At 53.0% G+C, this 70,007-nt stretch overlaps 10 protein-coding genes across 10 annotated transcripts; 3 read left to right on the top strand and 7 right to left on the bottom strand.

Annotated features, from left to right (window-relative positions):
* Positions 1 to 761: 761 nt before the first annotated feature.
* IUM83_02503 (Voltage-gated Ion Channel (VIC) Superfamily) lies at positions 762 to 7,898 on the bottom strand (the record flags this gene model as incomplete). Its single annotated transcript, XM_067926428.1, has 1 exon — positions 762 to 7,898. One exon carries the CDS (start codon positions 7,896 to 7,898, stop codon positions 762 to 764), a length of 7,137 nt encoding a protein of 2,378 aa, XP_067796425.1.
* A 759-nt stretch (positions 7,899 to 8,657) lies between these two features.
* On the top strand, positions 8,658 to 8,912 carry IUM83_02504 (uncharacterized protein; the record flags this gene model as incomplete). The annotated part of the gene is made up of 1 exon (XM_067926429.1): positions 8,658 to 8,912. One exon carries the CDS (start codon positions 8,658 to 8,660, stop codon positions 8,910 to 8,912), a length of 255 nt encoding a protein of 84 aa, XP_067796679.1.
* A 1,037-nt stretch (positions 8,913 to 9,949) lies between these two features.
* On the top strand, positions 9,950 to 11,374 carry IUM83_02505 (Cytochrome P450 86A2; the record flags this gene model as incomplete). Its single annotated transcript, XM_067926430.1, has 1 exon — positions 9,950 to 11,374. One exon carries the CDS (start codon positions 9,950 to 9,952, stop codon positions 11,372 to 11,374), a length of 1,425 nt encoding a protein of 474 aa, XP_067796678.1.
* A 576-nt stretch (positions 11,375 to 11,950) lies between these two features.
* On the top strand, positions 11,951 to 13,585 carry IUM83_02506 (Extracellular signal-regulated kinase 1; the record flags this gene model as incomplete). Its single annotated transcript, XM_067926431.1, has 3 exons — positions 11,951 to 12,066; positions 12,177 to 13,105; positions 13,182 to 13,585. 3 exons carry the CDS (start codon positions 11,951 to 11,953, stop codon positions 13,583 to 13,585), a joined length of 1,449 nt encoding a protein of 482 aa, XP_067796424.1.
* Positions 13,586 to 25,699: 12,114 nt separating this feature from the next.
* IUM83_02507 (RxLR effector candidate precursor) lies at positions 25,700 to 28,190 on the bottom strand (the record flags this gene model as incomplete). Its single annotated transcript, XM_067926432.1, has 2 exons — positions 25,700 to 26,260; positions 27,255 to 28,190. 2 exons carry the CDS (start codon positions 28,188 to 28,190, stop codon positions 25,700 to 25,702), a joined length of 1,497 nt encoding a protein of 498 aa, XP_067796680.1.
* A 724-nt stretch (positions 28,191 to 28,914) lies between these two features.
* On the bottom strand, positions 28,915 to 30,759 carry IUM83_02508 (tubby-like protein; the record flags this gene model as incomplete). Its single annotated transcript, XM_067926433.1, has 1 exon — positions 28,915 to 30,759. One exon carries the CDS (start codon positions 30,757 to 30,759, stop codon positions 28,915 to 28,917), a length of 1,845 nt encoding a protein of 614 aa, XP_067796458.1.
* A 569-nt stretch (positions 30,760 to 31,328) lies between these two features.
* Positions 31,329 to 31,827, bottom strand: IUM83_02509 (uncharacterized protein; the record flags this gene model as incomplete). The annotated part of the gene is made up of 2 exons (XM_067926434.1): positions 31,329 to 31,585; positions 31,704 to 31,827. 2 exons carry the CDS (start codon positions 31,825 to 31,827, stop codon positions 31,329 to 31,331), a joined length of 381 nt encoding a protein of 126 aa, XP_067796457.1.
* Positions 31,828 to 32,442: 615 nt separating this feature from the next.
* On the bottom strand, positions 32,443 to 33,713 carry IUM83_02510 (Thioredoxin-like fold; the record flags this gene model as incomplete). The annotated part of the gene is made up of 4 exons (XM_067926435.1): positions 32,443 to 32,773; positions 32,886 to 32,948; positions 33,034 to 33,097; positions 33,173 to 33,713. 4 exons carry the CDS (start codon positions 33,711 to 33,713, stop codon positions 32,443 to 32,445), a joined length of 999 nt encoding a protein of 332 aa, XP_067796700.1.
* A 1,701-nt stretch (positions 33,714 to 35,414) lies between these two features.
* IUM83_02511 (uncharacterized protein) lies at positions 35,415 to 36,155 on the bottom strand (the record flags this gene model as incomplete). Its single annotated transcript, XM_067926436.1, has 1 exon — positions 35,415 to 36,155. The coding sequence occupies one exon, from the start codon at positions 36,153 to 36,155 to the stop codon at positions 35,415 to 35,417; it is 741 nt and encodes a 246-aa protein (XP_067796547.1).
* Positions 36,156 to 36,632: 477 nt separating this feature from the next.
* IUM83_02512 (solute:sodium symporter family) lies at positions 36,633 to 38,466 on the bottom strand (the record flags this gene model as incomplete). The annotated part of the gene is made up of 5 exons (XM_067926437.1): positions 36,633 to 37,039; positions 37,114 to 38,042; positions 38,130 to 38,256; positions 38,342 to 38,351; positions 38,443 to 38,466. The coding sequence occupies 5 exons, from the start codon at positions 38,464 to 38,466 to the stop codon at positions 36,633 to 36,635; spliced, it is 1,497 nt and encodes a 498-aa protein (XP_067796674.1).
* Positions 38,467 to 70,007: the final 31,541 nt, after the last annotated feature.

The following is a 70,007-nucleotide window of genomic DNA, read 5'->3' on the forward strand; positions in this document are numbered from 1 at the left end:
ATTTGACGATAACAATTACTTCATGTAAAACTGTTTTGAGATAAACATTACAGTTTTGATTAAATGCACACGATAAATGTTCACGATAAATGTTCACGAAAAATGATAAAAATGTTATAAGATGGGCAACAACTAAATTGTTATTAAAAAGAAAGCACTACTAAGCAAGAATCTACCTATTGTTGCATGCTGTGTGGTCCTCAAATTAAAATCCAGGGCTGTCCCCCGGATTGTTTTAAGATAAATTTTCTTTAAAACTAAATAGGGCAAAACAGTATATACTGTAAATAAAGTACACTACTTGATCTGACGGTATGATATAGGTGATCACTGATGAGTGGGGCAATAGTTACAAGCTACCTCGCGTCCGAAAAAGCGCTACTGCGGCACGACACCTCCAGTCGCTTTGCCGATTGCAAAGGAAATAGATGAACGCGGCTTCGAATATCTGATTAGCGAATATTTTTTTTAAATAAATCGGACCCATCTGGTAAACAAAACAATGCTTAATTTTACCTTGATGTTGATTGGCCATAATACCCCTTGGTTTCTTTGAAATACCACGTTTTTTTAAAAAGAACGCTCTTGTGCGAGTGTCTGGGAATCGGGGGCAGGGTTCCGTTTTCAAAAAGGCGACCTACACGACTAGAAATAAATTCAAGACCAAATTGGCCATGTTCAAGTGGAACAGAGATGAACATAACAACACGAAAGTTTTCCTACCATTTTGTTATTTACTTCGCTGCAACTCATATTTTGGTTCAGTGGATATAGGGGAGCTTACTGCTTAGTTTACTGCTATCGGATCTTTCGGTGACAGACATGTTGGTGCTGCGATGTGTGGAGAGGTCCGTGGTCATGATTGGCAACGTATCCTGGAACTGCGCTGCCGATTGCTGCAAATTCTCCATGTCGAGTAGTCCTCGAGTAGCGATAAGCCGGAGAAGGTTTTCAAACACCTTGATGCACGCGTGGGGCGACGAGATCGACACCATCCCAACTTCTTGGCTAGGTTTTAGGCAGGATACAGTCCACGGCTCGTTCATCGGGTCGGCATCAATCCCTGCATTATACTGCAGAGCCTCCTCGAGCCACTGTGTTTTTCGTGTATTCAGGATCCGAAACAGCACAGCGCCCCAATCCCTTTTGGTCTTCGCTGCGTCTTTCACCTTATAATTCTTACCATTCGGTCGACTGCGCTTACAGAGCTCCCGGTACGCCTCGACAGCTATGCTCAGTGCCGACTGGAAAATTGGGCGCGAGAGAATGACGTCCAACAGCGCTTCGGAACTTAGGGACAATAAATCGCAGGCAGAAATCGTCTGGACTGTCGAAACACCGACAGAATAACCCAGCAAGCCTTGATCTCCAAAGTAGTCCCCCTTCTTGTAGTGCTGGTTGGGGTGTAGCGAGGTGTGCCCAGCGCTTGTGATGGACATGAGGTGGCCTTTGACGACAAAGTACATTTCTTTGGAGACGCTCCCTTCCACTAGCACGCACTCGTCACGAGGGTACCCTTCGTACTTGAGATGTTGTGCTATAGCTCGAGTAATAGCATCCACATCTCTATCGTGCGGGTGCGTGGTGGCAAATGGGCGGAACACGCTGTTAATGAAGACACGTAGTGGTAGATAGGCAATGTGCATGATAGACTCGGTGCGAATCACTTGCGGGATCTCGTCGAATATTGCCTGGTAGTTCACACCACGGTGCGAGCTCCAGAGTGAGGATAGAAACGCATGCGAGCGGGCTTGCAATTTCCCCGTAATATGCCACCGCTCCAGGTACAAGTCAACGGCGGAGTGGTTCTTTCGGAACTCCACTTCGTTGCTGATGTACGACACGTAGAGGTTGGCCATTTCGCCGATCATGTAAGCCATCGTCACAAGACCTACGAAGTCTACGAACAGCGTGAACGTGTACTCGCCATAAGTCGATGGCTCGAATACTTTTCCTTTCTTGATGAACACAGTGAACGCGAAAAATTGTCCACGAAGGAAACGCAGCATGAGCAGATCTAGCGACGGGTCTGCCCACGAGATTTCCATGACACCGCGAGGTGGAGACCAATCGTCCCAAGTAACATCCTCGTTCGCTGACGCGAGAGAAAAATAAATGCAAGCACACCAGTGCGTGAGAACAAAGAGCAAGATCCAAAGCGTACAGAGCCGATTCTTCTCGTACGCCACGCTGCGGCGGTTGATCTCCCTCATATAGTGCGGGAAGTTGACGAGTTTCAGGCATCGGTTCAGGCATAGGAGGGGAGACTGGTAAAAGTCCGAGAGGAAATGGTCGATCGGAATTGCTGAGATCACGTCGATCCACAAACGCTGCTTCTGGTACGCGTCGCGCTGTTTGTTCTCGTACAGCTCCATCGATTCGAGACCATCTTTTAAATTCCAGTGCACCCAGATATCCCACCCGAACAATACTTCGCACGTGAGCTCCACGACTCGCGAGGCGATAGGTATCGGGCTCAGACGTTCTAATGCGTCGTACGAATTGCGGTACGGGACTATGAGAGCCATGTAAATCGTGCCGAACGCGATGATTTTAAGCCATTGAACGTGAAATGGGCTCTGCGCTTCCGTGCACTGTAGCAGCATATCCACCCAAAGCACCGTGGTCTTCTGCCTCGTCATCTGTAGAGTTATAGGCGTATCGATTGATACAGACCGCTGCGCTTTATAGGACGAGAAAAAGGATCCAGCACTTTTCAGAGACGCTATACTACCCACAGGTCGATTTGATGACTTTCGTATCCCACGCGCGAGAGGAACGACCCGATCCGAGTAGCTACCAGCGGAGCTACTCGTTGACCGAGCCGTGGCTCCTACGTTTGTAGCATCTCCCAGAATGTCGGCGTGGTTGAGCATGCTTTTAGCGTTTTTCGCAGCGAAATCCATCTGCTCCTCCATGTACAAGTTGCGCAGATGCTGCTGCTCCTGTTGGAGGTTCACGATCTTGAGCACTTTTCGTTTCCAGTCGGGATACCGCTCAAACACCAGCTCAAGAGACTGTCGAGAAAGTTTATACAGTACACAAGATGTCTTGCATCGAGCATGAGCACTGCGAGGCTTGCTCGTGAACAGCGCGACCTCGCCGAAGTAGCTGCCACTTGTGAGTTCGTTCACCTTTTTCAGCTGGTTCTTGGCTTGCAGCTTAGACGGATCCAACGTGGTAAAGTATGTGTGGAATGATGACCGAGACGGCGGGGAGCCCAGTGCGTTCAGCTTGGCATCGTGAGATTGCCGGCGGTAAAGCGTCTCGAGAGGTACCAGAACCTCGATAATACCCGTGAAAACGAAGAACATGTCGCTCCCTTCTTCTCCTAGATGAAATACGTATTGGTTCTTCACTGTCAAGGCTTGGACGAATTGAGACACAAGCATCCGCGTCACGGACCCTTCCATTCCTGCAAGGAACCCGACCTTCGAGATCATCGGCTGGAGATGAACCAGCCGGATTTCAGTCAAGAGAGAAGGTGGGAGACAACGTTCCAAGAGGTATTCCTGCGTGATTGTGTGGTATCTCTGGAAGAAGAAGTAGGTCTTGAGCTGCTCTTCAATGGCCGGGGGTAGATGGAAATGGGCCAGTAGCAGCCGTAAGGAACTGAGCTTCCCGTTGAAGTCGCGCGAGTTGGCATCGATGAGCTCCACAACATCTGAAATATTCCCCACCACATATGCGAAGAGAAAAGCACCGGCCAAGAGCACGACGACAGTGAAGCAGCACTGTGCGGCGGTCTTAGGCAGTTCTCCAGCGTACGAATTTGACATCAGGCCGAATGACCAGAACAAGGACGCTGAGTACTGCAAGTGCACCTGTGCCGACTTCAGAGCCGCACCAGGCATCCACGAGCTCCCCTCTGAAGAAGCGGAATCGTTGAAATTGAACCAGACGCAACCAAATAAATGCATTAACATGAGCGACACCAGAACCACTTTGGCTAGTCGTAGTTGGAGCGTGCGGTTCAAGTGCTTGTTCTCTAGTACGGAAAACATTCTAGCTCCACGAACAAGACGCAGTAGCTTGTTGATGCTTAAGAGTTCGTAGCGTCTCGAGCCGAGCATCCAATTGATCACATAGAGGGGAATCAGCGCTAGGGCGTCGCAATAACACTCGTGAGAGCGAACGAACTTTTTGCGAATGACTCCAACGTCCATAATCTTGTTGCCGAAGTCGTAGTAGCCTAGACGCGAGCGGAAAAAGAAGTCGAGCATGAAGAAGATCTCAAAGAATACGGCGATAACCTCGGACCCGACAGCTTCGTATTTGCTGACCCCAGACGTGATGTTGTTGATCACTTTAAGATATAGCGCAATTGTCAAGAAAAACATCCAAAACTCCCAGATCTCAGCACTGCTTTCGTCAGGATCGAAGACGATGTCTTCGATCCCCAGATACCTCAGCACCTTCATTTCAACTGTGAGCTTCTGGTTAACGTCGGGCATGGGTCTCAGGGCCCCGCTAAACGAACGATCACGACTGCTGTAGTCTTGTTGAACTCGGACCAGCTTGGCACCCTCCAGTCGCTTTTCTAGAGCTCGCAGTGCCATAGAAAACGTGGGGAAGACCTTGTGCATCCCATTCAAATGATCTCGCGATACGAAAAGGAGAATGCAACCGCTTGCTGCCGTCACACGCTCAGCATAACTCACGGATGTTTCACTTAGATTTAAAGCAGCCGTTCCGATAAAGCCCCCCTTCTCAATCGTGCGAGGCATACCCCCATTCGCGATGATAATCAACTCGCCATCAAGCAGGAAGTACAACCCGCTAGCGTAGTCTCCCTGGCGATAGATGATCTCTCCTTGTCCATAAAGGATAAATCGTACGTTATCAATAAAAACTTGCTCCAGCGAGTCCAAAGCAGGTCGAACGTCTGCCAGCAGCGACAAAGTCCGTAGCGCTGGTTGGCACATACTTCGCACCACCGGTCGTTTGATAGCCTCAGGTAATTCATTCAGAAGATCACCAGCGATTGCACCGCGGTGCGATGACCACCAAAATTCTAAGAACGCCTTGACGCGCTGGTGGACCTCTGGAGGTGCAGCTCGGGAGTTGATAAAGCGCTGAACGCGAGTCCGTGTCGCTAGAAACTCCTTCTGTTCGAGTGCCGACGCGGTGATACGCTTTTGAACGTAGTCGACCATCACTGCCATCAAGAGGAATCCAAACACCATCAAAATCAGCGCCACGCAGTACTGAAACCCCGAAGACGGCTCTGCAGTTTTACCCAGCGTGGTAAGCATCGTAGCGCTGAAGTAAAGTGAGCGAGCATACTGCACGCCAGCTAATTCGCGGACTTCTGTTTCGGAGTAGGAAACATTAGTCAGCGTGCCTATGAATTTAACGGCACTACCGGAAGGCTCAACGTAGCTGCGTAGATCCAATTCACTTGTCGGCAGCCATGAACTTCCACCAAGGTTTTCACTACCGAAACCCTCGAGATACGTGACGCTGAAGTACACGCATGCCACGAGATGCAAAACCAGCACGTACACTGCTCCCGCCACTATAGTACAGCAGGTTCTGTTGATTCGGAAGGAGGCTTCCCATTCCCTCCGGTGTCCCCTAATGCGCCAGATCCGTAGAAGCCGCGGGAGCCGAAACAAGGCGGGGTGGGCTGATAGTAGAGAACCAGCACCAACTGGAACCAACAGTCCATACGGTAGCATGCACAGCAAGTCGGCCGTGAACGATCCGCGCAAATATTTTTTCGCGATCAGGGATGGCTGAACGACTTTTTTGCGGTTTGCCATGAATGTCAAGTGGAAATTCAGGTAGATGTCAATTCCCAGCAGAATATCCAGAATGACATAGGTTGCTTGCACACTGTTAGTGCTCGGACAGTCCAGTATGGGGAACGCGAGAAGTAGCGGCACGACGCACCAGTTTGCGATCAAGTGGGCTTGGAGCATGACGAGCCAATACTTTCGCCACGGAGAGGTGTGGTCGATCACGCGGTGCAGCAACAACCGGAACAGGAAACTAGTTGCGTCTCCTCCTACTTGCTGAGATCCTCGCCTCTGGGACAAATTGTCATAGAACCCTTTCATGTTGTCGGGGCGTGTGCCGACAGAGCTTTTCATACTTGTTCTGTGCTGTGTCCACCAACCCACACCCGACGACACTCGTCGCGCGTACGCTGACTGACTACGCACCAGCTTCCCTGACGACTTCTTCACTATCACTGTAGGTGGCAACTTGATCGGTGTTGGGCTGAAATTAATGGCGCGGTTCTCGTTCATCGAGATATTTCCTCCATCGTATTCGGAATGGCGTGAGGCTGACAGTACTAGGGTCGATTTGCTGCGCTTTATCGACGCTCTTGCTACGATTCTCGCTCGATCTCGCAGCGACGTCCTCTTCCTTTTCGCAGGCGGCTTCGTAGTCAGCTGGAACAGAGTTGTGAGCATGTATTCCTCTCCTCCTCCACGAGATTTCTGCTTCTGTCGCGCTTCGCGCTCATCAATCATCTCGTCTATCGTCGACGCAATTTGCGACGCATAGTCCGGGTAACCTTCCAGCACACGCTCCGTGTGGAAACGCGAGAGCCGATAAAGCGTGCAGTACGATGCAGTTACCACTGCAGCGGACCGAGGCTGCTCGGAAAACACTGAGACCTCGCCGAAAAAATTCCCCTGGCGGAGTTCGCGCACCTTTACTCCGTTTACCAGAATGTGCAGCACTCCGGAGTTGACTACGTACATATAATCTCCCTTGTCACCAACTTCGAAGAGCGTAACGTGCGCCGGGAAGCTGGTCATTTCCAGCAAACTCGTGAGCGCCACGATAAACTGCTGGTTGCAGCCACGGAAGAGCGGGATGCGGCCAACCATGTCTTTCAGCAACTCCACCTGGATGTCCTTGGTGATCGACGGACACAGCAACTTCACTACCTCGCGATCACTCGACTCAGCATCAGTGTAGTGGCGCTTTAAGTACTCAACAGCTTGAATCTGCAGCGATTCTGGGACACGATGAAACGTGAGTAGATGTCTTAGTTGGTTGATTCGAGCCTGCGCCAGTTCGGTCTGGTTGCTCTCGGACTTGGACAGCATGAACAGCGTCGAGCAAGCGTAAACAAAGAGCACAAAACCCAGCAACACCACGGCCAGAGTGAATACGAACTCGGGGACAAAGCGAGGCAAATCCCCCTCAAACCCGCCGGTGAGTAGCCCTACGCTCCAGAAGAGCGCTTGCACGTACTGTGTGGCCAGAGGTTCGTTTTCAACCGACGAAGCTGGTAACCAAGCGTCCAAATTCTGGGTCGTGCCGAACGCGAAGCGACCACAGGCCACTACATGCGCCACCACCGTCGTGACCACCAATACTTTGAACAACTTGAGCGACCGGAAGTGTTTGGCATAGACGTCGTCCAGGTTGTCCAGGTAGCCTGGAACGCGCCAGCAGCGCAGGATTTTGTTTGCTTCCAGCCACCCTGGCCAACCAACTGCACCGGAAGATGCCCAGGAGACTTTGCTAAAGGGTAAAATGATTGATAGCGGTAAAATGGCGAGCACGTCGAGCAGAAACTCGAACGACTTGAGGTACTTGGCCCTCGCTTTGCGTTTGTCGAGGTGGATGTTACCAGCCTCGTAAAACCCAGTGTTGAGCTTCACGTAAAAGTCGGCAAGGAAGAGAGCTTCCGCCGCGTAAAACGCCTGAAAGGCCTTTGTCGACGCTGGGAGAGCGGCGGTGGCGGCAAACGTCACCGCGAACGGAAGCAAGAAGGCTTCGTACATCAAGCAGCCGAACAAAAGTTGGTGCCAGATTTTGAGCAGCATCGAGTGCGGGTCGAAAGCGTTGCGAAGGTCCCCGATGTAGCCGTAGAAGCTCCCATTGCCGCTCTCCTCGTGCACTAACCCCCGACGACGAGGTCGAGTCCTCATTGCGCTGTTTGGTCCCTCGCTCTACCAGCCTGCAGAAAAAAATCTGCCGTCGGGAACCAACGGTCGGGCTCATTATTGAAACAGTTTCTGCGCGAGATGCCGAATTTTTTTTTCTGTGGCGTTAGAGGGCAACCGGGTTTACTACTACTTGACGCCCCAAAGCAATATCTACCGCAGGTTCTTAAGGAGCAGCAGCAATAGGGTCCTTCGTGTGTCGAAACTTCCAAAGTCTTTGTTATCAGCTCTTGAACCTGCGTTCAAGTCGAAAAGTGACATCTTTGCTAAGCGACTACGTATCCTGGACAAGTTCCCGCGACAAGTACAGGACACTGGTGGACTGGGGGTACCTGCATGGGCACGTTTGACTCGAAATTAGATTTCCTTCGGACGAACAGATCGCGCGTATTCTGAACAAGGCGGTGCAGCTCTCCACTTGTCAACGGAGAGCTTCAACTTGGCGTTCACATGCTTATTTGATGTCACTTCACCCTGCTCTTCATAGTCCTCGCTCTATTGGCATGCGTTACGGCCGGTACGGGGGGCTAGCTATTCGCTCCAGACTGTCGGAGCGGACAGTGCTTTTGACGTTTTCTAGCAAAACTAAAAGTTTAGTTAAGTTGCTCAAACCGAATCCGCAGAAACCTGCAAACAAGCTTGTCAAGAAGTTTAAGGTAGGCGAAGTCGACTCCCAAGCTTTTGGAGAGCTCAAAATTTCAAAGCTGGGCTGGTGCGGTGGTGAAAGCGAACAAGAAGAAGCCGATGATGTCGACGTTGACCAACAACTACGGAGACGACCGTCTGACGACGATGCTCAATGCGACGAAGGGAGTACATCGTTTGGAGCCAGCAGACGACGTGTTCAAGCTGCTGCAATTGAACAAGAAAAGTGGGGATGTCATGAATAAACTGAATGCCAAGGAATCCGACGATCTCAGAGCCATCACCGTGATGGTCAAGGATTACGAAGTGCTGGACCTGGCAAAGACGTTTGCTTCAGTCGCAAAAAAACTCTAAAGTGTCGAAGGTCAGAACTCTCGCCAACGATTTACAGGCATTGCAGTTCAAGAAATGGAAAAACGACGGACTCACGCCTAATGTTATCGCGCGCACATTTATGGATCGCGAGTTGATTATGAAAGAACCCCCGAAAGTTTTGACAGCCTATCACACGATTTACTACAGGTAGTCACTGGTCTGTTGAACACAGAATCAGTGCTACTTATATCGTGGTCACTTGAAAAAATATTGGAACGCAATGGTGCAGTAGTCTGGGGTTGTGCTTGCATGCTTCTCTACGACGTTGTGAGCTGCAACTTAGTGTTCGCACAAACATAAAACGCTAGTTTTGGAAACTGTTTGGCACTGTACAGCAAAAACTACTACTACTAACGTGTTGGTGGAGTTAGATGAATTTATCCTGAAGCTCGCTCTGGCTTCAACAACCTTTGCGAGCTCATTTTTTATCAGTTTCTAGATGGATACCTCTGGTAGCTGTGTGCAGCGTCCTCCATGAAGACGGATTTCTATGAGCGAAGGAGTGGCGAACTCATAGCTGATTTGGAGGCTTTGGTCGGTGCAAACAGCCTAATACGTAGAGTTATGATGATGATTTACGTGTTCGCGTAACCAGTTACACTGCACCTGGACTCTGTACGCAGTGTTAGTGTATGGTAAAATTTACAAACGTGTCTGCGGATATATGATATGTAGTCCTAGACCTCTCAGTTGCTTGTGCAGAAGTTCGTGTCGCTGCAGGTAGAAATTCCATTTTTTATAGCTTGAATGCGAACAACTTGCGGCTCCAGCACAGGCTGTTTCTTCCATTTCTTCCAGCGCTGGACAGACGACCGTTCCCACCATTCTTGAATTTGGCTCATCGGAGACAAGTAAACGAATAACAGACCTCGCTATCGTCTCTACTTCGAATGGTCGGTGATCTGTCGACGGTCATCATCCCCCTGACAGGTGGATTGGTGATAGTCTCCGCTATCATCATCCTTCTATCCACTACAACGCTAAAGCCCGAGAGCTTATTCCATTGGTCTTCTCGTATGCCCTACCTGCCGTCGCTCATACCGATCGTTGGGAACACGCTGGCGCTGGCAAGAAATATGGGTCGCTACCATGAGTGGCTGGCTGAGAACTCGCTGGGCCGCGATGGCAAGCCGTTTGTGCTGCATCTCCTCGGCAAAAACGACGTGATGTACACCGCGCGACCCGAACACTTCGAGGAAGTTTTGAAGACGCAGAGCGGCAACTTCATCAAGAGTGACAGTGTCCGCGACATCTTCGACGACGTCCTGGGCGAATCTGCCGTGCTTCTCAACGGAGACAAATGGCTTTTCCACCGTAAAATCTTCGCGAATCTCATCACCACACGAGCGTTGCGCGAGTACATGACCCCAGTCATCCAGGAGAAGACACTGCTGCTGCAACACATTTTAAAGGAGAAGAGCAAGGAGCAGCAGCCGTTCGACATGTACAAGCTCATGAGGCAGTTCACTCTCGAAACGATCACCGAGATCGGCTTCGGCTGCAACTTGGAGCTGCTAACCACCGACAAGGAGCACCCGTTTGAGGTCGCCTTCGACGACGCGAACCGGATCTCGAGCGAGCGCTTCACGAAGCCGACGTGGCTCTGGAAGTTCCAGCGGTTCCTAAACATCGGAAGCGAGCGGCGTCTGCGCGAGGCTATCGACATAATTGACAAGCTCACCGTGAACTTGATCATGGATGCGATGCAACAAACGAAGAATGCTAACCCCGACGAAGCAGAAGAGCGCCAAACACACAAGAACCTCATGACCATTCTCGTAACCAGGCCAGAGGAGATTACACCCACTCAAGTCCGTGACATTGTGCTGACGAGCCTCGAAGCAGGGAGGAACACGACCTCCGACACTTTGGCCTGGTTCTTCCACTCGCTGAGTCACCACCCGCAAGTCGAGAAGAAACTCCGCTCTGAAATCCTCACAAAACTACCAAAATTCGCAGAATCCGATCGCTACGTGCCCTCGTACGAAGAAATGCAAGATCTACCGTACCTGGAGGCCACCATCCGAGAGGTTTTCCGCCTACACCCAACCGTTCCCAGCATCCCTTACCACTGCCATAAAGACACGGTCTTGCAGGATGGAACTTTCATTTCAGCCGGCACAGACGTGTTCCTGCACCTCTATTCTGCGGGGCGTTTAACCAGTGTGTGGGGGTCTAATGCTGGGGATTTCATCCCGGAGAGATTCATCGACGAGCAAACTGGAAATTTGATTCCGGCCAAGTACTCGTCCTTCAGTAGCGGGCCAAGAGTTTGCGTCGGTCGGAACCTGGCGATGTTGGAACTGAAGATCGCGATTGCGACTATGATGAGCAGATTTCATCTGACCGAAGAACCGGGGCAGGAAGTTCGCTCCATTCTGGACCTCTCATTGACCATGAAGAACCCTCTCATGATGCGCGTTGAGACTATCAATTGCTGATACCATGGTGCACTTCAATCTCTTTTAAGGTAATGTACCAGAACACTGCACTTTGCTCTATGCACCTTGAAGTAAAAGTTCTCCGCCAATCGCGTGTTTTTCATCATCCTTTCGTCCAATCAGAAGCTGCGAGGTGATGGGCAGACGCCATGATGGGTACACAAATCACAAATATCGAAGCCTCTTTTTTATCGACTGGCTCCCCGTTTGCCATTCGCGGATTCGCTTCAAGCCCCTCAAACGCCTCTCGGTATTTAGCACCACTTATCCCCCTTTCTCTCTGTTGCCTCGGTGTGTGTTGCACTGACACTCAATCAGCGAGGGGTGCCGACTGCCAGCCACGGGCCAGTTCCGTGCGCTGGTCGGCTGAGATGATACCCTTAGAACCTGATCCGGTTCATACCGGCGGAGGGACTGCTGCTCTTGTCTGTGTTGTTGACCACTATGCATTTGCCTCTTGTTGCCGTCCCCTGTCTCTCTAACCCAGAGAGTCTCTCAGATCAACTAAGGTGTTAACACTAGCCTAAACTCGCGTGCCAATTATTCTCCTAACCATTCCACTCCGTTTATGCAGGAATGCTCGCCAGCGGAGTGACCTACGGCGTCATGATCGCCACGCTGGTGGCCGTGGCCGCCTACGCCATCATCGTGAGCCGCCGCATGGAGGTCAACTCGGTCAAGAACTTCGTCAGGTACGCAACACCTTTAACAAAAGCAAAAAAAACACAAAAACAAAACAATCTTTTTATGCCAATTATATCTAAATCAATTTCGTCCTTGCCAATAATATTGTCATAAATAGCGCCAAGAACTCCACCACCGCTCTCCGTCTCGCCTGGTGCTTCTTCTCAGCTGGAATGGGCTCGTGGACCCTTTTCTCCTTCCCGGAGATCGGGGTGGACGCAGGGTCCTGGGGGGTCATCGGTTACACGCTCTCGGGGGTGTGTGGCATGCTGGTGCTGGCAATTGTGGGCCCGTACACCCGGTCGGCAATGGGGGAGAACGTCACCATGACGGACGTCGTGGCGCAGAGATTCGGCTACATCATGCAGGTTTACATCGGTCTCATCTCGGTCTTCTACCAATTCATCTCCTTGGCCTCGGAGTTGACGTGTGTGGCCCAACTGACCACCATGTTGTCGCCAAACGCCCACCCGCTCATCCCCATCTTGGTGGTGGTCTTCCTCACCAACTTGTACCTTTTGATCGGCGGGCTGCGCGCCAGTTTGGCCACGGATGTGTGGCAGGGCATCGGGGTCGTCTCGTTGCTGGCGGTGGTGTGCATCGCCATGTGCTTCCACGTGTCCATCCCGGCAGGCGCGTGGTCGAGAACCAACGTCGCGGCCTTCACGGTGGAAGGCTTCGAGACGCTCGTGACGCTCGTGATCGCCGTGACAGCGTCCAACTTGTTCTTCACGGGCTTCTGGCAGCGCGTGTACGCTGCGTATGATGACCACACGCTGCGCAAGGCGGCGTTCCTGGCGTGCGGGATCATCATCCCATTCACGGTGGCGCTGGCGCTGGCCGGCATGGTGTCGTACCTGGCGTACCCGGATGGAGACCTGTTCTTCGCGATCCTGATCGATATGGGGCGTGGGTGGGAGGTGCTGATTGTCATCGTCATTGCGATGCTGGCGAGCGGCGTGTCGGATTCGATCCAGATTGGGATTGCTGCCGAGTTGACCACGTGCTTCCCCAAGCTGTCGCTGCTGTACGCGCGTATCGTTGTTGGTCAGTTTTGGTTTTGTGTGGTTATGTAGGTGGCTGGTGGGGTCTCTGACTTTAAACTCTGATTAACATTTTGCAGCGCTGCTTAACGTGCCGGCCATCGTCATCGGATACCAGCAGTACAACATCCTGAACCTCTTCTTGATCGCCGATCTGCTGTGCACGGCCGCGGTTGGTCCCATGCTGCTTGGTGTGTGGAAGCGAGCGACTCGTACGGGAGCGTTGGCTGGCAGTGCCGCTGGGTTGATCACCATCTTCATCTGCGGCGTTATCGCGCAGGGCAAATTCGTCGGCGGCTTCAACTGGTTCATCCTGCCCGAGGGTCTCTACTCGCAGAACAGCATGATCACCTTCATCGTGACGCTCATCATCCCGCCCGTCGTGACTGTGGCTGTGTCGCTCATGACTCCCAAGAGCGACAACCCGACGACCGATGGCAGCTACCTGCTCCAGCACTCCCCCATCCAAGTGGCCAAGGACTAAGGGGGCGTCAACCATCCGCTCAAATGAGCTTGATCGTTCTTCCTATCAGTTTCAGGTTCGTGCTGAAGCTCTGCTGTGCATTTGCTATCAAATGAACACTTTGAATTCGCTTTTGTTTTCAAGGTTTTACATTTGTTCTCTATTCCTCAAAGCTAGCATTGTTCTCCAGGAGCAGACGAACCACAGCGTTGTGACCGCTCTGCGTCGCAAACAGCAGTGGCGTCCAGCCTTTTGCGTTTGCCAAGTTCACCGCGGCGCCTTGTTCGATCAGCACGCTGACAACGTCGAGGTGGCCTTCAAACGCAGCTTTGCAGAGTGCCGTCTCTCCTGTCCTGGTTGGTGCGTTGACATTCGCTCCTCCCTCCAGCAGAAGCCGCGCCACGTCGGAGTGCCCTTCTCGAGCGGCATACAGCAGTGGCGTCCAGCGTTCTTCATCCCCGGTATCAACAGGAGCGCCGTACGCCAACAGCAGAGATACGATGTCCAGATACCCATTCTGTGCTGCTTTGTGCAGGGCTGTCTCGCCGCCATTTGCTTGGGCATTGACGTTGGCCCCGCGCTGCAAGAGAAGACGAACCACCGCTTCGTGCCCCGCCTGAGCTGCCAAGATCAACGTGGTGGCGTTGTCATCGTCGGGTTTATCCACGCCTGCGCCATGGAGAACCAAGAGGCGAACGACACCCGCGTGTCCTTTATACGCTGCCTCGTGTAACGGGGTCACGGATAAATTACTCTGTGCGTCGACCTGTGCGTCAGCGTTGAGAAGGAACCGCACAACGTCTTCGTGTCCAGCCCGAGCAGCTAGCAGCAGCGCGGTGCATCCGTTCTTGTCGCGGACTTCGATGCGGTAGTCTTTCTCCAACGCAGTTCGAACGTCATCGACTTTTCCTTTGGACGCGGCATCCAGGAATGCTGCTGCGTTTTCCCGACGCTCACGTTGGTAGGCGCGGATGAGGGCGAGGACGCGATTTCGACCGCTTTTCTCGGCGACGTTGAGAACAGTTTGGCCCGCTTCATCCTGCAGAGTTGTGTCTGCTTTATATTCTAAGAGCAGGGACACGACGTGCTCGTGACCGTGATCGGCCGCGTGAAATAGTGGAGGCCACCCCTTTCCGTCCGCAAGATCAATTGAAGCACCTTCATCTAGTAGAATCTTGGCGATATCCGCGTGACCCATTTGTGCTGCAAAGATTAATGCTGTTAGACCGGCGTTAGTCGGTGCGTCGAGGTTGAGCTCAGCATCCTCGTCACGGTCTGAATCGCTCTCGAAGGCGCTTGATGGATCGAGTGTATCCCCCGAATCAAGCTCATCCATGCGTTTAGTCTCCTTTGCGTGAGCTATGAGAGCTTGAACTACGCTTTCATGGCAGTTCTGGACCGATTTGATCAACGCTGACTCGCCTTCAGTGTTCGTTAAATTGATATCGGCCCCACAGTCAAGCAGTAGACTCACTATCCCGTCACTTCCGGTTGCAGCTGCATACATCAGCGGCGTGCATCCTCTCACATCGGCCAAGTCTGCCTTTGCGTCGCAGTCAAGGAACGTGCAGGCGATTCCGGATTGATTTTTCTCCGAGGCGATGCTCAGTGCTGTCCTTCCCAGAGTATTTTGCGCGTTCACGTCTGCAATGTTTTCCAGCATCAACTTGACGATCTCTTCGTGGTTGTTGATGACAGCTACCAACAGTGGCGTGTTTCCATTCTCATCTCTCATTTCAATATTTGCGTGAAGTTTTACTGCTGCCTCCACCATCTTCGCGTCTCCTGCAGCCGCATTCTTCAACAAAGATGACTTTATCTCCTCACGTTCACGTTGTGTATCTTCCAGGAGAACTGCGATATCGGACTTCTTGTGCTGCTTGGCGTAGTCTAAAGCCGAGCTTCCTTCACTGCATAGTAAACCAATATCTGCGATTTCGTCGAGGAGAACGTGAACAGCATCGATGTGGCCTGCAATAGCGGCATGTACGAGAGCGGATTTACCAGCGTTGTCTTGCACATCAATATTCGCCCCGTGTGCGATGAGCAATTTCATGATATCGCAAAAATTACTGCCAGCTGCAACAGTGAGCGGACTCTCGCCGCAAGCGTTCACGAGGTTGGTGTCAGCATACCATTCCAACAGAATCTGCACCATTTCTTCATTTCCCAGTGTCGTTGCTTGCATCAAAGGTGTTGCCTTCGCTTCATTAGCTAAATCTACCGCCGCTCCCCGTTCAAGAAGTAAAGATGCCGTAGCAGAATCGTCTTTATTCACGGCTTGCAGCAACGCAGTCTCGGCCCGCATGTTCTCAGCGTCAATATCGGCCCCTCGATCAAGCAGGAGGCAAATGGTGTCGGTGAATTCGCCTCTGACAGCGTGCATCAATGGGGTATCACCAAGGTCATCTTTACAGTCGATTTGAGCCCCATGATCCAGCACTGTAGATGTGACTACGCGGTGGTTATTCGTCACAGCGTAGATCAAAGCGGTCCATCCGTCTGTATTGCCTGTTTCAATGTTAGCATGTCGATCAAGTAGTAGTCGAACTGCTTCATCATGACCTAGCTCGGCTGCTCGCATCAATGGCGTTGCTCCCTTTTTGCTTGGCAAGTCGATAGATGCCCCGTGATCTAGCAGAATTGAAACACACTCATGTGATGATACGGCGTGGAAGAGTGCTGTATCTCCGTTCAAGTCTTGAGCGTTGACATCTACTTTACCCTTTAGAAGTAAGCACATGACTTCGTAGTGGCCACCTTTTGCGGCAAACATGAGAGGTGTAGTTTGGTTCCGGTTAGCACTATTCACCGACGCACCATGTTGGACTAGAAGTTTTGTCACCTCTGCACTGCCGTTTCGGGCAGCCATGACCAGAGGCGTTTGTCCAGCATCATTCGGAACTTCACAATGTGCCCCATGCTCTAACAGGAACTGCACGACACTGTAATGACCTGCTTTCACTGCGTATAGCAAAGGTGTCCAGCCTGTAGAATCGACTAAATTGACATTGGCATCGCTGCTAATCAACACTTGAACTAGTCGCAGGTAGCCTTCTTGAGCAGCGATACTTAGTGGTGTACGTCCCACAACGTTCTTTGAGTTAGTGTTGGCCTTGTTATCCAGGATCAGCCGTACGATTTCCTCGTGGTTCTCCATAACAGCGAGCAGAAGCGGGGTCCGTTGGTTGGTGTCGACGCAGTCGAGGCTCCCACCCCTTCTGAGCGCAATTCTTACTTCCTCCACATTTCCCTGTAGACATGCACTCAAAAGTTGCATATTGATGGCCGATCGCTCTTGATAGCGCTCCTCTAAAAGCGCAATTACTTCCATTTTATTGTTTAGACGAGCCCAGCCTTGAGCTGTTCGAGAATCATTCGATCTCAGATCCATGTCGGCATTATGAGCAAGTAAAAGACGTACGGCATCGATATGCCCCATGGTGGCAGCATGCATGAGAGCCGTTTTCCCGGTGTTGTCTTGAATATCGATCACAGCTCCATGCGTAAGAAGTAATGCGACAGCATCACATAAGTTGGCTGCTGCGGCCAGCATGAGGGTCGTTTTCCCGCTCTCGTCTTGTGCGTTTACATTTGCCTTCCATTTCAGTAGTAACAGAGCCATCTCCTCGCTGTCTTCGAGCATAGCAACCATGAATGGCGTTCGCTGCCTGCTATCTGTCGTGTCTATAGCAGCACCGAGCTCAAGTAGCAGGGAGGCCACCCCAGTGGCGCCTTTACCTACACTTAGGCGTAGTGCTGTTTGCCCCAACAAGTTTGTCGCGTTAATGCCTGCGCCCCGCTCGATTAGTAGACGGATCATGTCCGTTTTACCGTTCTTGGTAGCTAGCATCAGTGGGGTTTCCTTGCACATGTTAACCCCGTTGATGTTTGCCCCACGATCAATCAGCAGTGAAGCGACTGCACAGTTGCCGGAGTGTGCTGCATTCATTAGCACTGTCCAACCACACGAATCCAAAACATCCATATCTGCTCCCCGGTCAAGCAAAAGACGTGCCATTTCTTCAGTCCCTGAAATCGCGGTTCTCGTCAACGGTGTCTCCTTTACAGCATTAGCTAAATCGATAGGTGCACCGTGATCGAGTAGCAACGTTGTCATACCACAGTGATTTTGCAGTACTGCATGGTGAAGAGCGGAGTTCCCTCCTTTGTCCTGAGAATTTACTTGAGCGCCATGCTTCAAGAGATAACGTAATACCTCTTCATCGGAATGGTACCTAGCAGCAGCTCGCATGAGAGCTGTCTTTCCGCATGTATCTTGAAATTCGATATTGCTTGCCTTCAGTAGCGCTTCCTTCACGCTATTCAAGTCACCGCGACTCGAGGTTATCAACAGCGTCGCGCCGGATTCTTGCATACGTTTGTACTCGATCAAGTGATCGACAACGTTTTGCTTCCCTTTCGCCTCGGCAATTTGCAACGCTGTCTGTCCATCCTTATTTTCCAGGTCAATATCTGCGTGGTGGCTCAGCAATAGCCGTACAATATCAACGTGGCCATGGAACGCAGCCCACATTAGCGAAGTCATCCTGTGGCTATCTGCCAAATCTACCGCAGCACGAGCACTCAACAAAGTATCCGCCACATCATACTTGCCATGGATTACAGCGCTCATTAGCGCTGTTTGTCCAGTCGCGTCGTGTTTGTCAACACTCGCGCTGTGATGAAGAAGCAGTCGCGTGATCGAGTCATTGCGTCTCGCAGCTCTGATCAGCGGCGTCACTCCGGCATTGTTCCCTAAATCGACCTTCGACCCATGATCCAGTAAAGTTTCACCATATCGTCGTCTCCAAGTGAAATTGCTGACAGCAATGGGGTCGTTCCCTCCTTGTCAGGAATATCTCTCCCTGCTCCATGTCCCAGTAACATCCGAGCAGCATCGATATCATCACGAAGAACTGCCTGCATAAGTGCCGTCCTCCCTTCTCCATTCGAGGCATCAATATCCCCGTTGCCGGACAGTAGAAGCAACAGCATCGTGGAACTCCATCCTCTAGCAGCAAGCAGCACAGCAGAAGCACCGTTTACATCAAAAACGTTCACTTCAGCACCACTGTCCAACAACTTTTGCACCATCTTCTCATTTCCTTGTTCTGATGAAAGCATCAGAGTCGTGCGGCCATCCTCTCTCGCAGCATTTACATCAGCCTTGCAGTCTAGAAGAAGTTGGACAACGTCGGAATGCCCATCTGCTGCAGCTAACAGCAGTGGTGTATTTCCACGATCATCACGAATATCCACGTTCTTTTCCTTCTTCAGTGCAGCGCGAATTCGCTCCACGTCACCTTGTTTAGCAGCGTCTAGCAGCTCGAGCTGGAGCGATCGTTGATAATCTGTGATAAGTGCAACAATTGCAGGGTTTTTCTTCTCGGCATAGTCCAGTGCTGTCATTCCGTCTAGATCGTGTTTGTCACTATCTGCCCCCTGTTCTAGTAGCAGCCGTACCATTTCAAGTTGACCGTTGCAAACAGCATGCATCAGAGCTGTAATACCGCGCTGGTCCGGTAAATCTATAGCGGCTCCGCTGCTTGCGAGAATCTGGACAATCTCCATTTTGCCAAATAATACAGATAGGGTAAGTGGCGTTTGTCCTTCCAGATTGTAAACGTCAGGATTCGCGTTGTGTTCGAGAAGAACGCAAGCTGTATCCGCTTGCCCACCAGCACATGCATGCAGCAACGGCGTTCGCTGTTCGGCATCAGGAAGATCAATCTTGGCGCCGCCAGCCAGCAAAATCTTCACAATGTCGAGGATGCCACGGGATGAAGCGAGGGAAAGCGCAGTCTGCCCCCGCGTGTTGCGCATATCAATGTTTGCTCTGTGTTTAAGTAGCATACGCACCACATCTCCGTGGCCTGCAGCCGCAGCATACAACAGTGACCCTAATTGTTTTCGATTCGTGAATTCTGTCTTGGCTCCATGCTCCAGCAAGATGCGCACTATATCAACTTTGCCACGCGCTGAAGCCACGCACAAGGGCGTCGGGCGGGATCCGTTGTGGATATCGGGGAAGGCTTTGTGATTTAGTAGCAACTGAACAACTTCTGTGTGGCTGCAATTGACTGCGTGCCATAACGGTGTCAATTTTTCTTCATCTGCTACGTCAACAGGAGCTCCAACTTCGAGTAAAATACGCACAACTCTACGTCTACCTAGAGCTGCTGCTACACACAAAGCTGGCTGTCCTGCTTTGTTTTGATCATTGATATCTGCCCCATGAGAGGCCAGGATACGAACCACATCCTCGTGCCCTTTTGCCACAGCGATATGAATCAGCGAGTTGTCATCAGCATCCTTTTTCTCGATATCATTGCCACTATCGAGAGCAGCTTTCACCGCGTTTGCATCACCCTTTAGCACAGCATCCAGCAAGGACACTTCCATCTTCTTACGTTCGGTCAGATGAGTCTGGATAAGCGCCAGAATCTCTTGATCGCCTTGCGCTTGGGCAATTTGTAGTGCTGTTTTGTTGTGTCTGGTTCGTACTTCGACGTCTGCCTTACTATCAAGGAGAAGACGGGCCATTTCGCTATGACCTGACCTTAAAGCAAGCAGAAGTGGGTTCCAGCCGTCATTATCTGCCAAGTTTACGGACGCGCCTTGATCAATCAACAACCGTGCAATTTTCGATTCTCCCTTTTGGGCTGCAAGACCCAATGCCGTCACTCCGACCGAGTTCTGGGCGTCTACACGTGGCTTTCGGTCGAGTAGGACCCTCACCACAGCTTCGTGACCTGCAAACGCGGCCCACATCAATGGAGTCCACCCTGTTTTACCTGGTAGGTCTGGAGTGGCATCATAGTGAAGAAGAAGACGCACGACACCCTCGTGGCCTTCGCGTGCAGCAAATAGTAGAGGCGTCCACCCATTTCCGTCCTTGATGTCTACCAGCTCTCCACGCTCCAGAGCGAGTTTGGCTTCATCAATTTTGCCTCGCTCCGCGGCTTGGAGCAGTGACAACCGGTTGCCCATAGTGTCCTCAGTTTGATGAGTGCGATTGTCAGTCTAATGCTGGCGAGTGTCAACGAGCTCGATTTATCTCGAAAATGATGAGAACTGTCAACACTTTTGGTTAGCACAAGGAAACCACCCATGACTAGTAAAGTAATGTACGTTGGGATATGCTGTGGCCTCGGGCGGTGGACTAAAACGTTTATTCGTCACAATGGCACGGCACGATCTTTTTTAAATCGTGCCGTGCCAGATAACTTAAAAGTGATCAAATGCTTGATCGTGTAATTTCCTAATTAGATATCTCCTGCAGCAAAGCAACGACTTCGCTGTGCCCTTCCTGTGGCGTAGTCTAACGACGTCAGCCCGTCCTTAGACCTCAGGCCCGCGCTGGCGTTCCAGTCAAGTAGAGGTCGCACTGCATCTACATGACCTTCGCGAGCAGCATGCATGAGAGCAGTCATCCCCCGGTCGTCGGCCGAATCGACGTTGGCACCAAAATCGATTAGCAGCTGCATGATACTGCAGTGATTCGATCGGGCAGCAGCAATAAGCGGCATTTGCCCCGCGACGTCAGCGATATTCGGGTCAGCCTTTCCATTTAGCAGACAATGAACCATCTTTTTGTGTCCATTTTGTGTTGCTTTCATCAAAGGTGTGCAGTGGGAATCGTCAGGCTCATCGACGGCTGCTCCACGAGCTAGTAGCAACAAAGCAATGCTGTAGGCGTCCTGGTCTACAGCCACACGTAATGCCGTCTTGCCACCGTTCGCCTTTGCACCGATTTGCGCCCCTCGATCCAGTAATAACCGCGCCATTTCTTTTTTCTTTTCCATATCACGGCAATACAACATCATATTAAGTCCACAAATGAGTGGCGTCTCTCCGTTGGTTCTTCGTTCCTCAATGTCGGCGCCGCGATCTAAGAAGAGGGAAACGGTTTCTTTGTGACCGTGAAATGCGGCCTGTGTCAACGGAGTACATCCATCTTTATCCACAACTTTAAGGTTCGCATTCTGGTCGAATAAAAGCCGAGCTTCTTCCACGAGTCCATACAACGCAACCAGGTGCAGTGGCGTCACCATGTTTGTATCTGTCGTGTCAACAGAAGCTCCGTATTCCAGCAGTAGTTTCACCTTCTGCAGCCTTGCAGACCATGATTTGGATAACGCGTGGTGCAGCGCAGTCCGCCCAGTGGGATCTTGTGCATTCACATTAGCCTTTGTCTCTAGAATAGCGTGTAACACCTCGCTCGAGTCGCTTTTAGCTGCCAAAATCAGCGCTGTGTTCCCTCCCGTATCCCGCTCATCGATGTCATCGACTGTCATGAGAGCTGCTTTCACTTGCTCGAGATTGCAACTTGATGCCACCTCTAAAAGCGTTGGGTTATCTAATGCCTGCTTTCGCAAAATATTCACCACTGCATCCATTCCTTCAGACCTTGCAATTTGAAAAGCAGTTGTACCATCCGCGTTGCGAAGCTTGCTGTTTGCATGATGGCTTAAAAGTAGACGTACACTTTGACTATCTCCAACCGAAGCTGCCAGCATCAAAGCCATTTAACAATAGTTCGACAGTCGTTGGGTATTGTTTGCTAACAGCAGCGATTAACGCCGTTCGTCCGCCTGTGTCTTGCGCATCAATATTCACTTTCCTACCAAGAAGTTTGACCACAGCAGCGTTATTTCCTCGTCTAGCGGCGTTCATAAGTGGCGTAATCCCATCGTTATTCGCTGCGTCAGCATTTGTACTCGTGCTTAAAAGCAGGTCCACCAACTCGTTAAATCCAAGCAACGTGGAAACCGACAGTGGAGTGTTTCCATCTTCATCGCTGGCATCGACCTGTGCACCGTGCTCAATAAGTAGATGAGCACCTTCAAGGTTGTGTCGTCTGACTGACTGGATTAGCGCCGTTCTCCCTTTCATATCGCGGGACTCGATGTTTCCATTCTGTTCCAAAAGAAGCGTCAGCAGCTCTGTGGTTACCTTCAGCAGCTAAAAGCATTGGAGACACTCCATTCCAATCGAAAGTGTTTACTTCGGCGCCAAGTTCAATTAGCTGTCGCGCCATAACCACATCTCCTTGCCGCGAAGCAATCATCAGCGCTGTTTGACCACTTCTTGTCACTGACGAGGCATTCGCCTTGTGGTCGACTAGCATCTTTACTGCGTCGTGGTGGCCTTCAGCAACTGCTACCAACAACGGAGTGTTTCCATCCTCGTCCAACATGTCCACAGTCTTGGCTCTACCAAATGCAGCACAAAATGCTACGATGTCTCCTGATTTTGCTCCGTCGAGCAGCGACGAATGGAGCAGTTGTCGGTGCTCCTTAATGAGTGCTACCACTTCTGCGTGGTTCTTCGCTTGTGCGAGCTCTTGTGCGGTCATACCAGATTGGCCACGCTTGTCGGTATCCGCGTCATGTTTAAGCAGAAGCTGTACAATATCTTGCTTATCTGCGGCACACGCGATCATCAGCGCGGTCGTGCCCTGCAGATCCTGCAAGTCAACCGAAGCTGCATTGCTCAGTAAGATGCGGCCAATGTCAGCACATCCGTCCTTTGTAGCAACATGCAATGGGGTTCGGCCCTCTTTATCTTGTGCATCAACATTGGTTTTCCGCTCAAGCAATAGGCGGGTAATAGCTTCGTTCTTGCCTTTAACGGCCGCATGCAATGGCGACCTCTGTTTCGCATTTCCAATATTGACCTTAGCCCTGTTGTTTAACAACATTCGCGCGATATCAAGATGCCCACGAAATACAGCGAAGAATAATGGTGTGTTTCCGTCTTCGGCCTCAGCATTTACGTCAACTTTTCGAGCAATAAGGAGGCAAAGAACCCCCATGTAGCCGCGAAGTGAAGCCCAATGCAAAGGGGTCATCTGCCATCGGTCTGCGAAATCCGTTTTGGCGCCAGCATCAAGTAAAATACGCACAGTGTCTTGGTTGCCCTTCGTAGCTGCAGTGATAACGGTGTCTCCCCCCCAAGCATTCTGAACATCGACGTTAGCGCCACGTGATACAAGTAAATTTACCACGTCGTCGTGTCCATAGTGTACAGCCGCAAAAAGCGATGTGTTTCCATTGCTATCCGTGCTTTCAATGTCTTCACCTCTAGCTAGAGCAGCTTCCACCGCGCTAGCATCACCTTACTCAGCAGCATCCATTAGTGAAATAATATTCCCCAGTGGTGATTCGCTCTCCACTTGCGACTCCCGACTATCCTCGTTACAATTGTCATCGCTCTCGCTCTCGGTCATCGAGGAATCACTATCACTTTCGCCGACAATCGTCTCCTCTTCTACCCCAGAGTTGTGTAGGTTTTCACTTTCGCTATCACCTCCGCTGTGGTATTCTTCCACATTCGTGATCTTAGCTTGGGCGTGGAAAGCACCATCAAGCGGGGACATTGATTCTGCGGCTGCCTCAGTTGTCGTCCCCGCATCTTTCACTATTGTACCTTTATGATTATACTCGTCAAAACGTTTTGCGATCTCGGACCCCTGAACTTCATCACCTTGCAGCGTGGTGTTATGAACTGACTGTCCTGGTTGTGTGGTGTAGCCACGTTGCCTCAGAAGTGTTGCTAGCATCGGGTCTTCGCGAGTTTCAGCATAGTCTAGCGCTGTTCAGCAAAACCGACCTCCCGTCGTTATCCACGTCATCGACATTCGTCTTTCGAGTGATCAAAAGCCAAATCAGTTCTTCCTTCTCGTTTTCACAGGCGGCCCACAGCGGCGTTCGTCCATTCGTGTCTGCCAAATCGATCTCAGCACCACAATCGAGAAGAACTTGCGCCGTATGGAGGTGCCCCGCTCTCGCTGTATGATACAAAGCGGTCCGTCCGTGTCTGGAGATCGCGTTGATATTCGCCCTCCGCTCGATCAATAGTTGCTCAGCACCGAGATGGCCGCCAGCAGAGGCATACATCAGGGGAGTCCACAACACTGCGTCTGTGAGATCAACCACAGCTTTGTGGTCAAGTAAAAGACGAGCGATGATTGATTTTCCGTGTTCCGCAGCACAACATAGCGGCGTTTTGCCTGCTTTTCCCGCTGCATTGGAGTCTGAGCCGTGTTCTACAAGTAGACGGACCACTTCTTCATACCCGCTTTCCACAGCCACCAACAGAACTGGAGTTTTGTCGATATCTCTTGTGTTGGGGCTCTCTCCACGCTCGAGAGCAGCCTTCACGCCCTGTATATCGCCTGCAGGACTGAATCAAGCAGCGATATTCAATCTTCAACTAGTTCATCTCTTTGCTGAGGTGGTTCAGTCTCGTGAGAGTCGAGCAGTGGCTTCTGCTGGCTCTTAAACTCTTCAAACACCTTGATAACATCTGAGTTTCCAGCCCCTCCGCCATTTGCAGCGCTGTCTTCCCTTGTTTCGTCTGAGCGTTCGGATTAGCTTGATTTTCGATAAGAAGGCGGATTAAGTCGACGTGACCGCTTCGAGTGGCATTCATAAGTGGAGTCCACCCATCCATGTTGGCTAAGTCGACAGAAGCTCCGTGGCTCAGTAGCAAACGCGCGATGTCTAGCCGACCTTTCTGAACTGCAATCGCGAAAGCTGTAGCTCTGACTGCATTTTGTAGGTTGACGCTCGCCCTTCGGTCGAGTAAGAGTTGCAGCATACCTTGATGGCCAGCGTCAGCAGCCCACATCATCGGAGTCCACTCTATTTTCCCGCTCAAGTCAAAGCTTGCGTCATAGTAAAGAAGTAGACTCACCACCCCTGCGTGGCCTTCTCGAGCTGCCAGCAGCAGCGGGGTCCAGCCGTTCGCGTCTTTGGTATCCACAAGCTCACCACGCTCCAAAGCGAGCTTCACCTCCTCGATCCTGCCCCTCTTTGCTGGTTCAAGCAGCGACAACCGATTTCCCATGCTATTAGTGCTAAACCTGCTGCATACGCTTAGTCGCGCAGCCCATACAGAACGGTCTTCTTCGCGCGGCACGAACAAAAGTGATCTGAACGATAGGGAGTTGCTATAGTTGGGTCGCTCCAATTCTAACCTGGATAAGTTGTCCTCAGATCGAAGGAGGACGTATAGCAGCGCTCCAAAGGTGTGTATATTTTCGACCCTGTTCGTCTCGTTGTCATCCGATGTCACCCCAAGCTTCTTTTTTCGTCACACCAGAACAACGATCACCTCTTGTCCTCGCTAAAGTGGGTCAGTCCGCGGCCACGCGTCTGCATTCTCAGCGACAAACTCACGAAACGAGCGCGGTTTGCGTCCCAGCAACTTCTCCAACACTTCCGTGTCCACTTTTCCTTGAGCGCCAGCTTCCAACGCCCGAATCACCGCAAGTTCCTCCTCGATGGCGTCTCCAGGGACGCCACGCACCCACCGCGCAGGCTGCACCGCCCACAACGGGAAGTGCGAGTAGTTCACCCTGTCCCCAATGCCCTCCGTCAACACCTTGGCAACATCCTGGAACGTCAACGCGTCGGGTCCCGTCAACGTGACCACCCCGTGGTCTCCAATTCCCCCACCAACTCCCCCCTTGTGCAGCAGCAACGCACTGAAAGTCTCCGCAACGTCCAACGGGTGGACGAATGCGATGCGTCCCCACTTGACGCTCATGGAGAGCGTCCTCCCACACACCAAGTCGAACATCCGACCTCGGAGGAAAGCGTCCATCCCCGTGGGGGTCCGTAAAATGAATAGGTTATGAGCCCATTGTCCGTCACCTCCAAATTTCGCCGTCAGCTCCTGTTCTACCTGCCAATTCGCCCTCCCAACAGCCGAGGGGGAACGTTCCCCCACGAACCCTTCGGTCCACGATAACTTGGCGACCAAATGGTCTCTGGAGACGAGAGTCGCCACGTTTTGCTCGCACTGGAGCCCCTCGTCGTCAGCGTTACTCGGTAGGTTGATGACGTCATCTCCACGGCCACTGGTGGCTAGAATGACCCCGTCACACACACCCAGCGCCGCTTGCAGGTCTTTTGGGTCGGTATAGTCCGGGATGGGTTCGTGTTCGTGGGTGGATAGGAGGAAGGGAAACTGGGAGCGCAGAGAGCGCTCCAGGTCGCGGGATGTGGACGAAAGGAGGAACTGTATGGAGGCGGAGGGGAGGCACGAGGAGAAGTGGAGCAGGGAGGACGCGAACGGCAGCGAGCGGCGGGTCACGGGCAGCAGGAACGTCGGCGGCATCCTGTCTTGCGATATTGTCAGAATGCGTGTCTTCAACCTGAATATGTAGATATCTGTATGAAGGTGTGTAAAAAAATGTTTAGATATTATACGGGTTTTAAATTTATCGAAAGACCCGGTGAATACTCATGATCCAGAAGGTACGCCTCAAACTCACCCCCACGATGTTTGAGAAATGGTTGTCACAATTGATTTGAGTATTGTCGAGGGCTAACGTTTGCCAGCGGCCAGTGTTCGGTGCTGCACCTCAAGGCAGAACGACTTGCTCAAATGGCATGTGCGGTTAGCACCACCACGAATTTCCTACACGAGCTGTAACGTCGATCTGTTCCTACACACAATTTGCACGTCCACCTTTACCAGTCTGTCGATGAGCTTTAGCGCCTCGCGTTCGACGTGCCCGCTCCCGTGCGCGTTCCAGTAACGCGCCCCTCATATCGCTTCCTAGACCTCCTTTTAGCAGCAGGAACTTTGCCACTTCATCCTGGTTATTGTCCATGGCCAAGCACGTCGCCCTAACGACAACATTCCACTCGCTTCTGTGGACCAACAACTTGACGGCTTCGATGTCTCCGCTAGCAGTGGCTTTCAGCAGCGCGAACGTCGTGCTGCACGGATTGTGGCTCTCCACCAGCAGCTGAACCACAGCAAGGTGGCCATTGATCGTAGCATCCTCCACCGCTGTCGTCACGTCCGCCAGTCCATACAGCGCATAGCTGCTATCCTCCTCCTCCTCTGCTGCCGTCTCGTTCGTCAGCCCCGTGTCCTCCTCCTCCGTTGATTTAATGCCCGCCAGTCCATACAGCTCATAGCTGCTCTCCATCTTGAGCAAGAGCTCGACTGTCTCCACGTGGCCATTCGACGCAGCAGCGTTGATGGCAGCTTCCATCGGGGGAATGTCACGGACAGCTACGTAGTCCGGGAGTTGCGTGCCCCACGCCGTTCGACTCGGCCACCGAGTTCTCTCCTTCGTCTCTGGGATCTCGTGGCAGTGCACGTAATGAGAATCGGGCGGCACGAACATCCACGGGAGCAGCATTTTCACGACAGAGACCTGGTTACGTCCCGCAGCCAACTGGAGCGCGAAGGTGATGGCGGGTTGGCCGCATCTCGTGCGGAGGAAGCGGACAACTTCGACGTGTCCGTTCACGGCGGCAGCGCGCAAAGCTTCGTCCAGGTACAAGTGTCGGTTCTTGACCGCGCGCAGTTTCTTGCTCAGCCACTTGACCACGTCCAGGTGGCCGTTAGCGGCTGCCCCCGTCAACGCAGCAGAGGAGAAGCGTCCTCGTCGACTGGCGCGAGACATCCGAAGCACCCCCAAATGACCGTGAGCTGCAGCAAAGTCCAAGGCTCGTCCAGTGCAGGGGCGAGAGTTCCCGTGCGCTATGATCACACGCTGCAAGTTGCGATACACAGCGACGTCGAGCGTCTTGGGCTGGAGGAAGTCGCTCACGAGCCGCAAAACTCGCGGAAGTTGCTGCAGCTTCGGTGGCATCGAAGTCGAGACAATGAGGAGAGAGGTTGTCACCATTGCGCGCGAAGGGGGTCGTTGCGAAGTGGAGTGACTGACGCCCTGCCTTCAAGGCGTCGAAGGGATGGAACATGGCACTCGCGTCATCTCGGGGATGTCTAGGGCGAGCACCACACGGTTTGCCTGTGCAACGTGTCACCGATAGTCAAAGACTCGATGGTCGACGCCACCAACCTTGCACTGGTAACGAGCTCTTCCTCGCTTCATGGCACCGAGATGGTTGTTTGTGTGGAAAGTCTCGGAATCAAGTTGCAGCTCTGCTGGGATGGTGCGGGTGTCATCCGCCTCCGTCGTGGTGATCTCTGGGCCAGAGATCACCACTTTCGTGGCGCCAGACTCTGGCGCCACGAAAGCTCCAGCTGATGAAGCAGTTGGGTCTGGATGGATGACAGTGCTACGAGCGCACGACTGCGACGAGACAAGGTTAAAGTAAAAATGCAGCGCGTTTGCTATTATTTTACAGAAGACAAAATGGAACTTGCTACGATAAGGTTGCGTAGTGAGGATCTACAGGTTGGGCTAGTTACAGAGATGCCTTTGGAGGAATGACGCAGCCGTCGCCAAGCCAGCAAGTCGGTACGGTGACGCGCGAGAACAGCAGTCGATCGCCAATTTTCACGCAGGAGACTTAATACACGCTTCGCCTCGCCGCATGCCTGCGCGCACCGACACCGCAACCAACGCCCGTCTAATCAAAGGTCACGAGGTGCGAGTCCATGCTGCTGAGAGCAATCGCGAAGGCCTGCACCGGGGTGAACGGGTGCGCGTAGTCCATCGAGTACACCTGGCGGTCCTGTGTGCGGCCGAACAGCATGAGCGTCTTGTCCATGTCGTCTGGGTGCGAGAGCAGGAAGTTCTTGACGGATGCGGCGGCGACGCGGCCACCAAAGTCCAGGCAGTAGGCCTCCAGCGACTCGATCCACACGGGCGGCTTGTTGATCAGGTGCAGTGCACGGGCCGTGTCCGGGTTCTCAACCTGCGACAGGATCGTGTCCTCCTTGGTCTCTGCTCTCCACGGTTGCACTTGCCACGACGGGGCACCACCCACCGCACTGTCAACTTCCGGTACGGGCGCAACAAGCGGAAGTGCAACGCGCATCTGGCGCGGAGACTTGCCGAACGTCGCAGCGTACTGCACAGCACCCAGCTCTAGCGGCACCTCTCCTGTCGTGTCGTACATCGTGTACTGCGAGCCCATGTAGTTCTTGTCTAACCTTGCCACCGGCACGGGTGTGTTGAGCGGGTACGCTCCGTCCTCGTCCGTCTGGTTGGAGGACGCATCCAGGTTGGTCGCGAGCGAGATGATGAAGCTCACCGACATGTCGTACTGGCGACGACGGACCGCAGTGCACAGCAATGTGTCCGTGTCCTGCGTGTACAGCTCGTAGTTGCCTCCACCGCGGGTGCGGATGTAGCACTGCATCATGAGCGCTTGGGGCGGGGATGGGGCCGTGAGGAACCGCGCAAGGAACGTGCTGTTCATCCTCGCCGTGCGGATGAGCAGCTGCCGCAGCGCCACATCCGCCGGCGGCGGGGGCTCCACGGGCGCCTGGTCGCAGGCGCTCACATGGTCCGCGAGGCCGGCCTTCTTCATGGTCTCGGCGCAGTAGGGGCAGTTGACCTTCATCTCGTTGGCCATGCGCTGCGCGTGCCGCGAGGCCGCGAGCAGCGAGAAGCCGATGGCCTCTCTGCACATGGGGCAGGAGCCGCGCTCGCTGACCCAGCGCTCGATGCACTCCTTGCAGAAGATCTGGCCGCAGCACGTGGCCTCCGTGGCGTTGGTGAACACCTCCTGGCAGATGGCGCACTCGAGCATCTTGCGCGTGTTCTCGAGCGCCTCCATCTGCTCGTCTCTCGGGATGGGCTCGGGCGCGGGGTACGCCAGCGTGCTCACGAGGTTGCTGGCGGCGAGGGCGGAAGCCGCCGTGCGCTGGCCCAGGTGCCTGCTCTTGAGCGCCGAGTGGATCTCGAACAGCATGTCCACGACCTCTCCGACGCTGCGCTGGGGCTCAGCGTCGGGCTCTGCCTCTGCCTCGGGCTCTGGCTGCTCCTCGTCCACGTCCATCTCCTCGTGCTGGTTGTCCGTCTGCCGCTGCTGCTCGTCGTCGCTGGAGCTGGGGAAGAACCTGTTCCTGCTGCTGCTGCTGAAGGCCGCGCCCTCCTCGTGGATGGCCGAGAAGCCCGTCGAGTGGCGCTCGCTGAGCCGCCGGCGGCTGCTGTTGCTGCTGCCCATGAGGTCCACGAGGCCCTCGCCCTCGGCGAAGAAGCTCGAGACCTCGATGTCCATGTCGAAGCGCTTGTGGCGCGGCGTCACGCGCGGGCTGCTGCGCGGCGACAGCAGGATGAGCTCGGACAGCGTGCGCGTGCGGTGCATCTTGTTGCTGTGCTTGGGCTCCGTGACCACGCGCAGGCGGCGCTGCGCGAAGCGGGAGGCCGAGATGGGCGCGGCGCGCGCCTCGCCGCCCCCGGCGCTGCTGCTGGGGCTGGGCTCGCCCGCCGAGAGGCTGGGCGTCGGCACGAAGGTGGCCGCCATGGTCGGGTCGGGTCGAGACTCGAGACTCGAAGCTGATACGGTACTTCCCCGAAACAAACGGTGGAAGTGCGCGAGAGGACCGAGTGTTGGTCGCTGGCTGGCTCGAGCGAAAGTCCGCGAATGACTCGGCCGAGGCGCGGGGCTGCGCTGGGCGCGGCTGGTGTGGCGTTGTGTGCGCGGAAGAGGCATACTGGGGGCAAGTGAGGCGCTGACCTTCCCCTTGATTTCCGTCCTCGAGTGTCGTAACACAGCCGGCAGCTGTCTCTTCCACGGCGCGCCTTACCTTCCATATCCTGTCGTAACTGGTAGTATACAACTCTATTTTGATTGCGGTTGAGACCTGCCGTAACCAATTCCCCTGTGCTTCTTGAAGCATATGATACAGCGCCACTGGCAAGTCAGATTCGGTACCGCGCGCGGTTTGGCCCATCCGCTGCGATTTTGAAGCAACGGCGACATGTTGAAAAGTGGCACTGTACTGGGCTGTCTCGGTCCGGCGGCCTGTACTCGACGCGAGGCGCAAATGTACTTGCGGGCGGTCTGCTTGCGGGCAGCCAGCGCGGCTCGGGCTACAGCGCGCCCAGCTGGCGGTGCCTCTGCTCGGTGCTGGTCGGCTCGCGACGGTGCCGTACTGCGAGCCGCACGCCACGCAGGCGGGCTGACGGTTTCAACACGCACTGGGCTGATGGGTGAGGCCACCGCAATTGACGCTGGCCATTGACGCAGTGACCCGAGCGGCGGCTCTCTTCCCGTCGGACATCCACCGCACATGCGCTGCTGGCCATTGAAACGCTCGTCGTCGACACTGCGTAATGCCGTCGCAGCGCTGCAACCAGGAAGGAAGGCAGAGGGGAGCGATATTCGAACAAGAGCGGAGCAAATCAGAGCGCGGTGCCGGATAATGCCATACAAATTCCAAGGCTGACATGTTCAGCGAAAATTACCGGATAATGCGGCCGCCCGAGCGTTGTCAGCTCCTCCTGCTGGCTGGCTGGCTGCAAGTTGCAGCCAGCCTGCAACCCGTGACGAGATCACCTTACCGATCGGCCCCGCGTCCTGGTCCCACATTGCACCGAGCAAGGCGACCGGAGCCGAGCTCCCCGGCGCATCTTCTCGGCCCAGCGACACACGCACAAAAAAGCGCAGCGAACGTTCACTTCAACCAGCAAGCACAGCTCTCGATCGAGCCGAAACTTTGCCCCTGTCGGGCTCTTCCTGTCGCCACTTTGGACTTTAGTGCCAACGGAAACAAGCAGCAGGTGACTGCGGTCAGCTGTCTCTCGCCGGATTGCACCACGCGTGACTCGCGTCCGTGGCAAGCCAGCCAGCGGCTGTGCTCACACCTGGGCGGCGAGACCACCCGGCAAGCTGACGCGACGAGACTCTCGATCTGAGCCCTAGCTCGCGATCCGCAGCACACTCACGCCACATAACACAATGGCAAAATGAAGTGTTGTCGGCTCTACTCCATGGTAGATCTGCACTGAAGACCAGTGTGGATTGCCAGGGCCGCCGAGCTCCAGTCCGAAGAATACGGTTTCTTGCATCTCGCTGATTTTTGTTGTCTACAATTAGCCAGCTCGCGACAGATACTGTAGTACCGTGCAGGGTCACCTTGTATACAAAGAAGCTTGTTCCTGGCTTCGATATTAATCTATTTATTGGAAGTGCTTCCTCCGTAGTCTACGCGTTCTCGGCGACCTCCTCGGGGACTTCAACCCTGTCTTTGACAGCTTGGTGCATCTCAGGTTCAGTGAGTCCCATACGACCGCGCCACAGCTCGTACATCCGCAACGGATCCTCGTCGTTCATGGCGTCGATCATGCCCTTCGCCTTTTCTTCTTCGTTGAGAAGGCCGAACCAGTCGCCGCTAGGATACACAATGCATGCAGCGGCATAACGGTGGCCACCGTAGTGGCTGGACGTCCACAAGTTCAACGGCCTGTTCGCCTCAGCTGCGGAGCCCTTCAGCCACTCCAACAGCTCTGGACCCTTGCAGCCGCACCGCTCGTCTCTGTGAAAGAGAAAAAAACAAGAGTTTTCCACACTCGATATTAGAACGTGCCAACACACACAAGCCAGCACCGGAACAACACACTACATAATACCAAGCAGCAGTATCTCACCTTGCAGCGTGGCCGCACACCATCATGTGGTATCCGTCCTCCATCTGGGTGTACTGCAGGTTTCTGCATGCAACAAAAGCAAGCATTCACACCCCAACGGTTAGCACTGTCCTTCTCAACCCAACACTGACAAAGCCACCCAACGTACTCCTGCTCCAGCAGCGCCGGGAGGTCCAGGTCCTCCTTCAACGAGTTGGCCACCAGCGTCGAGACTGCAATTGCACCAACAAAGCGCTCCATCAGCCACAGCAAACCCCACAACCACAATAGCCAGCAACCAGTCTTACTCTTCGAGGGGACAATATTATGCACCCGCACGCCGTCCGGGAACACCATAACATCATGGGCGCCTTCCTCCACATGCTCCGCCGACTCCTCCGCCTCTCGCAGCGCTCCGCTGCACACACCCGTGTACGGGATGGCCGCCGTGACCAGCAGCGGGCTCTTCTTGACCTTCGCGATGTCTCCGCCGTACTCCTTGGCCAGCGCGCCCATGTACGAGCTCAGGATGTGCTCCGGCGAGCGCTCCAGCTTGGCGGGCCACGCCCGCGGGTCGGCGCCCTGCGGCTCCACGACCACGTAGTGGCGTTTGTACGGCCGCACTGATCCCTCGATGAACAGCGCGTCGCTCTTCTCGGCCGCGGCGTCGCCCGCCACCGCCTTGCGCTCGGCTCGCTTGGCGCGGCGCTCGGCAATCTGATCGGGCGTCAGACGCGCGCCCATCTGCGGCGCCTCGCTGCTGAAGAACGCGGCGCAGCGGCCCGCAGGCTGCAGATGCAGATGGGAGGCGGCGAGGCGTGTGGAGACGGACTTGGCGAGGCGCAGCATGGCGAGAGCAAATGGGGAAGTGGCCACCTACTTGACCGGCGGAAAACGTCGACGCACGTCGGTAATGGAGCTGCTGGTGGCAGGAATGTGCTATCTGTGCATGCATGACGCGCAGGGAGTAATCGCGTTATGTGACAGCAGACTGGAATGATGGTAGATTATGCTCCGCGATTTTGATAGTACTTGAAGTAATAATACATGTAGTACTCAACACCTAGAATAGCAAGCGAAAACACTGCTCCTTTCCGGAAGCAATTATAAGTGGCACCAAACGTCCCGCGAGCGGGGAGTTGTTCGCGGGGGACGAGGACAAGCAGGCAACACCTCGCTTGAGCGCTCGCAACTACAATACATGTATGATCAGAAGCTTAAGCAGTAGTATCACATGTATAAAACAGTAATGTATATAGTATCGTTGTTCCCAAAGTGCTATATTGTCGTATATAGACGAAAAATCACTCGGTTCACTACATGTAACATGTAACTACGCCTGCCATCGCGCTTCAACTTGGACGACGAATGGCTACGTGTCACTCCTTGGATGCAATGCATGACAGGGAGCGCTGTTGCTGTATTTCCGTTGCATTACCTGGGTCTGTGCCATAGGCCTAGGTATCCCACCACAGAAAACTCCGTTGCTTGTGCATTTTAGCACCGCGCGTGGTGGCGACGGCCTCCGTTTCCGTGACGGCGGCCGTGATGGCCCGAGTGCACGAACCACTCACGACCTCGGGGGAGTGGAGTGGCTGCAGCTTGTCCTGGAGTGGGTTGCTCTGCGGACGGTGGCGATAAATCCTCGGTGCGAAGGGCTTCGCGGCGTTGCATCCCCTCATGCTTTCGAGCTAGATAGATGTGGGCGAAAGGAGGGCCTCGTTTCATCCCACAACGTTTCTCTCCACGGACAGCAGCAAAGGCCCGCATCTGCTCGTCCAGGAGTGGCTTGCCTGTTGGGCTGCTCGAACATCGACTGGCCCGCCCGCGCAGGACGAAATCTTTCATAGCAGCTTGCTTCTTGGGTTCTGCTTCCGAGGTGGAGGTCGAGGCGCCAAATTGTCCGGCGTCATTCGTAACCTTGGAGCCACCTCGCGCGCTGAAAGCAGCGTTAGCTTGTTCTCCCGACCATGACTGACGCGAACGCCAGCCACCTCGGCCGTTGTGGCGGGTGCGTGCTTGGGCTTGCTCTTCCGCGAGCGGGTGGCGGCGAGAGACACCACGGCATCCACCGCGACGCGAAGCTTTCACAGCACGAATCCGCTGGGTCACCTCTTCTGACATCGGGGCGGTGCTGAAAGCGGCGGTGGAGGTCGGGGTCGACTGGCACATAGTGCGAAGGGGGAGGGGTTTGGTGGCGCGCTGCATACTGGAGGTGGCAAATTTTGAAGTGAGTGAGCGAGGCATTGCGAGGCTGCACAGTAGATTTCCACAACAAGACTGTCATTCCGATTGGAATGTAGGTTGGTCGTGCTTGTAGTTGACGGGGCGATTATGAGTAGAGATAGCTCCTGCAGGCTCGAATGCTATCTGCGTCCGTGCAGAGACCAATTTCAAATGAGTCGCCGACCACTGAGAGCTTCGTATTGATTGTGCCCAGCACCGTTTGAGTTACTTCTCAGACAACAAAATAAGTAGTAGTAATTGTCCACTGCTTCCAGAATTCATATGCTTCCTATCGCTATCAATCCATTCGTATAGCCTGCTGGATTAGTCTGCTGCTGCCAGAAGATCAGCAAAATCGTTTCCCCCTTCAAAATTGAAAGTATTGAGTGCCGCCGCTATGTCAGCTTGGGCCACTTGCTGCACCAGTCTTCGCTGGCTGTTGAAGGACAGCAGCAACCGCGACGAAAACGTGATGCGCTGTCCTATGATCCGCGAGACGAGAGTTTCGTTGCTCAAAATTTGTGGCAGCAAGGCGATGACCGTTCCGCGCGTGATTCGCCCAGTGAGGCTCGCGAGCACCTCCACAACGCAGCCAGCATCTCCACTTCCACCGGTCATACCCAGCACTCGAATGGATTGGACAGTGAAGGTTGGATTGCCGAAGGTGGGGCGACCCCGCTGCATGACGAACTGATGAACTTGTCCACTTGCCGCTGGATCCTGCTGGCTGACGTGAGTGTGCGAGAAAAACATGCTTCGTGAACTTGGGGCCATCCCGAAGGTGCCACCGCGCAAGCCTTCAAGCAGCGCCCACACCAATTTGAGCACGTCGCCTTTGAAGCGCTGGCCATTCAGCAATAGACGACTGAGATACACGTCGCGAAGCTCCGTCAATCGCTGGATCTGCTGCCGAAGCTCGTTGATGTCCAGCGTGAGATTGTACAGGCGAGACTCGTAGACCTCGTACTCATGTCGCTTTTCCCGCTGGGCAGCACTCATCCGATACGGCCTTTTGCGCTCGTTATCCGGCACAAACATCGGCACCGCAAGCTGGGGACAAACCATCTCTTGCGATTGAGGTGGTGGTGGTGTTGGCCCAGGTAATGTTGGCGCTTGATTTCGTGGACTCCCCGGGCTTGAACACAGCAACTTGGATATCTCCATTTTCTCGACTCGCAACTGGCCGGGAGCGATGTAAAGCTGGAATGTGGCGCATGAGAAAGTTGGTATTCGACAAACTACAGACAGATGTGACACCTTTGTTTTTTTGTACTTCCCCGTTGGAAACCCGTCGCACAATGTCTCTCCAGAAATTCGTTTAGTTGGTATCTGTCTGATGACCCGACCCTGGTTTCGATTCCAGCGACTCAATCCAGCTGCAGAATGGGACGAGGAATTCCTCACTGGGGATCGTTTTACTACACGAACGACAGTCCAACTGCAATTTGGGACGCGCGTTTTGATTCACTAGTTACTGCTCTACCATAGACACTCGAGGTTTGACTGTGAATCTGAGCTGATCATCAAGGTTCGCGTAAGCTTCTAGAGCTTAGTGCCTTCCTGGACAGGCGAGTGCTCGAGCAGGTAGCTGTTGTCCTTGGCCACTTCGTTGGTCTTGGGCGTCATCAGCGACACAGCCACAGTCACGACGGGCGGGACAATGAGCGTCACGATGAAGGTGATCATGCTGTTCTGCGAGTAGAGGCCCTCGGGCAGGATGAACCAGTTGAAGCCGCCGACGAACTTGCCCTGAGCGATCACGCCGCAGATGAAGATGGTGAGCAAGCCAGCAGCACTGCCAGCAAGTGCACCGGTACGAGTCGCGCGCTTCCAGGTGCCCAGAAGCATAGGGCCAACCGCAGCCGTGCACAGCAAGTCGGCGATTAAGTAGAGAGTCAAAATGTCGTACTGCTGGTACCCGATAGCGATGGCCGGCGCGTTGAGAAGCACTGTATGTCGAAAACACAGCAGTAAGGTAAGGCTCGAATAGAGAGTCTCGCATAGCTAGATGAAAGGAACTTACCACAGATAATACGCGCGTGCATCAGCGAGATCTTGGGGAAGCACGTGGTAAGCTCCGCAGCGAGACCCATCTGGATTGAGTCGGAAACTCCGCTCGACAGCATAGCGATGACGACAACAATAAGCACCTGCCAACCGCGGCCCATATCGATCAGGACAGCGAAGAACAGGGCTCCGTCGGGGTACGCAAGGTGCGAGACCATGCCGGCCATCGCAAGTGCCACGGTGAACAGTGCAATGATGACACTGGCAATAAGCGCGGCCTTGCGAAGCGTGTTGTCGTCGTAGGCGGCGTACACGCGCTGCCAGAAGCCGGTGAAGAAGAGGTTGGAAGCCGTCACGGCGATCACGAGCGTCACCAGCGTCTCGAAGCCCGCAGTCGTGAAGGCAGCCACGTTGGTCGTCGACCACGCGCCCTCGGGAATGGAGACGTGGAAGAACATAGCAACACACACAACAGCGACCAGGAACACCACACCGATGCCCTGCCACACGTCCGTAGCGAGACTGGCACGCAGTCCGCCAATGATGAGGTAGAGGTTGGTGAGGAAGGCCACGATGAGGATCGTCACGATCGGGTGGGCGTTTGGCGACATCATGGTCGTGAGCTGCGCGATGCACGTGTACTCGGACGCGAGGCAGATGAACTGGTAGAACATCGAGATGAAGCCGACGTACACCTGCATGATGTAGCCGAAGCGACGAGAGACCACGTCCGTCATGGTGACGTTCTCGCCCAGAGCAGAGCGCGTGTACGGGCCAACAAGGGCCAGCACGATCATGCCGACGACGCCTGAGAGTGCGTAGCCGATGACTCCCCACGAGCCAGCATCCACGCCGATCTCCGGGTACGAAAACAGCGTTCCTGCGCCAATTCCAGCCGAGAAAAAGCACCACGCCAGACGCAGCGTCGTCGTCGAGTTCTTAGCACTGTAAGGTAAATTCCAGCATCGCCACGAAAACGTTAGGTATTTTGCACTTCTCCTACTACAAACAACATTGAAGACTTCGACCCACCTGACAAAGTTCTTGACCGAGTTGACTTCCATGCGTCGACTAACAATGATGGCGTAGGCTGCCACCGCAATGAGCGTGGCGGCCATTACGCCGTAGGTCACGCCACTTGCAAGCATCTCGATGTGGTCTTGGACTTCAATTGAGAGAAAAACAACAACATCGTGAGTGTCCCAACAACTGTCGCTCGACAGAGTAGCAATTGCAGCACCCACCTGGAGGTTTCTAGTGGCGTTTGGGGCAGGGATCAGGCAGACATGAAGACATAGGCATCGTCAACAACAAGAAGAGCAGCAGTCCCTCCGCCGGTATGAACCGGATCAGGTTCTAAGGGTCTCATCTCAGCCGGCCAACGCATGGAACTGGTCCATGGCTGGCAGTCGGCACCCCTCGCTGATTGAGTGTCAGTGCATACAACTAACACCAACAGGACGAGCAGCAGACCTAAAGAGAAGGCGAAGAAGAGCTAAGTACAGTACCCGGAGGGCGAGGGAGGCGTCGGGGCGTGTGTCTGTGTGAAACGAACGGACACTTCAGCGAATCGAAGCGGAATCGCGAATGGGACTTCGCGCAACGTGTTGGCACCGCGCGCCCTGCACCCACCAGCACACGAGTGGTGGCAATGTGTTTACAACCGTGCGCTGATTGGAAGCAGACGGTTTTGGTGGCGGAAAATGTACAGCCCATGCTTTGCATTCGGAGGGGGTGAAACGACACTAAAATCTAGAAAAGGCGCTCAGGTTAAATCGACCCGTGGCATTTGAGAGCCACTAACAGAAGATGACACCCGTCCCACAAGCCAACAGTGGACATGTTTCACCATGATTGGGATTTTTTATTTATTTTCAGTATACTTCTTTCCCTACCCCTTTTGTAAACATGGGCTGTATCAACGGCCAAGTGTATCAACGCTGTATCGACAAGATAAAACACGAGTTTTTTTAAGCCGAAAACCCGAATAACACACACCGAGCTGACCAATCAAAGCATTCGTACTTATGTGAGTAAGTATTATGTGGTACACTTCGACGATTTAAGTTAAACTTTACTGCATTTGCTTCTATGTAGCCAAACCTTCTGCATACACTGAACTACATGTATCGCGCACGACGAGCTTGGAATGCACCCATTCTTGATGTACGTCTTGGAGACGCGAGGAAATCGGAAGTCATTGTCGCCTGCATGCCCGATAATGCTTTCCATAAGGTAGCCGCTCTGTTTTGCGTGGAGCATAAGATGCTGTACCCTACCTGGATATGTAGCGGCGTCAGCTGGATTTCACGCTTCTGCTCGGCTCCTGCTTAAGACCATACACCCTTAATAGGATGATCGATGATCGATGTTGCCACGCATGGAAATGCTGGGTGCCACCACTCGCCCGAAGAGTCCTTAACAGCTTTACACTGTCACTTGAGTCGAGTTTTCAGAGGTCGTGAACACGCACAGCAGACACGTCAACGCAGTGATCGCCCCACTTAGCAGTTTTGGGATTGCGGAGTTCCACCAGAGTGGGCTCCTTTAAGAGAAAACGCGTTGTACTAAACTAAACTAAGTATCGATCGGGCGGGCGACTACAAACACCATACAAACTACAAGTTTCTGAGGCTGTGAGCAGCACAGGCCTCATACTCCCCCGAAACTTGTAGTCTGCATCATCAATCCAGTTGACCCACTTCAGATTCTTCAGTGCACAGGCATTCAACACCTAATTGCTTTCGGTGTTTGCGGAACTTGCTCTTTCCCAGCGCCTTGGTTAGAGCATCTGCTGGCATATCGGCTGACGACAAATGCTTGATCTGCATGTAACCAGCATTCACGTAGTCAATGACCTTGTACACTGCCAAATCTAAGCATTTGATCTTGTGGTGGCCGCTTGAGTGTGTCATCACTTGAACGGCAGACATGCTATCTGTAACGGGGTTACACAAGTGACAACAGTCACTTGTGCACGATAACGGTCACAAGTGACAACTGTCACTTGTGCATGACATTTGTCGCTTATGGTTTAACAGATAAATATCTGTTAAAGGTTTTAGATACTTCCTCACATTGGTGTAAGACACACCAATGGATACATTGAAGTGGGCCACCACAATGAGTGGTCCACACATACCCAAAAGATCCTATTGGTAGAAAGCAGCATCTTTCTACCAATCAGAGACATGCATATTAGCGGGGCTCTGACAGCCAGCCGCTGCCGACCCTTTCATAGATGATAAACAGTTTTTAGCAGATTTTAGAGGAAGATCAATTTTCAAACAATACAGTTCTCATTTTACCTTAAACTACCTATTTGGTGTTTTATTTGATTTATATTATACTTGTGGACTCAAGTATAATTAATTCAAATTATTAATAAACTCCTACGCTTCCTCATACACGTAGCGCGACGTGTAAGCTAAAGTAGTGAGTCAAAGTAGGCCCACTACACCTGGTAGCACTTTGTAGTCCGTCCAACGACCGACTACGTGACGTCCGTACAGGGTGTACGAACGCGGAGCCGAGAACCACATGAGCACGGAGGTGCCCATGGAGAGCTCCAATACGCCTGCAACTCATGTTGCACGCACGGACTGCCCCCACCTGTCGGATCCAGAGTGGGAGGCCCTCCAACGACTGTCAACAGTCATTGAGGAGGCGGCGATAGCTACAATGTTGCGTACGCTATCGCCGACAGAGCAACATGGTGTTGCTCTGGGATTCATCATGAAGGAGCAGCGCGATGCTGCTTCCTCAGCAACGGCGTCGTCGGGGACGACACCACGTGCTCAACCATTAAAATTGAGCGTGAGCAATTATGTAGGAAGAGAGGGCGAGCCTCTCCTCCGATGGCTTGTCGAACTCGACACAGCCATTGCGGCTCGACGTATCGTCGACCCGTTGTCAAAGGTTGCGTTCGCCATGTCATGTCTTGGCGGACGAGCGAGGAGTTGGGCGTACGGACGCCGACTCTCAACGTCAAAATCTTTTTTTTTGGCTCCCATGTTTGCAAACAAGGTTAGGGAAAGGAGTATACTGAAAACAAGTATTGTGAAAACCGGCGATACGTGCTTTAGCACGTACGAGATATTCAAAGAGGAGCTCAAACAAGCGTTTGAGCCCCCGCAAAATGAATTCCGGTCGAGGACTGAATTCCTCGACCTGCAGCAGGGTAAGCATGACGTCCATGCTTACGCGCAGCGTGCACGGTACTTGGTCTCGAACATCGTGACCAACCCGATAGACGAGGCGACTAAAGTCGTCACGTTCATGAAGGGACTGAGAGATGGGCCTGTGAAGACCTATCTCTTCCGAGAGTACCCGAGTACTCTCGAAGCTGCGATTACTCTCGCAATGCAAGAAGCGTTTAGCCTGCGGCAGGCTAAACTGCATGCGAGCGTGCCGAGGTCGCAACCGCGCCCGGTAGTGAGCACGGGAGGTCCGGAACCAATGGACCTCTCGAATGCAACGGCTGCTGGTCACCAGCAGCACGGAAATAATGTGCGATGCTTCCGTTGCGGAAGGATCGGTCACTTTGCCAGAGAGTGCACGGCTCCCGTGCACTACAATAGTGGCCGTCGTGGCGATGCCGGGCATCGCCGCGAACAAACAAAAAACGTGAACATCCAGTAGGCGCGGGGCGCCCTACTGGTAATGCAGTCGCGCGTGCCGACATCGGGCACGCGACAGTGAGGACTGCAGCCCCCAGTGAGACCAGCTCTCACTGCAAGAAACAAGATGACAGGCCAAACCTAGTCATCTTGAAGGTTTACTCGAAGAGAGCGAGTGACTCTCTTCGAGCTTTGGTGGATTCAGGCGCGTCGAACAACTTTGTTCGACTACGAAGCCTGCCGAGACTTGACTTCGAGGAGGTAGATACACCTCGAAGTCTTCTGGAGGTACGACTGGCAACAGGTGCCATCGTGAAGACCGAGAAGCGCGTCGTGAACGTGCGCTTCTCGTACAAACAACGAGTGTTTGTCGAACACTTTATCATCCTGGACCTGGACGATAAGTTCGACGTAGTAATGGGCATGCCGTGGCTTGCACGGCATGATCCGGTGATAGACTGGAAGAAGCGCGCGCTCGTGCGCTTCGGTCGCGACAGCGGAACAGAGAGCGATGGCCCTGTTACCGCAGCGCACGCACCAGCAGGTGCGTGCGACTCGCCAGTCGAGACAGCGCTTAATGCCGCTGTCCCGGGGTGCCCAAGGGGTGCGCATGGATGCGCACAAGAGAAATCCACGTCGGCAATGCTGCCGACGTCGGAAGGAAAAGCTGTACTGGTTCCGGGAACCAGTACCCACGTTCAAGCGTGTAAGGGACAGTCCCTGACCCGAAGCGGTCAGGTCAACAACGACGCGTCGGCTCCGGGAGCCGACGCACCCTCGGTAATGAGGGGCTCCGCCAATAACTGGCGTCGAGGTGACAAAGGCGTGTCAACTCCGGGAGTTGACGCTGCAAACAGTGCGGACGGTTGCAAACGTACCGCACTGACGCAATTTGCATGCTGTCGTGCAGCCGGGCTGCACGAAGGAAAATGCGGTCAAGCCGGGCTTGATACCGCGCGCCCGCGGACAGGGTCCGCCGGCGAACAACTGTCCACGGCCGGGCCTGGACCAGAAGAACAACTGTGCGGAGCCGAGCTCCGCACAACAAGAAGACGGCGCAAGCGGAGAACGCTGCGCAAGTCTCGGTCCGGGACCGAGACGCAACAAGAGCAGTCTGCTGGGCAGACTGCGGCGGTGACGCCGAATGTCAAGACGCTAAGCGTCTTGACGCGCACCGATACTGGATTCCAGTATCGTGACATGGAACTCGCTAGTCCTCCGACGACGGCGTCGGAGTTGACTTCGCTTCCAGCCATGACCTGGAAGCGCTTCACGCGCGACTTGCACGATGGACGCATCGAGCAAGTCTGCGTTCTTTCGGACAGCGAAAGAACGGCGAGCGAGAGCGAAGAGCTGAGTCAGCTCTTTATGGGAAGTACCACTGAGAGTGAAGACACTCTCAGTGCGAAGACGAAGCGAGAACGCTTCGAGGAACAAGGTTGGGACTCGCTGAAGTCGAGTCCCTATTACAAATTGTTGAGGGAGTACAAAGACGTACTCCCGGAAGAGATTCCTGCGGAGCTTCCGCAGGATAAGGGCATTCAGCACGAGATTGATCTCGTGCCGGGCACGAAGTACTGTGTCACGCGGCAGTGGCCACTGCCGCGAGAGCAAGTGAAAGCGATCGACGACTTCTTTGAAAGTCGTCGTAAAGCAGGACAAGTGCGGGAATCAAAGTCCCCGCACAGTGCTCCGACGTTCTGTGTCAAGAAGCCACAGGGCGGATGGCGCATCGTTCATGCCTACAACAAGCTGAACGATGCGACGGTACCGGCGCAGACGCCGATACCACGAAAAGATGTTATCATCGATTCGATGGCCGGGAGCACCGTTTACAGTGCTCTCGACTTGCGAGATGGATTTTATCAAATCCTAATGCGTGAGAGCGATATCCCTCTCACGGCAGTGAGCACGCCAAGCGGCATGCTCTGGGAATGGCTAGTAATGCCACAGGGGCTTAAGAACTCCCCTGCGACTTTCAACAGGTGCGTGGCGCACTTGTTGCGCTCGGTGCGCGACTTCGCACCGAGCTACTTCGATGATGTATTCATCCACAGCCGGGCTGTGGACGAGAAGACCGACGTAGAGATGCACAGGGTGCATCTCCGGAAGCTACTTGAGCTTATGCGAAAGCATAAGCTCTATGCGAACCTGAAGAAGTGTATCTTCTGGGCGAGCGAGATACCCGTCCTCGGGTGTCTCGTAGGGAAGAATGGTGTTCGCCCTGACCCGGAAAAGGTCAGAGTGATCAATGAATGGCCAATGCCTTCAAGTGTCAAGGAACTGAGGCAGTTCCTTGGCTTGGCCACGTACTTGTGCAAGTACGTGGAGGATTATGCGGGCAAGATCCGCCCGCTGTCACAGCTTCTTAAGAAAGAAGCTGTGTGGAATTGGACACTCGATTGCCAAAAGGCATTCGATGCAGTCAAGCGGGGCTTGACTGAGGCGCCGATCTTGGCAGTGGCTGACCAAGATCGCCCATTTCACGTAGTGTGTGACGCATCCGATTTCGCGATCGGATGCGCGTTGATGCAGCACGACCACGAGGGCCGTGATCGTGTCGTCTATTACCAGTCGCGTCAGCTGAAAGCAGCTGAGCGTAATTATCCGGTACATGACAAGGAACTCCTTACCATGAAATATGCACTCGCAAAGTTCCGAGTGTATCTACTTTGAAGTAGACCATTTGTGGTCTACACCGACCATGCTTCACTGCGCACCGCAGTGAAGTCGCCACACATATCACAAAGAATGGCGAGATGGCTCTCATTCTTTGCGGAGTATAACTTCCGGGTCGAATACAAACCCGGAAGATTGAATGTAGTGGCCGACGCGTTATCACGTCGGCCGGACTACGCAGAAGCTGCTGACGTCAATGCCATTGACGCCATGCGAACGAGCACACCCACATCATCTCTGTTGGACGACGTGAAGGCCGCGTACGCGCACGACGCGGACGCAAAACTCTTGCTGGCCTATGGCACAGCACCTTCTGACAAGGCTCGTCAGAAGTTGCCCAAGCACCTTCGTGCGCGTGCACACCGATATCGGGTGCACGACGGACTGCTTCTTTATAATGCAGTCGACGACAACGCGGATCGCGTTGTCGTGCCAAATGACCATGACCTGCGACTCAGGATCATGTACGAGTATCATGATGCCCCGTCTGCGGGACATCTCGGACGTGAGAAGACATACGTCCTTCTCACGCGTGACTTCTACTGGCACCACCAGTACAAGTGGGTTCGCAAGTACGTCCGTGCTTGCGAGGTGTGCCAACGCGTAAAGCCTGCGCCGTTTGCGCAGGCTCCACTGCAATCACTACCGACTCCGTCGGAGTGTTGGAAGTCCATGTCATTGGACTTCATCTTTGGTCTTCCCCCGGACAGCGGAGGGAATACCGGTGTTGTGATCTTCGTCGACCGCTTCTGCAAGATGTACCATCTTGCTGCGGTGCCGGCAGAAGTGACCGCGAAGCAGACGGCCCGTCTGTTCGTCGACATGGTGTTCAAACACCATGGCATGCCGACCGACATCGTGTCGGACAGAGACCCGCGCTTCACAGCGCACCTGTGGCAAGAAGTGTTTACACTTCTTGGGAGCCAGCTTTCCATGTCGACTGCGGATCATCCGCAGACGGACGGTCAAACCGAGCGCGTGAATCGCGTGCTCATCGACATTTTGAAGAGCTACGCTCACTCGTTCCAAAACTGGAGCGAGTGTTTGTCGATGGCGGAATTCGCCATCAACAACTCGGTGCATGCCTCGACCGGGCATACACCGTTTTATGTGAATGCCATGCGGCATCCCCGTCTGCCGAGTTTACTCGGAGTGGTGGCTCCCACTTTAAGTGGGGGAGGATCTACGACTGCAACACAGCAGTCGCAAAAAGCCGCTGACACATGCACAGTGTCAGTCGCGACAACAAGGAACAAGACAACCAGGTCTGCGCGGGACACAGACCTTGGCAGGAAGAACCAAGGGTCTGCGCAGGGCGCTGACCCCCAGAACAACGAAAACGAGTCTGTGCAGAGCACAGACTCCACAAGGAACAAGGACCACGGGTCTGCGCAGGGCGCAGACACCGCGAAGAACCACGCAGAGGCCGGGCCTCTTGCGGAGAGCGAGCTGAACGAGTTCAGCTCGGATGCGATTGACTTTATCAATAAAAGACAAGCCGTAATTCGGTTTGTCCAGGACACGATAGCAGCTTCTGTTGATAGACAGAAGCTGAACGCCGATAATATTGGCAGGGGCAACACAAATGAATTCAACGTGGATTCATTGGTTTTGTTATCTACTCAAAACCTGCCCAAACATGCAGTTTCGGATTTCGGAGCAAGCAAGCTTGCTCCGCGCTTCATCGGGCCATTCACGGTGATGGCACGCCACGGTAACGCATACACGCTAGACATACCGTCTAGCATGCGGCTCCACCCGACATTTTATGTCGGGCGGTTAAAGCCATACCTCCAACACGAGCCAAGTGGCTCGTCTGACCCGAAGAGACAGACTCGACAGGGGAAACCCTCCTCTCCAGCGCGTAGTCGCGCTGGAGCAGTTAATACAGTCGGGCCTACAGCCCGACCGGCACGTTCAAGGCGGTCTGGGAGACCGCCAGAGCCGGAACACGAAGGAACAGAGCGGCAACCGCCGCGCTCTGAAAGTACTCCACGACCGTCACTTGGTCGTGGAGCAACACGAGATGAAGGTCAACACGGCGTTGACCATCGGGGCATGTTTCCACCACCTCCGCCACCGCTGCGAGACGCACGCGGAGAAATTCGCTGGATCGTCCAGCGAATTGTTGATCATAGGAAAACAATCCGAGGTTCGGATTGTTTTCGCATTCGCTGGAGAGGTTTCCCTCCCCAACACGACATGTGGGAACCACGGAACGTCCTGATGGAAGACGTTCCGGACATGGTGAAGGAGTACGAAACCCAACACGCACTACCAGCAAGAAGGTAGTGCGAGCGCTGTAGTAATCTACAACGCCTAACGACTCGCGTGCTAGATAATTAGCACGGAGGTCATTGAAGCTTTCAGGTATACATATAGTATACCTGTTGTGGTCGCGGTTGCTAATACGCACCGCCACCTGGACGGACAGTGCGCACGACGCACGGACACCAGCCTCCACCGCAACAGCGTGGAGTTGCTAATACTTGCCTCACTTCGAGAAGGACTCGAAGTGCATTGGCGCTTGCTTACCCGATCACGGTAAGCAACAGAATTTCGCTTAGAGATGTCGACGCATAGACGCGGTCGACATCGAAGAATCGTACACAGACACTGCGTTGTCTGTCCCCGTGGTAGCGGCGCACCTCGCGCTACCGCGCATTGTACACAGCAACAGAGAGTTTACACTCTGTTGCAATGGTGGTCTTCAGCTTGATCGTGCTCATTGCGGATGAGCACGGAAACCCCAGCACAAACAATTGACAAGCAGTCAATGTTAATTGACGTGTCGAGACCGACACGTCTAAGCTTAACGGGGGGATGGTGTAACGGGGTTACACACACAAGTGACAACAGTCACTTGTGCACGATAACGGTCACAAGTGACAACTGTCACTTGTGCATGACATTTGTCGCTTATGGTTTAACAGATAAATATCTGTTAAAGGTTTTAGATACTTCCTCACATTGGTGTAAGACACACCAATGGATACATTGAAGTGGGCCACCACAATGAGTGGTCCACACCTACCCAAAGATCCTATTGGTAGAAAGCAGCATCTTTCTACCAATCAGACACATGCATATTAGCGGGGCTCTGACAGCCAGCCGCTGCCAACCCTTTCATAGATGATAAACAGTTTTTAGCAGATTTTTAGAGGAAGATCAATTTACAAACAATACAGTTCTCATTTTACCTTAAACTAGCTACTTGGAGTCTTGTCTAAAGTTAACTTATATTTGTGTACTCAAATATAATTAACCTAAGTAATTACTAAGTACTTACGCTTCCTCATACACGTTGCGCAACGTGTAAGCTAAAGTAGTGAGTCAAGTTAGACCCACTACATTTTGGGTATGTGTGGACCACTCATTGTGGTGGCCCACTTCAATGTATCCATTGGTGTGACTGACATCAAGGTGAGGAAGTATCTAAAACTTTTAACAGATATATTATCTGTAAAAATCACAAGTGGCTTGTAGTCACTTGTATGTGTAACTCCGTTACACCATCCCCCCCTTAAGGTTAGACGCGCGGGGTCTCCGCACGTCAATCTTTGGAATTGACCATTCGTCAATTCTCCGCGTTTGGAGAAGAAATCCGCGCTCATTCAACGATGAGCGCGCCTCAGAAGAAGTCCGCAAAGTCGATGGGGAGTCATCTCTCCATCGACGACTACTTCGAACGCCAGAAGGCGAAGTACGGTGACGTCGTCGACTTCGACGACGACGATGAAGACATGGAGGGCGAGGAGGACTCGCCCTCTAAGCGCAAAGAATCAGTGTCGAGCGAATCGCTCGACCCTCATGCCAAGAACATTCGCCCGCGTGAAGGGGACGAATCGGACGCTTCGAGTTCGAAGCGTTCGCGTACTGAGAGTGATACCCCACTCGCTTCAGCTGGGGCTCTCAGTACTCCGCGCGCTGCTGCTGCAGCGCGTGATGTTAAATCTCAAGGCTCTCCGCGGATGCCGTCCGCGTCCGAGATCGCGGACCGGTTTGGGAACTCGGTACCTCCGAATGAGGTGCCGCTGTACGTATGCAGCGCCATCAAAGATGACGCTGTGGCTGCCGAGCTGCACTTTGATGCGGAAACGCATCAAAGGCGCGATTACTACATCGGACTCTTTCATGAGCTCCGATGGTTTCAAAGCAAGAAGACCTCTTCTCGCAGCAAAGTGCCCGAATGGCAGGCACTTTGTCAAAGCTGGAACGCCTTTGTTGAGAACTTCAACAAGAGGCCGAGTGCTTACCGTGATCGGATTAAGCAAGCGCGTGATCGCTTCGAGACGTACTCGAAGCGTGGAAAGCTGGAGCAACTTCATGTTGCTGCTGAGGAGGCAAATGTGCCGTGCGCTGTGCCCGAGGGCTTTCAGTGCACGAAGTGCTTTCCAGGCGCGGTCCGCTTGAGCGACCGCGACCTGAACGGGTACACGTCGTTCCGTGTGCCCGAGAGTCTCAAGAGCTCCGTGCTAAGTTCTTAGCACGTGAGGGTTCGGGCGCTGGCGATGATCGCAGCGCTCGCTCTACTTCCGCTGTGCCAGCGCGTACTGCTCTTCGTACGCCCTCACCATTTCCGGAACGTCCTCCAGCAAGACGTTCCGCGGCTCCCATGTATCTCGATGGGGAGGAAATCCTCTCCAACGAATACGAAAACGAGCCCCTTGAGGGTTCGTTTTCGGGATACTGTGGTCAACAATCCGCTCAACAATCCAGCGGGTTGAGCCGCGGGCGTCACGGATCGGCGGTGGCGGGGTGGGAACACGCCCGGGTATGATCAGCCCCGGGCTGATCAGTATGCGCCTCTCCACGACCGGGTGACCGTCGTGGAGCGTCTGCAGGGCGCTGAGTTCGCCGCCCTAAAACAGGAGCTGGCGAACCAGAAGGCCCAAGTCGCGGCGGTCTCGCAGACCGCCTCGAACATCCAGGTCGAGCTGGGGACCCAGATGAAGGGGTTGCTCCAGCGCGTCCGCGCGCTGGAGGAGAGGTTGCTCGTCGCCGAGGCCAAGTCCTCCGCTTCTGCCTCGGCTCCTGCCGAGGCTTCGGGTCAGCCGAGCTAGATGGCTCGTGCTGCCGGTATGGCTTCAGCCGTCCGACGTAAAAGGTCGGATGGAGGCGCATGCTAGACGGTATGTCTAGCGTGTATGCGTTGCCGTGCCGTGCCAACACAGTGAACGGCCCGATGTAGCGCGGAGCAAGCTTGCTTGCTCCGAAATCCGAAACTGCATGTCTAGGCAGGTTTTGTGTTGCTAACAAGACTAATGAACCAACTTTAAATTCATTTGTGTTGCCTCTGCCCATATTGTCCGCGTTCAGCTTCTGTTGATCAACAGAAGCTGCTATTGCATCTTGGACAAACCGAATCACGGCTTGGCTTTTGGTAAGGAAGTTGATTGCATCCGAGCTGAAGTCATTCAGCTCGCTTTCCGCTAGAGGCCCGGTCTCTGCGTGGTTCTTTGCGGTGTCTGCGCCCTGCGCAGACCCGTGGTCGTTAGCCTTGTTGTTGGGGGAGTCTGCGCCCTGCGCAGACTCATGTGGTTTGTCCATTGTTGCAGCTGACACTGTGTAAGTGTCAGCGGTTTTCTGCGGCTGCTGTATTGCAGTCGTAGATCCTCCCCCACTTAAAGTGGGAGCCATCACTCCGAGTAAACTCGGGAGGCGTGGATGCCGCATGGCATTCACGTAGAACGGTGTATGCCCGGTCGAGGCATGCACTGAGTTATTGATGGCAAACTCTGCCATCGATAAACACTCGCTCCAGTATTGGAACGAGTGAGCGTAGCTCTTTAACATATCGACGAGCACGCGATTCACGCGCTCGGTTTGACCGTCCGTCTGCGGATGATCCGCAGTCGACATGGAAAGCTGGCTCCCAAGAAGTGTAAACACTTCTTGCCACAGGTGCGCTGTGAAGCGCGGGTCTCTGTCCGACACGATGTCGGTCGGCATGCCATGGTGTTTGAACACCATGTCGACGAACAGACGGGCCGTCTGCTTCGCGGTCACTTCTGCCGGCACCGCAGCAAGATGGTACATCTTGCAGAAGCGGTCGACGAAGATCACAACACCGGTATTCCCTCCGCTGTCCGGGGGAAGACCAAAGATGAAGTCCAATGACATGGACTTCCAACACTCCGACGGAGTCGGTAGTGATTGCAGTGGAGCCTGCGCAAACGGCGCAGGCTTTACGCGTTGGCACACCTCGCAAGCACGGACGTACTTGCGAACCCACTTGTACTGGTGGTGCCAGTAGAAGTCACGCGTGAGAAGGACGTATGTCTTCTCACGTCCGAGATGTCCCGCAGACGGGGCATCATGATACTCGTACATGATCCTGAGTCGCAGGTCATGGTCATTTGGCACGACAACGCGATCCGCGTTGTCGTCGACTGCATTATAAAGAAGCAGTCCGTCGTGCACCCGATATCGGTGTGCACGCGCACGAAGGTGCTTGGGCAACTTCTGACGAGCCTTGTCAGAAGGCGCTGTGCCATAGGCCAGCAAGAGCTTCGCGTCCGCGTCGTGCGCGTACGCGGCCTTCATATCATCCAACAGAGATGATGTGGGTTTGCTCGATCGCATGGCGTCAATGGCATTGACGTCAACAGCTTCTGCATAGTCTGGCCGACGTGATAACGCGTCGGCCACCACGTTCAATCTTCCGGGTTTGTATTCGACCCGGAAGTTATACTCCGCAAAGAATGAGAGCCATCTCGCCATTCTTTGTGAAATGTGTGGCGACTTCACTGCGGTGCGCAGTGAAGCATGGTCGGTGTAGACCACAAATGGTCTACTTCCAAGCAAATACACTCGGAACTTTGCGAGTGCATACTTCATGGCAAGGAGTTCCTTGTCATGCACCGGATAGTTGCGCTCAGCTGGCTTCAGCTGACGTGATTGGTAGTAGACGACACGATCACGGCCCTCGTGATCGTGCTGCATTAACGCGCATCCGATCGCGAAATCGGATGGGTCACACACTACGTGAAATGGGCGATCTTGGTCAGCCACTGCCAAGATCGGCGCCTCAGTCAAGCCCCGCTTGACTGTATCGAATGCCTTTTGGCAATCGGGTGTCCAATTCCACACAGCTTCTTTCTTAAGAAGCTGTGACAGCGGGCGGATCTTGCCCGCATAGTCCTCCACGTACTTGCACAAGTACGTGGCCAAGGAACTGCCTCAGTTCCTTGACACTTGAAGGCGTTGGCCATTCGTTAATCACTCTGACCTTTTCTGGGTCAGGGCGGACACCATTCTTCCCTACGAGACACCCGAGGACGGGTATCTCGCTCGCCCCGAAGATACACTTCTTCAGGTTCGCGTAGAGCTTATGCTTTCGCATAAGCTCAAGTAGCTTCCGGAGATGCACCCTGTGCATCTCTACGTCGGTCTTCTCGTCCACAGCCCGGCTGTGGATGAATACATCATCGAAGTAGCTCGGTGCGAAGTCGCGCACCGAGCGCAACAAGTGCGCCACGCACCTGTTGAAAGTCGCAGGGGAGTTCTTAAGCCCCTGTGGCATTACTAGCCATTCCCAGAGCATGCCGCTTGGCGTGCTCACTGCCGTGAGAGGGATATCGCTCTCACGCATTAGGATTTGATAAAATCCATCTCGCAAGTCGAGAGCACTGTAAACGGTGCTCCCGGCCATCGAATCGATGATAACATCTTTTCGTGGTATCGGCGTCTGCGCCGGTACCGTCGCATCGTTCAGCTTGTTGTAGGCATGAACGATGCGCCATCCGCCCTGTGGCTTCTTGACACAGAACGTCGGAGCACTGTGCGGGGACTTTGATTCCCGCACTTGTCCTGCTTTACGACGACTTTCAAAGAAGTCGTCGATCGCTTTCACTTGCTCTCGCGGCAGTGGCCACTGCCGCGTGACACAGTACTTCGTGCCCGGCACGAGATCAATCTCGTGCTGAATGCCCTTATCCTGCGGAAGCTCCGCAGGAATGTCTTCCGGGAGTACGTCTTTGTACTCCCTCAACAATTCGTAATAGGGACTCGACTTCAGCGAGTCCCAACCTTGTTCCTCGAAGCGCTCTCGCTTCGTCTTCGCACTGAGAGTGTCTTCACTCTCAGTGGTACTTCCCATGAAGAGCTGCCTCAGCTCTTCGCTCTCGCTCGCCGTTCTTTCGCTGTCCGAAGAACGCAGACTTGCTCGATGCGTCCATCGTGCAAGTCGCGCGTGAAGCGCTTCCAGGTCATGGCTGGAAGCGAAGTCAACTCCGACGCCGTCGTCGGAGGACTAGCGAGTTCCGTGTCACGATACTGGAATCCAGTATCGGTGCGCGTCAAGACGCTTAGCGTCTTGACATTCGGCGTCACCGCCGCAGTCTGCCCAGCAGACTGCTCTTGTTGCGTCTCGGTCCCGGACCGAGACTTGCGCAGCGTTTTCCGCTTGCGCCGTCTTCTTGTTGTGCGGAGCCCGGCTCCGCACAGTTGTTCTTCTTGTCCAGGCCCGGCCGTGGACAGTCGTTCGCCGGCGGACCCTGTCCGCGGGCGCGCGGTATCAAGCCCGGCTTGACCGCATTTTCCTTCGTGCAGCCCGGCTGCACGGTAATGTGTCCTTCGCCGGCAGACCCTGTCTGCGGGCGCGCGATATCAAGCCCGGCTTGATCGCATGAGCGCTTCGTCGTGCAGCCCGGCTGCACGACAGCATGTAATTGCGTCAGTGCGGTACGTTTGCAACCGTCCGCACTGTTTGCAGCGTCAACTCCCGGAGTTGACACGCCTTCGTCACCTCGACGCCATTCATTGGCGGAGCCCCTCATGACCGAGGGTGCGTCGGCTCCCGGAGCCGACGCGTCGTTGTCGACCTGACCGCTTCGGGTCAGGGACTGTCCCTTACACGCTTGAACGTGGGTGTTGGTTCCCGGAACCAACACATCTTTTTCTTCCGACGTCGGCAGCATTGCCGACGTGGGTCTCACTTGTGCGCGCCCTCGCGCACTTCCTGGGCACTCCGGGACAGCAGCATGAAGCGCTGTCTCGACTGGCGAGTCGCACGCACCTGCTGGTGCGTGCGCTGCGGTAACAGGGCCATCGCTCTCTGTTCCGCTGTCGCGACCGAAGCGCACGAGCGCGCGCTTCTTCCAGTCTATCACCGGATCATGCCGTGCAAGCCACGGCATGCCCATTACTACGTCGAACTTATCGTCCAGGTCCAGGATGATAAAGTGTTCAACAAACACTCGTTGTTTGTACGAGAAGCGCACGTTCACGACGCGCTTCTCGGTCTTCACGATGGCACCTGTTGCCAGTCGTACCTCCAGAAGACTTCGAGGTGTATCTACCTCCTCGAAGTCAAGTCTCGACAGGCTTCGTAGTCGAACAAAGTTGTTCGACGCGCCTGAGTCTACCAAAGCTCGAAGAGAGTCACTCGCTCTCTTCGAGTAAACCTTCAAGATGACTAGGTTCGGCCTGTCATCTTGTTTCTTGCAGTGAGAGCTGGTCTCACTGGGGGCTGCAGTCCTTAGTGTCGCGTGCCCGATGTCGGCACGCGCGACTGCATTACCAGTAGGGCGCCCCGCGCCTACTGGATGTTCGCGTTTTTTGTTGGTCCGCGGCGATGCCTAGCATCGCCACGACGGCCACCTCCAGGGGGCATGGGAGCTGTGCACTCCCGTGCAAAGTAACCGATCCTTCCGCAACGGAAGCATCGCACGTTACCTCCCTGCTGCTGGTAACCAGCAGTTGTTGCGCTCGAGAGGTCCATTGGTTCCGGACCTCCCGTCCTCGCTACCGGGCGTGGTTGCGGCCTCGGCACGTTCACATGCAGTTTAGCCTGCCGCAGGCTAAACTCTTCTTGCATTGCGAGAGTAATCGCAGCTTCGAGAGTACTCGGGTACTCTCGGAAGAGATAGGTCTTCACAGGCCCATCTCTAAGCCCCTTCATGAACGTGACGACCTTGGTCGCCTCGTCAATCGGGTTAGTCACGATATTTGATACCAAATATCGTGCGCGCTGCGCGTAAGCATGGACATCATGCTTACCCTGCTGAAGGTCGAGGAACTCCGCCCTCGATCGGAATTCGTTTTGCGGGGGCTCAAACGCTTGTTTGAGCTCCTCCTTGAATACTTCGTACGTGCTGAAGCACGTAGGATCGGAGAGTCGGCGTCCATACGCCCAACTCCTTGCGCGTCCGCCAAGGCAGGACATGGCGAACGCGACCTTCGACAGCGGGTCGACGATGCGTCGAGCCGCTATGGCTGTGTCGAGTTCGACAAGCCATCGGAGGAGAGGCTCGCCCTCTCTTCCCACGTAATTGCTTACGCTCAACTTTAATGGTTGAGCACGCGGTGTCGTCCCTGACGACGCCGTCACTGAGGAAGCAGCGTCACGCTGCTCCTTCATGATGAATCCCAGAGCAACACCATGTTGCTCCGTCGGCGATAGCGTACGCAGCATTGTAGCTATCGCCGCTTCTCCAATGACTGTTGACAGTCGTTGGAGGGCCTCCCACCTGGGTCAGACAGGTGGGGCAGTCAGCGCGTGCAACATGCGTTGCAGGCGTGTTGGAGCTCTCCATGGGCACCTCCGTGCTCATGTGGTTCTCGGCTCCGCGTTCGTACACCGCGTACGAACGTCAAGCAGTCGGTCGTTGGACGGACTACAAAGTGCTACCAGGTGTAGTGGGTCTAACTTGACTCACTACTTTAGCTTACACGTTGCGCAACGTGTATGAGGAAGCGTAAGTACTTAGTAATTACTTAGGTTAATTATATTTGAGTACACAAATATAAGTTAACTTTAGACAAGACTCCAAGTAGCTAGTTTAAGGTAAAATGAGAACTGTATTGTTTGTAAATTGATCTTCCTCTAAAAATCTGCTAAAAACTGTTTATCATCTATGAAAGGGTTGGCAGCGGCTGGCTGTCAGAGCCCCGCTAATATGCATGTCTCTGATTGGTAGAAAGATGCTGCTTTCTACCAATAGGATCTTTTGGGTGTGTGTGGACCACTCACTGTGGTGGTCCACTTCAATGTATCCATCGGTGTGGCTTACACCAATGTGAGGAAGTATCCAAAACGTTTAACAGATAACCTATCTGTTAAATTCACAAGTGGCTTGCAGCCACTTGTACGTGTAACCCCGTTACACAAAAGATCCTATTGGTAGAAAGCAGCATCTTTCTACCAATCAGAGACATGCATATTAGCGGGGCTCTGACAGCCAGCCGCTGCCAACCCTTTCATAGATGATAAACAGTTTTTAGCAGATTTTAGAGGAAGATCAATTTTCAAACAATACAGTTCTCATTTTACCTTAAACTACCTATTTGGTGTTTTATTTGATTTATATTATACTTGTGGACTCAAGTATAATTAATTCAAATTATTAATAAACTCCTACGCTTCCTCATACACGTAGCGCGACGTGTAAGCTAAAGTAGTGAGCCAAATAGGCCCACTACACTATCTGTCCACAATGTTGCAGGAAACTGCACAGGCACTCCTAATTCGACAAGCAGATTTTGTAACCATCGAATTCAATCGGCGCATGAACTTGCAGCAGTCAGTTCGGCACTACATGTGTCGGTGAGTACAGCATCGTGATGCTTACTCTGATAAGCAATGACACAGCCACCAAGTTTCACCACTTGACCCGAAATTGGACGACGAGTGTCAGGATCGTTGCCGGGATCAGCATCGGCGTAGCCAACAATCGACAAATCTTCTTTTGCAATTTTCTTCGGTAGAACCAGTCCATAGGAAGAAGATCCTTTCATATATGCTAACACTTGCTGAGCCAAAGTGTAGTGTTCTTCCGTGTAACAATTCATGAACTTGCTCAGAATCGAAACTGCATTCGCTATGTCAGGCCGCGTACAGCGTACCAGATACTGCAGCGAGCCTACGATTTGACGGTAAGGTAAATCAGACCGATTCACCTCAGGTCCATACGGTTCTTTGGGTTTGGCTTATTGGAGCGCAAATTGAGAACTGATTCATTAATTGTGGGTAGCGATGCCTTTACGCTAACGTTCCACTCTTCTGTCTCGCGTCATTAATACTGGCTACACTCAAGCTGATTCTCGCAACACTTCCCCGTCAACGCTGAGTGGTAGCCGAAACACACCGATCGCTTGGCGTAGTTCGCAGAAACGAGTAGTGCCCATGCTTTTGTTAGTCCGTCAGCGAGCATGATTGTTGTGGGGCAATATACTAGACGTAGCAAACCGGAGGCCACAGCATCTCGTATCGAAAAGAATCGACAGTCAACAGTCTTCTGAGCTTCGGAATTCTTGCCATTCACCAAACGCTTGATTGTAGACTTGTTGTCAATCATGGCAGGGATTGGTACTTCAATTGTTGTTTTTGATAGTCTTTGCAGAAGCAAAAGCACCCAGTGAGCTTCCTCAACGCCGTCACCAGCGGCAATGTATTCGGCAATTGTTGATGACTTCGAGACAATTCGTTGTCGTTTGGTTTGCCACGATACAGGACACCCGAAAACTTGGACAAGGACACCCGAGACAGATTTTCGATCCTCCTCATTATTGGCCCAGTCTGCGTTCGTGTATACTCGAACAGGGGCTGCGTTTTCACTGCGGCGATATACAAGTGTGGAGAAGCGAATTCCGGGAAAGGGGTGATTGGGAGCGATCGGCAAAAGATGGATTCTGACGGAGTCACAATACCGCGGAAGTGACACCCGAGAAGCCAGATCGAGGGGATCTGGTGATGCGGGTGGATCGAGGCTATCAGATGTGTGTGGCGTCAAAGGGAGACTACAGGAAATACTACAAGATGACACAGAATACGTCTACATACGGCAGAGGGCCAGATCAGCACTATCAGAAGTGGTTGGATCCAGATCACATGTACCCATGTGGATCCAGATCCAGATCACATGCACCCATGCGGATCTGGGCCTCTGAAATGTGACAATGGCTAGTGAAGTGGAGAAAGGAGTTTGCGACGATCGAAGGACTCAAGATCAGCGAGGATCAGCGTGGATCAAGCGGATTTAGAGAGGTGGATCCAGATCACATGTACCCATTTGGATCTGGATCCGGATCCCGTACGCCAGGGCGGATCCAAGCCGCTGGTAGACGGCTAAGACACGGAAAGTGAGAAAAGGAGATCGCAACAGCACAGGGACCCCAGATCAACGCAGACTGACCCAGATCAAGGCACTTCGGAGATCAGCGGATCTGGATCTGGGAATCAGGCGGATCCGGGGATCTGGGGATCTGGGACTCAGTAGGTGATCTGGCGGTTACAGCTCAACGGAGGGAACAAGTGACGATGCAGTGAAGGTAGAGGTGGTCCGTAGAGCCGGCAGGTACAGATGGGAAGATAGTTCGGATTGGGTGAGAGGATTTTGGGATAGGATTGGACATAACCATAAATCAGAGTCGAATTTGCCTGGAAGTGCTCAAGTGGTCTACTCACGGCGGGGAAACGCATATTGGCCCCGCTCGACGTACGCTGTGGAGATTGGATTTGGCTCCACACGCACCCCAAGACTACCAAGCGCCAGCAAGCGGCCCTCACCCCCCAGAGACTCAAATTTGCCTTGGACAACGCAAGTGCCTTCGCCTGGAATCGGGATCGACATTGGCCCACCAAGAAGCAGCAAGGTACTGGGTAGCAGATCTAGTGTCGGTTGAATAATCTGGATAATAGATTGGCCAGATCAACCTTCCTAGTGAACTCCCTACAAGTGCAGATCCCACATCACCCGGAATTAACTACTTGGCCGGGTGATCCTTGATTCTCAACTACCCTGATCCCGCTATAGGAAACGGCAAGTACGACAAAGGGCGACCTACCAAGTCGCAACAAGGGCCTATAACACACCACAAGGCAACCACTCGGCCGGATCCAGATCCAGGTCGCCAGATCCAAGTCGGGAATCACTTGATCTGGACCAAGAACCGCGAGCAGAGTGAAGATTTCCGCGCTGCTCCACCGGATCCCCGCGTCTCGCCAAGACGTTCCTACTTCAACACTTGGACTCTTCAGAAATTACCAGAGGAGCAAGATTCAGCCCTACCGACGGGTACACAAGGTGAGGAGTTCAGCACTGATCACGGTTCATCGGAGTACCCCCTCCGTTAGTCGGTGTCCGGGCGCTGTTGGGAAGTTGGATCTAGCAATCTCGCAGATTTTGCTGATCCCGCTACACCATACAAGGCCCCAGGCTTTCGTTCCTTCAACGTAGCGCAATATGTTTTTCACCGCAACCCAGCGCTCCTTCGAAGGGTTTGATGCATGTGCAGCGACTTGATTGACAGCAAATGCAATATCTGGACGTGTCACACGAGCTAAGTAGAGGAGAGCACCTACTGCTTGTCGATAAGTGCCTTGATCTGCGGCTTCTTGGTCTAGTGCACGGCTGTACAATATGGTTCCTTTGTCAAGCGGAATTTTTCGGGGTCGACACTCCTCCATCTCGAAACGACACAGCACTTCCGAGGCATATTGCGTTTGATCCAGCGTGGTAATTCCGCGAGCAACGTCCATTGAGATGCGAATTCAGAGAAACCATTGCACGTCACCCAGGTCTTTCACTCCATACTTGGCTTGCAACGCTTGCATTAAGTTCATCATTGATTGTTCATCTTTGTAGCCGATTAGAATATCATCTACATAATTCAACACGATCAATTCGTTAGTAGGGTGAATGTAAACACAGGAATCTTCGCGAGTAGGAATAAGTCCATAAGCAACGAGAAACTTGTTTAACTCCACGTTCCACTCCCACCCAGCCTGTTTTAGGCCGTAAAGGGCTTTCTTGAGTCGCCAAACTTTGGTTCGAATCCGTGTGGCTGTCGTACATAAAGTACTTCAGTCAGCCCAGCCTTGTCGTACGCCATGGGGGCATCACCCTGGCGTACGCGCATGCCCGTTTGGGTCGCCATTGCAAGGAAAACACGGATGGAGGTTAATTTCGACACGGAGCGTACGTTTCGTAGTAGTCTTTCAAGAACTCTTGCGTAAAGTCCTGTGCACATATTCGAGCTTTCAGGCGCTCGACTTCCCCGTGTGCACTTAGCTTCACGCGAAAAACGATTGTAGATCCAATGATATGGACACCAGGTGGTGGGTCAACCAAGTCGACGGTGTCGTTCGCTTTCAGTGCGTCAATTTCGTCACGAATAGCTTTTTCCCACAAATGCCACTCGGTGGATGCTCTGGCAGCTTTAAGATTCACAGGTTCTTGGATGATTTCCCGCAAATGAACCTGCACAGCACTTAATGCCACACTGGTTGGTAGGTTGACAATTCGGCGAGAACGACGAGGTTCAAATGGTGCTGAATTGTCAGTATATTCACTCAACTGAGTTGAAGACGAGGGCTGTATAGTAGAGGTTATCACATCATTTTCGTCATCAAAAGTAGGTTCGTCGTCACTTTCTTCAGTGTTGTCTTCAACAATTTGAAGAGGATCATCGCGCGGGTTTGTTATACTTGTCGACGAAGGAGAACTTGGTGGCTCTAAAAACACAACACTGCGACTGTGGACAATTTCGCGACTGCGACCCGTTATGTAAACAAAGAAGCCTTTGCGTTGTGGGTCACTGCCGATGAAGACGCCACTCTGTCCTTTTGGCCTGAATTGATACTTCGTAGATCGATCTCACGGTGGTATCATTACCACACAGCGCTGCCCGAACGTCTTGACAAGCTTGAGGTCGGGTTTGCGTCCCCAAAACTTCTAAAACGGCGTCATCGTGGTGTCAGAACGTGACAGGACACGATTACTCGTGTGCACAGCACTTCGGACGGCGTATTCCCACAGGTACTGGGGCCGTTTAGCACAAAGTATGAGTGAGCGTGTTGCGTCAGCAAGTGTTCGATGCGTTCTTTCAATTACGCCGTTTTGATGATGGACTTCAGGTTCGCTCATTTCAGTGGCCAAATCCTCTGCTGCACACACTTCGCGAAAGCTATTAGCTAAAACTTCGCCGCCGTTGTCCGACCTGTAGATGTTTGGGCCTTCCGTTCTGCTGAAGCGTCGATTGACGATGTTCATGTACTTCTGGAAGCATATGGTGGCTTCGTCTTTTGTTTTCAGGAAGTACACAGTAGTGTGGCCTCTCCACTTCAGCGCGTAGTAATAGGATGATCGATGATCGATGTTGCCACGCATGGAAATGCTGGGTGCCACCACTCGCCCGAAGAGTCCTTAACAGCTTTACACTGTCACTTGAGTCGAGTTTGCAGAGGTCGTGAACACGCACAGCAGACACGTCAACGCAGTGATCGCCCCACTTAGCAGTTTTGGGATTGCGGAGCTCCACCAGAGTGGGCTCCTTTAAGAGAAAACGCGTTGTACTAAACTAAACTAAGTATCGATCGGGCGGGCGACTACAAACACCATACAAACTACAAGTTTCTGAGGCTGTGAGCAGCACAGGCCTCATACTCCCCCGAAACTTGTAGTCTGCATCATCAATCCAGTTGACCCACTTCAGATTCTTCAGTGCACAGGCATTCAACACCTAATTGCTTTCGGTGTTTGCGGAACTTGCTCTTTCCCAGCGCCTTGGTTAGAGCATCTGCTGGCATATCGGCTGACGACAAATGCTTGATCTGCATGTAACCAGCATTCACGTAGTCAATGACCTTGTACACTGCCAAATCTAAGCATTTGATCTTGTGGTGGCCGCTTGAGTGCGTCATCATTGAACGGCAGACATGCTATCTATCCACAATGTTGCAGGAAACTGCACAGGCACTCCTAATTCGACAAGCAGATTTTGTAACCATCGAATTCAATCGGCGTATGAACTTGCAGCAGTCAGTTCGGCACTACATGTGTCGGTGAGTACAGCATCGTGATGCTTACTCTGATAAGCAATGACACAGCCACCAAGTTTCACCACTTGACCCGAAATTGGACGACGAGTGTCAGGATCGTTGCCGGGATCAGCATCGGCGTAGCCAACAATCGACAAATCTTCTTTTGCAATTTTCTTCGGTAGAACCAGTCCATAGGAAGAAGATCCTTTCATATATGCTAACACTTGCTGAGCCAAAGTGTAGTGTTCTTCCGTGTAACAATTCATGAACTTGCTCAGAATCGAAACTGCATTCGCTATGTCAGGCCGCGTACAGCGTACCAGATACTGCAGCGAGCCTACGATTTGACGGTAAGGTAAATCAGACCGATTCACCTCAGGTCCATACGGTTCTTTGGGTTTGGCTTATTGGAGCGCAAATTGAGAACTGATTCATTAATTGTGGGTAGCGATGCCTTTTACGCTAACGTTCCACTCTTCTGTCTCGCGTCATTAATACTGGCTACACTCAAGCTGATTCTCGCAACACTTCCCCGTCAACGCTGAGTGGTAGCCGAAACACACCGATCGCTTGGCGTAGTTCGCAGAAACGAGTAGTGCCCATGCTTTTGTTAGTCCGTCAGCGAGCATGATTGTTGTGGGGCAATATACTAGACGTAGCAAACCGGAGGCCACAGCATCTCGTATCGAAAAGAATCGACAGTCAACAGTCTTCTGAGCTTCGGAATTCTTGCCATTCACCAAACGCTTGATTGTAGACTTGTTGTCAATCATGGCAGGGATTGGTACTTCAATTGTTGTTTTTGATAGTCTTTGCAGAAGCAAAAGCACCCAGTGAGCTTCCTCAACGCCGTCACCAGCGGCAATGTATTCGGCAATTGTTGATGACTTCGAGACAATTCGTTGTCGTTTGGTTTGCCACGATACAGGACACCCGAAAACTTGGACAAGGACACCCGAGACAGATTTTCGATCCTCCTCATTATTGGCCCAGTCTGCGTTCGTGTATACTCGAACAGGGGCTGCGTTTTCACTGCGGCGATATACAAGTGTGGAGAAGCGAATTCCGGGAAAGGGGTGATTGGGAGCGATCGGCAAAAGATGGATTCTGACGGAGTCACAATACCGCGGAAGTGACACCCGAGAAGCCAGATCGAGGGGATCTGGTGATGCGGGTGGATCGAGGCTATCAGATGTGTGTGGCGTCAAAGGGAGACTACAGGAAATACTACAAGATGACACAGAATACGTCTACATACGGCAGAGGGCCAGATCAGCACTATCAGAAGTGGTTGGATCCAGATCACATGTACCCATGTGGATCCAGATCCAGATCACATGCACCCATGCGGATCTGGGCCTCTGAAATGTGACAATGGCTAGTGAAGTGGAGAAAGGAGTTTGCGACGATCGAAGGACTCAAGATCAGCGAGGATCAGCGTGGATCAAGCGGATTTGGGAGAGGTGGATCCAGATCACATGTACCCATTTGGATCTGGATCCGGATCCCGTACGCCAGGGCGGATCCAAGCCGCTGGTAGACGGCTAAGACACGGAAAGTGAGAAAAGGAGATCGCAACAGCACAGGGACCCCAGATCAACGCAGACTGACCCAGATCAAGGCACTTCGGAGATCAGCGGATCTGGATCTGGGAATCAGGCGGATCCGGGGATCTGGGGATCTGGGACTCAGTAGGTGATCTGGCGGTTACAGCTCAACGGAGGGAACAAGTGACGATGCAGTGAAGGTAGAGGTGGTCCGTAGAGCCGGCAGGTACAGATGGGAAGATAGTTCGGATTGGGTGAGAGGATTTTGGGATAGGATTGGACATAACCATAAATCAGAGTCGAATTTGCCTGGAAGTGCTCAAGTGGTCTACTCACGGCGGGGAAACGCATATTGGCCCCGCTCGACGTACGCTGTGGAGATTGGATTTGGTTCCACACGCACCCCAAGACTACCAAGCGCCAGCAAGCGGCCCTCCCCCCCAGAGACTCAAATTTGCCTTGGACAACGCAAGTGCCTTCGCCTGGAATCGGGATCGACATTGGCCCACCAAGAAGCAGCAAGGTACTGGGTAGCAGATCTAGTGTCGGTTGAATAATCTGGATAATAGATTGGCCAGATCAACCTTCCTAGTGAACTCCCTACAAGTGCAGATCCCACATCACCCGGAATTAACTACTTGGCCGGGTGATCCTTGATTCTCAACTACCCTGATCCCGCTATAGGAAACGGCAAGTACGACAAAGGGCGACCTACCAAGTCGCAACAAGGGCCTATAACACACCACAAGGCAACCACTCGGCCGGATCCAGATCCAGGTCGCCAGATCCAAGTCGGGAATCACTTGATCTGGACCAAGAACCGCGAGCAGAGTGAAGATTTCCGCGCTGCTCCACCGGATCCCCGCGTCTCGCCAAGACGTTCCTACTTCAACACTTGGACTCTTCAGAAATTACCAGAGGAGCAAGATTCAGCCCTACCGACGGGTACACAAGGTGAGGAGTTCAGCACTGATCACGGTTCATCGGAGTACCCCCTCCGTTAGTCGGTGTCCGGGCGCTGTTGGGAAGTTGGATCTAGCAATCTCGCAGATTTTGCTGATCCCGCTACACCATACAAGGCCCCAGGCTTTCGTTCCTTCAACGTAGCGCAATATGTTTTTCACCGCAACCCAGCGCTCCTTCGAAGGGTTTGATGCATGTGCAGCGACTTGATTGACAGCAAATGCAATATCTGGACGTGTCACACGAGCTAAGTAGAGGAGAGCACCTACTGCTTGTCGATAAGTGCCTTGATCTGCGGCTTCTTGGTCTAGTGCACGGCTGTACAATATGGTTCCTTTGTCAAGCGGAATTTTTCGGGGTCGACACTCCTCCATCTCGAAACGACACAGCACTTCCGAGGCATATTGCGTTTGATCCAGCGTGGTAATTCCGCGAGCAACGTCCATTGAGATGCGAATTCAGAGAAACCATTGCACGTCACCCAGGTCTTTCACTCCATACTTGGCTTGCAACGCTTGCATTAAGTTCATCATTGATTGTTCATCTTTGTAGCCGATTAGAATATCATCTACATAATTCAACACGATCAATTCGTTAGTAGGGTGAATGTAAACACAGGAATCTTCGCGAGTAGGAATAAGTCCATAAGCAACGAGAAACTTGTTTAACTCCACGTTCCACTCCCACCCAGCCTGTTTTAGGCCGTAAAGGGCTTTCTTGAGTCGCCAAACTTTGGTTCGAATCCGTGTGGCTGTCGTACATAAAGTACTTCAGTCAGCCCAGCCTTGTCGTACGCCATGGGGGCATCACCCTGGCGTACGCGCATGCCCGTTTGGGTCGCTATTGCAAGGAAAACACGGATGGAGGTTAATTTCGACACGGAGCGTACGTTCCGTAGTAGTCTTTCAAGAACTCTTGCGTAAAGTCCTGTGCACATATTCGAGCTTCCAGGCGCTCGACTTCCCCGTGTGCACTTAACTTCACGCGAAAAACGATTGTAGATCCAATGATATGGACACCAGGTGGTGGGTCAACCAAGTCGACGGTGTCGTTCGCTTTCAGTGCGTCAATTTCGTCACGAATAGCTTTTTCCCACAAATGCCACTCGGTGGATGCTCTGGCAGCTTTAAGATTCACAGGTTCTTGGATGATTTCCCGCAAATGAACCTGCACAGCACTTAATGCCACACTGGTTGGTAGGTTGACAATTCGGCGAGAACGACGAGGTTCAAATGGTGCTGAATTGTCAGTATATTCACTCAACTGAGTTGAAGACGAGGGCTGTATAGTAGAGGTTATCACATCATTTTCGTCATCAAAAGTAGGTTCGTCGTCACTTTCTTCAGTGTTGTCTTCAACAATTTGAAGAGGATCATCGCGCGGGTTTGTTATACTTGTCGACGAAGGAGAACTTGGTGGCTCTAAAAACACAACACTGCGACTGTGGACAATTTCGCGACTGCGACCCGTTATGTAAACAAAGAAGCCTTTGCGTTGTGGGTCACTGCCGATGAAGACGCCACTCTGTCCTTTTGGCCTGAATTGATACTTCGTAGATCGATCTCACGGTGGTATCATTACCACACAGCGCTGCCCGAACGTCTTGACAAGCTTGAGGTCGGGTTTGCGTCCCCAAAACTTCTAAAACGGCGTCATCGTGGTGTCAGAACGTGACAGGACACGATTACTCGTGTGCACAGCACTTCGGACGGCGTATTCCCACAGGTACTGGGGCCGTTTAGCACAAAGTATGAGTGAGCGTGTTGCGTCAGCAAGTGTTCGATGCGTTCTTTCAATTACGCCGTTTTGATGATGGACGTCAGGTTCGCTCATTTCAGTGGCCAAATCCTCTGCTGCACACACTTCGCGAAAGCCATTAGCTAAAACTTCGCCGCCGTTGTCCGACCTGTAGATTTTTGGGCCTTCCGTTCTGCTGAAGCGTCGATTGACGATGTTCATGTACTTCTGGAAGCATGTGGTGGCTTCATCTTTTGTTTTCAGGAAGTACACAGTAGTGTGGCCTCTCCACTTCAGCGCGTAGTAATATCGATTACCGTGATAACTCCGTTGGAAAGGTCCGGCTAAGTCGCCATGACAAATTTCATTTTGTGCACTCTCAGGTCTTGACGCGGTCTTGGGCGCTGCAGCTCGAGTAATTTTGCTAAGTGCGCACACTTCGCACGTTTTGGACGGTGTGAGTGGTCCAACAATACGTAGACCTTTCACCGAGTTAGATTTGCTGAGATCAACAATTGATCGGTAGTTCAGGTGTGAGTTGTTGGTGCCAGTCTTCAATCGAGTTCGGGCGAATTGCTGCTGCTGCCATTGCGCGTGGTATCTTGAGTTTGTAGACTCCTCGGTCGACTGTACCGCACATGATTGGTTTGTCCTAGATTAGGCACTCCTTGTCCGTGAATTCGACTTTCATGCCCGCGTCGATGAATTGTTTTACTGAGATGAGTGTCTGAGAGAACCCAGGCGCGTACACAACGTGCTCGAGCACAGCTCCGTTGAGTTCGTTCACTGCCATTTTGCCTTTTTCGTTGCCACATCGGATTCCACCATCTGGAATTTCGACAGCATGAGGTTCACAACTTTGTAGGTCAAATAGGTGTTCTTTCGATCCGGTGATGTGGTACGTTGAGCCGGAGTCGATAATCGGGGCATCATCGCTGATCCCAGGATCAAATGTCTGCGTAGTTTGCTGCGATGGCTCCCGTGACCTTCAATCAAAGGCACGTGCGTCGTCATTTGGAAGAAGTGAAACATCGTCATTAGTTGTTTCTTCCGTTGAGTTCGACGTACTTACTTCAGCAGAACGCGCAACGCTTGCCAGTCCACTTTGTTGCCGGGCAACGTAGCGATCGTGGAAACGGTTGTATGGCCCAGTTGCTTGCAGATACCGCCGCGCGCAGTCGAGAAATCCCTCTTCTTCGATCTGTTGGCCCGCAGGGACCCACCGCTTTACTGCTATCGCTTCCACGTAATCGAGGTGGAGGGAGGGGTTGGTGTAACTGCATGACGGGAGCTCGGAGCGATGATACCTTGGTGTCCGGCAATCGTACCTAATTTCGAAATGGCCCTGTCCAGTTCTCTAGGGGATGATTGGAGTCTTGTCCAATGACCATCCGTAGGTTATCGGCGTGCTTGAACCACGCATTGGAAATGAACGAACTTAGAGCTAGATTGTTCGAGTAGCAGCTTTCCAGTCCATCGAATGTTGATGCCGCCGCCATCGCGCGTAGACGAATTGAGTATTCGCGATACGTCTCAGTCGGGTTCTTTCGCTCGGCCGCCACCATCTGACCGATTTGTGCCTTCGATAATTTTGATCCAAACTCTTTCTTGAGAGAGCGACCGAGACTGGCAAAAGAACGAGAGCGGTTGTCGTGTAAGTTGGCAATGTACCACCGGCTGGCTGCACCGCTGAGATGTTGGAAAAGCAGGGCATTTTTCATGCTTTCAGATAAATGAACACGATGAAGATCCTCTTGCATTCCCAACAGAGCCTCAAAACGACGAAACCAAGTCGCGACGCCCGAGTCGATTGCTCCTGGGTGAGCGGAGCCATCAAATGGTTCAATCTTGAAGGTTTTCAGGACACGATCGAAGCGTGGTTCGTAACTAATAGGGTCTGCGTGCGTCGTTACAGGAGAGAACGTGAGACGCGTGGGCGATCTTGATCTCCCTTGATCGACGTGACTGACATCGACGTTGTCTGTTGGTGCGTCCATGGTTGGCCCAGGCTCTGAGCTGTCTCCTGGGTTGAGAGACACGTGGGGCGAGGGAGGGTTAGCTTCAATTAGGTTGGGTGTAGTAGTCGCTCAGCGGTTAGAGGAGCCGGCTGTTAACCTATTGGAGCGCAAATTGAGAACTGATTCATTATTTGTGGATAGCGATGCTTTTTACGCTAACGTTCCACTCTTCTGTCTCGCGTCATTAATACTGGCTACACTCAAGCTGACTCTCGCACATGGCTGACCTAACCTTCATATCCATTGGAGTACGTGCAACACGAGCGTCACATACACCAAATTTCTCCACAAGATGGCGAACGTACGACTCCTGCGAAAGTGTAACTCGATCTGTCCCAATTTTCACATCCATGGCTAGCAGCAGGTTCACCTCGCCCAAATTCTTCAGCTGAAACTCTTTCTTGAGCTCTTCGATTAGCCACTCTATGTGTTCGGTCTTAGCAGCAATGACCACATCGTCGACCTAGACTGTAAGAAACATGGGGGTGTCGCCTATCCACTTCACGTAGACACCATCTGCAATAACACTAGCCTTGAAACCAAGTTTCAACAAGTATTTCTTCAGGGTTTCATTCCAGATGAGAGGAGCCTGCTTCAAGCCATACAAACTTTTCTTCAGCAAACAAGCACGACCACCCCCATCGTTGAATAATTCCGGTTGCTCCATGTACACATCGACGTTCATGCAGCCATGAAGAAAAGCTGTAGTGAAGCCGATTTAACGAAGGTCCAGATCGTAACAGAATGCTAAAACAATCACCACACGAATTGCTTCCATGCTAACTACTGGTGAATAAATTTCCCAATAGTCCGAACCAAATACTTGCTCAAAGCCTCGAAGGGTAAGCCTAGCCTTGTACCGTTCAATCTCTCCGTGTTGATTTCGTTTGATTACGAAAACCCAACGACTTGTCATGACTTTGCTGTTTGGCGGACGATCCACCAGTGTCCACGTTTCGTTCTTTTGGATGAGGTTGAATTCAACTTCCAGTGCTTCTAGCCATTTATCTCGATCAGGACCAGTTATTGCTCCACGAACATTCTTAGGCAGTTTGTCCATGGTCGAAATAAAATAGTTCGCCAACGAATACCCACGGAGCCGAATATTTGGTCGGCGAAGGCGAGTCGATCGTCGGAGATGCTCAGACTGTGTCTTCCTCGAACGACGAGGCTGCTTCACCTCGACCAAGCCGGGTTTTCCTTTGTATTTTACCAAACCAGGCTTTCGTTTCTTGCGACTGCCTTGCTGATCACCTTCAACGTCTTGCTGCTGATCACCATACTCGATCGAATTTTCACTAGCAGGTAAACTATCATCAGAATTCTCCGCATCATCACTCAGGGCCAGCTCCCCCGTACATTTGTGCCTTTTAGGAATAGAGGCAGGTTCAGCCGCCTCAATCTCCCCCGTACCGCTAGTTCTCGCTCTCTTCTTGCCAATGACTCCGTCTCCAACTTCCTGATCATCCATGCTCTCATCACCGGGGTCGTCATATGCTACGGCAACCTCGTTGGCAGAATCGGAGCACGTGTAATCATGAAGAGGCAACATTACGTATGGAATTGTATCGGGTAGCACCACACCTAACTGATGGGAGTATACTCTCTCCAATAGTTGACTTACATAGTCACCTGCTACAGTCCACTGTTCACGAAATTTTACATCGCGTGATTCAGCAATTCGACCCGAGGCTAGATCCAGCATGCGATACCCAGTCGTCGTTTCAGGATAACCGAGGAAATGTGCCTCCCGCGCTGTTGGAGCATGCTTGCCTTTCCGTTGCTTCTTCGGAACAAAATACGTGACAGCACACCCCCATACACGTAAGCCAGACACATCAGGTTTCCGACCTTCATAGAGCTCGTACGGCGTACGACCCTGATTGGCTTTCGTAGGCGTGAAGTTGTAAACTGTTACTGCAAATTTCAATCCTTCTCCCCACAAACTCGTCGGCAATCCTGTCGTCACTAACATCGTGCGAACGGCCCGCAGCAATTTGCTGTTCATCTTTTCAATGAGACTATTTTCTTCGGGCGAGTACGTATTTGTGCGTACAGGGCGAATTCCAGTCTCCCGCATGTACTTCTTCAAGGCTTCGTTCTTGAACTCAGTTCCTTGGTCTGAACCGATAAATCTGACGCGCAGTCCACTGTGATGTATCTGTAGTATGAGCGTCTTCAAGTTATCACCACTCTCAGATTTTTGCTGTAGCAAGATGCCCCATAAATAACGAGAGTATTCGTCCTCGACAAGTTGGAAATTTGTTTTTCCGCCAACTGATTTTTCTCCGTAGCTACATACATCAGACATCAATTTTTCACAACAGCGAATTGAACGCCGCGGCCGCAACCGCTTGTAGGATATTCTCCGCGACTTGGCCAACGTGCAACTCAAGCAGTCAACCACTTCTCCAGGCTGCTCACTAGGAGGAATCTGCATCCCGGTAACATGTTCATTACGATAGACCTTCTGCAATGCGTCAGCATTTACATGTGCGAACCGAAGATGCCACCGAAACAGAGAAGTATCGGTAGAAACCGCAGACGCGACGACACGAGCAGGTGCATGACGACTCCGAGTA

This window comes from Phytophthora cinnamomi, assembly GCF_018691715.1.
Source record: "Phytophthora cinnamomi strain GKB4 chromosome Unknown Contig16, whole genome shotgun sequence".
NCBI lineage: Eukaryota > Oomycota > Peronosporomycetes > Peronosporales > Peronosporaceae > Phytophthora > Phytophthora cinnamomi.